This window comes from Terrapene carolina, unplaced genomic scaffold, assembly GCF_002925995.2.
Source record: "Terrapene carolina triunguis isolate 2854851 unplaced genomic scaffold, T_m_triunguis-2.0 Scaffold35022, whole genome shotgun sequence".
Taxonomy (NCBI): domain Eukaryota; kingdom Metazoa; phylum Chordata; order Testudines; family Emydidae; genus Terrapene; species Terrapene triunguis.
In genome coordinates this window covers 3,250,919-3,323,007 of record NW_020699373.1, presented here as the reverse complement: position 1 = coordinate 3,323,007, position 72,089 = coordinate 3,250,919, and positions in this window count along the sequence as shown.

The following is a 72,089-nucleotide window of genomic DNA, read 5'->3' as shown; positions in this document are numbered from 1 at the left end:
TTGCTTTGAATGTTGGGTGAAAATTCAGGTCATGTCTTATTTTATCCATTATCTTCATATGTCCTTTTCTTTACAGACTTTACTTTTGTTAGGGCAAGCACTGTGCTTAACTCTCTTTGGAAAATGCCAAGGACATTTTTGGTGCTATCACAACATAAGGCTGAAATTTTTACAGGCGCTTAAGGAAGTTAGCCACCTCTCTTCTATTGACTTTCAGTGAGGGTTGAATGCCTAACTGACTTACATCTCTTTGAAATCCCAACCTAAATAATCTTTCATTATGGCTTTATTTATGCAATTGTCCAACTCTTCAGGCAGCCAGTTACCTTTTATTTTGTCAACTTCTGTAGGTACTGGAATATAAATGTTCCTGCTACTTCGAGGCAGCCAAACACACCAAAGGGATCACAGCAAAATCTGTTCTCAGAACTTTGTCAAAGTTTAAAGTCCTGGTCTTAGGGGGAAGGGAGTCAATGAAGCAAGTGAAAGACATTTTCTAAAATCTTTTTTACATTTGTCTATGAAATTAGTACTGGTGAAAGGTGCAATGTGTGTGTTTAACCTTAGGGAAGAAGTGGACACGGCCATTTAAACAGGCTGTGCCCGGGGGGGGGTCAGCCAGGTCCATTCCTTTATTCAAAGGTGCCAAACTTACAGGCCTGGAGAGTGAAGTCCTGTATTTATCCACCAAACAGGATATCCCTCACCTCTGACCTGCAGGAAAGAGGCTAGATAACTAGGTTTGAGAGGACCAGTGGTGATCTAAGCTCCAGATCCACTCATGGAGTGATTTGATAAAAAGAAATAAAAAAGCAACTAATATTAATAAGGCATTGCTGTCACAGAGCACTGTTTTTTACGATGAAGAGATGGCAAATTTAGCAACCTGTATTGCTGTCTCATCCAGGGGTGCTGACACAATTTGTGTAGTGGGGGTGCTGAGAGCCATTGAATCAAACTGTGAACCCTGTATATAATGGAAACCACTTCAAGCCAGGGGGTGTGGCAGCACCCTAGTTCCAGCACTCATGGTCTCATCTAAACCCCTCTAGTTCCCTTGGTGTGAGACCATGGCCAGAAAGTAGGCTGTCAGTCAATCTTATTTAAGTATTAGCTGTGGGTAGGAGTCAACCTGGAAACTTTTCAATGACTTCTTTCTTAACTGAACTTTTTTCATCTAATATTGACTGTTGATTGTTATCAGTTCTCCAGTTCAGAGCTGGACTAACTTGGAAATTAAAACAAAAAGAACTTTTGCAGCCAAATAAGCTTATCTTCATGTGTCAGGTGAAATCAGAATTTTTGTTTGGCTAGAGGTTTAATGGTGTTTCTGCCTTTTCAGCTCTGCTTCCCAAACAGTTCTATAGAGCACCTGATTTTCTGCAATAAATAGCTCAAAGGGACGAACAAAACTTATTTTGTGGGCATTGAAAGGTTTCCATAAGAATTCTAGTTGAACATTCCTATGAGTGACCTGGGTACTAAATACTGTATCCCTGACAAAGGTCCCTAACTCTAATTCTAATTTATTGCTCACTTTGTATCCCTCTTATTTTGTCAGTCCTCAACCTGTTCTTAGCTTTGACATCTCAAAACTGCTTTGCCAGGCTGTAGAGATTACAGAACTGGCCACATTTCTACACATTGGAAACTGCAACGAATCACAGATGGGAGAGGATAAAAAGAATACATACATGAAAGCAAACTGGTAGAGGATGGTGTGTGTGTGTGTGTGTGTGTGTGTGTGTGTGTTTATCATACCCATAAGCTAATCTCAGCAGCTGAGCTGGTGTTAGTTATGGAGGGGGGAAAAAATTCCCTAGCTAGCCTCGGAGAAAATGAAAGACAGAAATAACGATAGCATATCTATGCCAGCTTCCCAGACTGGCATTCTTCTTTGCTGCAAGGTACAGTTTCTTGGCAAAACAGTCACAAGAACTATATGGAAAGAGAATTGGAAACAGATTTATATTTTTATCTTCAAGGAATGATTTCTACAACATAAAAAGGGCATTTTAAAATGCAAGGGGTTAGTTCCTGATTTTCAGTAATGCTGAGTCCAGTGGCAGCTGCAGGTGCTCAGTGACTTTGAGCATCGGACTGTAAATTAGGCCCCGATTCAGCAGTCTATCCCTATTCACTTAAGCTCTTGCTTAACTCTTGAGTATATACGTAAGTCAGCTAAAGTTCGGCATGTGCTTAAGTGCTCTCTTGAATAGGGATGAACTTAATTTGAAAAAAGGATTAGAATTTGATTAAATTTGCTAAAAACTTGAAACAATAATTACCCCCCTCAAAAAAAAATCTGTCCATCTGCCCTCCCCTCCCCACAACCAACAAACTAAAAAAATCTCTTTTAAAAAAAAACTCCAAGCCTTTCAATTGAGAATCTGTCACTTCAGAGCACATTAACAAGGAAGAAAAGTTCCTGGACCGTTTGCTGTCAGTCATAACTGAATACCTTGCAAGTAGCTTAGTATCAAAAGGATAGATAGGTAATTAAATATCATACCTACCTGGGCACTCAGAAATATCACCAAAACACCCAAGGTAATCAGGTAGCTTAAATTTAGTACATGAAAAAATGTTGGTCAGCTTAATACCTAAAAGACAGACAAAGAAATATGGTTACTTTAAAAAAGAACAGCATGGTCCTGGAGATTTATCCATTGGTCTGACTAATAACAATTTATGTTGAAATAGATTTTGCTAATCCTGTATAGTATTCAGTGTATTATATATGAAAAATCACTCATATGAAGCAACTTCCTCTCTTAAGAGACAGCCCACATGCATCCCCAAAGATATGGAGTGCTCGTGTCAGGATTTGGCATGTATGAAAAATGTGTGGTCTAAGCTCAGGACTAGCAGCCAAACTTTTCTAAATTCTAATCCAGGCTCTGACAATGTGTCCGTTTGTGAATTTGGGCAGATCTCAGCTTCTCTCTTTCAGATTTCCCATCTGTCAAATGAGGATAATGAAGTTTGTGGACAGAAAATACTAAGTATTACTATTACATGCACTAACTTCCATTTGTGGGTAGTAGGTTTAGAAATTAGTTTGAACTTTCTACTCAAACAGAACTAGCTCTAAACTTTGCACATACAGATATATAAAATCTTACTGGGTGACAGCAGCAGAATGGGACCTTTCGTTGCGATTCAGAAACGGTTTCCTACTGTAGCATCACAACACACCAGCCCCTGGAGACAACTGATTCTTTTGCCTCCAAGCTCCGATACGCATTAACTGTCAGAAATTTTTCAGATCTTATGCTAGCTAATGTATAGTGTTATTCAGACTGCCAGCTTGTACTGTACTCTGTGGAACAGTTGATCTTGAAAGATGTCATTTTTCCCTCATTTTCTGACTTGCTTTGTTACCTCAGCGTTGATTTATTTTACACTTTTTGACACTCAGCGATTTTAGAAAACTGATCATGTCCCAGAAACTTTAAATTAAGGAACTGACTACTGCAAGCCCAGGAAACAAACAAAGACACACAACATGAAACCCCTTTTCTGTTTTAGGCTGCCTAAAAGACAATTGAAGGGGAAGGCGCCTACATTCTGTGCAGCCTACATTGAAAAAAACACTGTGTTTTCAAAAGGTTCGGAGAGAAGACACCTTCCTTTCCCTTTTTCTCTGGCTTCAGATATAGTAAGATTTATTGGACAAGATTCTCATAACTGACTAGTGATTTGGGGTAGAGCTGATTGAAAACTCTCCAATGGAACAGTTTTCTTTTGGAAAATGCTGATTTGACTAATTTGAACCATTTTGCAAGAGCATATTGATTTTGTCAAAGTTTGACCAAAAAAAATATTGAAACGTTTAGTTTTGATAAGGTCAAAGTGTCATTTTAATAAGATTGAAGAACCTCACTTAGACTTTTATATTATATCATTTATGGTATAATATATGTCTTGTATTACAAATGATATTATAAAAGGCACAGCTTCGATAAGGTTCTTTTGATATTTATGAAACAATTTTGGGGGGAAATTTTGTTTTGCAGGAAATTTTAACTTTTTGTTCCAATTTGAGACACAAGTAAATGTCTAAAGGTCAGAATTTCTTGCACAATGGAAATTCCAAATTTGACCAGCTCTAATTTTGGGGTATCCAGCTGGAGACCATAAGGAACCATTATGATTATCTGGTCTGATATCCTGTAAACACAGGCCAGAGAACGTCCTCAAAATAATTCCTTATAAATTAGCACCTATCTTTTAGAAAAAAACATACAATTGTGATTTAAAAATTGCTAGTGAGAATCTACCCTGACCCTTGGTAAATTGTTCCGATGGTTAATTACTCTCATTGTTGAAAACGTTTGCCTTATTTCCAGTCTGAATTTGTCTAGCTTCATCTTCCAGCCATTGGATAGTGTTATACCTTTTTCTGCTACACTGACTAGCCCATTAATAAATATTTAGGTACTTATAGACTATGATCAAACCACCCCTTAACCTTCTCTTTGTTAAGCTACATATATTGTTTGAGCCAGCCTATACACTTTCTATTTCTCTTTATAGAATTCTATAAAGATGGGTGTATGGGCAGATGGATGTGAGCAGGGGAACCATAGAAAGAGCAGCATTATTAAATTGTATAATTTTTTTTTACAATAATTTCTGTAGAACCTTATTTATTTCCATGGTAATCTCTGGGTTCCAATCCCTGTTAAATTCTAGAAGACTTTTGCATAAAAGAAGCATACAGTTATTTATATAACTGTGATGTGATATATTGTTACTTAAATGTAAAACAGGACAGTGGCTTCCATTCATCACCAAGATCCCCTATTTCCGTGGGGTTGGGCAGGCCAACATGTTGTGGACCTCAATTTGCGACACGGATCGGGATTCTCCAGTTACAATGCTGATGTGCAGTTCCTCTCCCACCTGTGCAATGGCAAGATGCAATTTTCAACACTCCATTTCAAGCCACACGTGTAAACAACAAAAGCTTTTGGAAACCAGTACAGCCAGAATGGCCGACTTCCATGAATTGGCAAGACTGTGGTGGTGGAGATCTTATGCGAATAGAGAAGGTAGTGCATGCTGACAATATTGGGTATGTTGTCAACATGCATTAACTTCCCCACTAGTGTGAGATCACATCACCATATTCTTGCCAATTTGTGGACGTCAACCATTCTGGTTGTACTGGTTTCTAAAGGTTTTTGTTGATTACATAGGTGGCATAAAATAGAGTGTTGTATCAACAGCAGGGAATAAGTTGCCTCTGTGTACCCCCTTCTAACAATAAAGAGGCATGGTTAATTTTTTAATGAACTTTCTCATGCTATCAGTTTGTGAAGACTGTGCGTGTTTGTGGTAACCCACCAATAAAAAGGCTGTGAGGTCATATAACTGAATAAACATTTCACATACGTAAATTGTCTTTTTCTGTTGCTGCCAGATTTGAAAAAAAAAACAATCTTTGGCCATAAACGATTTTCAGATTTTTGCCATAAGTGATTATAGCAAGAACTCTGTTTTGCTTTGCCAAATCGGGAATTTTAGTGATATTCCCAATTTACGTTATATTTTGATTTTTTGGTGTAATTTTACTTTTTTCAGCTTCACACTGAAAGAATTTTTAGATCCTCATCAGCTGTAAATTGTCATAACTTCATTGACTTCAGTAGCGTTATGACAATTTATACCAGCTGAAGATCTCCACCTGGACTTTTGCCCAGTTCTTGTGGCATTCTGGGATATTCAGGACTTTTCTTCTGTCAGCCTTTTCATGAATTGAATGCAAGTGGCTAACATATTCTGATAAAGCTTCCACTTGCTCATCATTCTCAAAGCCTCAAGCAACAATCAGTGTGAACTCATGTGGCAAAGGCTTGGCCTTTTCTATCAATTCTCTTGACAAGAATGTTGTCAAGTCTCATTTGTTCTTTTCTTAGCTGATGAACTTATTTCTGGAGGCTGGTAGTTATACCTCATATCTGTCTATGATGAGGCACATCAGCCTCGAGGCACCATATCTTCTCTGTCTTCTCCCAGTCCATATACATTGTGGGAAATATTCGTCAGTGACCAGGTCAGGTCATGTATACAGAGCAGGCTGGTGAGGTGACTGAAAATTACTGGTAGCCACAGTCGTTCAAAAACAACCAAGCACAGTTCTGTCAATCAAAACACAACTTGGCTGATCAGGAAACTGCATGCCACTCTGTGTACTGGATGTTCAGCATTTGTGTTTGTCCAAAGGTCTAAAATGCCCATGTACAGTGGCAAATGTGAACTGAATACAGAGCCAACATGGATGAGTTCCTGCCAAATATTTCCCACGACTACTAATAGAATTAAAAGACTAACCAAGTTCTTTCTCCTCACCATTCACAACCTTCTTCTCTTCTTCTGCAACAGTGGCTTTGAGTATGATAACTATAGGATCCTTTTCTTCCTATGAAGATCACAGAAATTTATAGAATTTAGGTAAAAGAGCTAGTCGGTATTAAAACCTAGGCAATGTTTGAGGACAAGAATCTTTTTTTTAATTGTACAAAGCTGTTAAACCAGGGGATCTCAAACTGGGGATCAGGACCCCTTAAGGGGTCGTGAGGTTATTACAAGCTGTCAGCCTCCACCTCAAACCCCACTTCGCATCCAGCTTTTATAATGGTGTTAAATATATAAAAAAGTGTGTTTAATTTATAAGGGGGGTCGCACACAGAGGCTTGCTATGTGAAAGGGGTCACCAGTACAAAAGTTTGAGAACTACTGTGTTAAACTGTTAAGTGCACCCATAATTAACCTGAGTGACTCTGTGACTGGTTCATTTGGTTTTTTGCATTGCTTTCAATTTTGGGGAAGTTCTCTTTTAGAAGTTTGAATGTAAAATTTTTATTCCTAAGAAATTTTGCCCTGTGATGGGCAAATACATTTTGCTATGGTTTTAGTGCTTTAGGGGCTACCTGACTCCCTTCTTTTCACAATGTAATGCTTCTCAGAGAACACCCAGACATGCCTAGAAATTTTATTCCTTATTTTCATTTAATAAAATAGAACACTTCCTGTTGCACTCCCTCTCTCTTTTCTATATAGATTGTAAGCTCCTAGAGGGTAGGCACTATTACTATGTGTTTATATACCCCAATGATGACCTGATCTATGTTGGGGGTCTCTAAACACTACTAAAATATAAATTATAATAATAAATTAATAACAATCTTCTTTCTCTTCTGCTATTTTGATCGCGTTGCAATCATGTCTTGTATCTTGTCTTATTTACCCTGTAAGATCTTTGGGGAAGAGACAATGGCTAAAATCCTGGCCCCATTGAAGTCAATAGGAGTTTTGCCGTTGACTTCAATGGGCCAGAATTTAAGCACTTTTAGGTGCTTAAAATACTTATTTTTGAAGAACTTCCATATGAATGAGTTTAATTTCAAGAAGCAGATGTCAACTCTCTTTATTTCTGTCTGCATCCTTCCTAAAATGTCTAAATCAATGGTGCTTAGTCCACATTTCAGTCTATAATTTCTACCCACAAACTTAACAATAGTGTCTGCTTTATGTGGTCCTACTTAGTGAATGCCTTGATAGGTTAGTTTTGAAGGAAAAATATGAATTAGGTCAAATCCTGCACTCTGTTGCCAAGGTAGAACTCCCACTGAAGCCAGTAGGCATTACATCTAGTGTCATATTCGGCCCATTATCTCTAACTTTTGTCAGGTATAGTAATGCATAGTTAGTCACAGATATGCAGTTTCATGTATATGAATCTTGACCTCCCTGCATGGATTTCTATACTGTTGGAGGTTATTCTCATTTGTAATGGTGGAAAAATATCACTTGGTCTGTTTTATATCCTAGTCTAGCAGATAACCATTCTCTCGCATCAATTTATTAAGGCTATGTTCCTGACCCCATTGAAGTTAATAGGACACTCCATTGATGTTAGCACAGTTGGATTGGATCCTGAATCTACAAAATGATCAATTTGGCATTCTTCTTTCAAATTACAGTGATGCTTTCTCTGTTGAAGTCTGTTTTGCTTTTTAGTTGTTTTATATTGCATTTTGTGGAGGTCTTATTTCCTGTCCACAAAATGTCCATTCATATTATTTGGGGTCTTTGAGTAGAACAAATAGAGCAGCTAAGACAAAATGGCTCTCACTCACCATGTATATATGCCTTATCCACTGTTCACTGTATATCACCATTTTTGTTCGTCAGGATATAAAGGGAAACATTTTAGGTACAGCTGATTTTTCTATGCTTAACGGTTTCCAAGTATACTATTTTAAAAAATCATAATGCAGAAGAGTGGCTTGGGTTAATGGGCTGTAGCTGCTGGACTATCCCTGCATCCCTCACAATCCCATTTTCACCTTGACTGCACACCCGTCTCTCTGGTATGGTAAAACCCCTCAGTTCAGTTGTGAAATGCTCATATTTTTAGAGCTGGGCTCTTGTCCTTGTTTCTTTTTGCAGGATTTTCTCTTTCCAGGTTTTTTTTTTTTTTTTTGCCCTTCTGTCAGTAGCATCTTTACATAATTACTTTGGCCTCCCTTTAGGTGTACGTATATTGATCTGTAAATAAACTCTGGTGACCTGACTGTAAATGGTAGGCAATGTAGAACAGTGGCTTACTAGACCTTATGATAGTGTCCATTATAGCCTTTGTTGGAGGCCAATGCAGAGCCACTTCTGTCTATCTTAGACAGGTACTTATATGACCTCCATTACTGTAGTATTTCAGGACCCCATAATCTTTAATATATTCATCCTTATAACACCCCTATGAGGTAGGGAAGTGTTGTTATTCCTATTTTACAGATTGGGAGACAAAGGCCCAGCTCCACAAAGGAATTTATGCACTGTGAAGCTCAGTCAGAGAGAACAATCTTGTGGTTAAGGCACTGAACTGAGGCTCAGGATATTTGGGTTCAGTTTGTGGCTCTCCCAAAGACCTTCTGTGTGGTGCTGGGCAAATTACTTCATCTCTGCATGCCTCAGTTCCCCATCTATAAAATGGGGATAATAATCTGTTTTATCATTTCTATTTAGAATGTAAACTCCCCAAGGCAGGCATGGTCTCTCATTGTGTGTGTATAGTGCCCACTACAACAGGCCCGGAACTCAGTTGTGACCCTTAGGTATTGCTAAAATAGTAAAGAATGCCACTATTGTTTTCAATGGGGAGTTCTGCTTCAAAATCAATGGTGAAATATCATCCAAAAGTCAGTCTCATCCTATTAAGTACTTTGTGGGTGCATGTGTGTGTTATGTAGTGTTCAGATATTGAGTATACAGCCCACATGGTTTCTGGAATAACAGAAGTGTAGAGTAACCTGCTTACTAGCAGACATATTCAGTCCTTTTCTGCTGGTTTTTATTATCATCACTATTAGTTTTTATTCTTGTTTGCTAGTTACACTCCATCATCCTAGGTAAATGTAAACGATGGACTCTGCATTGGCTCTCATCGTATTTTCTGGGCTGCTGTTGCTACAAACACCTGTTTCATCCTCTGAAGAATCCTTCATCTCTGAAAACAGGGGGATAGAAATCGCCTAATGGAGAGAGAGAGAGGGGGAGGAAGAAAACCTTTTGAAAACTGGCCCTAGCAATTCAGACCAGTTAATTAGGGGTTTAGTTTCTTCTCGGTGTGTATCTTGGGTAACTCCTAGCAATGTTAATTAGAATTGTGAACAACATTAAAGGGAGGACAAGCAAACTAAATGTGGTCATTTTATTTATATAAAATTCTCTCCACTGCGGTGACTGATCCCAGACTGCTATATCAGAGAATTCAGTTTCCTTAAGACCTTGGGCTGGGTTTGCAAATAACACATGTAGAGATGAAACGAGGCAAAACTGTAAGTTCTCCAAGTGGACAAAGGAAAAATGACCTAAGGAGAATTGGATTGTTTACTTTATGCAAAATGGACACCCATGATAGAAACAAAACTAAGTGTGAAAATCCAATGGCACTTAATTTCCTAAAGGAAGGGTAGGCTTGCTAGCAATACTAAAATTATTATGACATGAGGCGTTTAGGCATGTTGTATCTAAATATGCATTAATGACTCTCTTCTCCAGTGAGACAGTGGCATATAAATTAAGTAAGAAAATAACTATTTTCAGGCATACGAGCAAGGGAATATTCAATAGCTTAATAAGAAGAAAAGTAGTAAGTTTAACATGCATTTTGTTAACTTCAGCACAGATTTGGCTTCCAAAGCTGCTCACGGAAGAACATTATAGCAACATATGGCACACCAATATGTACTGATGGTCAGAATCAAGGCTATTTTGCTTCACTGGTGAAAGATGTGTTGTTTTGGGGTTGTAGGTGAGGGAGGATGGGCTTGCTGACTCAAGGGGATAGAGAAATCAAAGTTGAGGCAGGTCTACACTTAAAACGCTGCACCATCACAGCTGCACTGCTGTATCACATTAATGAAGATGCTCTAGGCTAACTGGGGAGAGCTCTCCTGTCAGCATAGTTAATCCACCTCAGTGAGAGGCAGTAGCTAGAGGCAGAGAGCTTCTCCTGCTGACAGATCACTGTTGGCACCAGCACTGAGGTTGGTATAACTCAGGGGTCTGGATTTTTCACACCCCTGAACGATGTAGTTATACCAAAGTAATTCCGAAGTGTAGACCTGCCCACAGAGTGACACATTCATTGTGGAGTAGGGGTTGATGATATGGTTCCTGTGTGGGGAAGTTCCACTGTGTGTGTGGGGCAAAGTAGCTTTGGGATATTTGTTACTTAGCAATGTAGCTACAGCAACTGCAAACCTCGATGGCCTATAAAAAGCAAGATTCCTGGGAGGTGTGTTCCTGAAGCTCATCCTCTCCCCACACCTGGAGCCTGAGAGTGTAAAGGGGGCATCAAGACAGCATCCTTTCTAGTTCAGGAATCCTTAACAAAATTCTGAAGAAGTGGGTGGGGAGTGAAGATCTCCATGGTAATCATCTCTACAGTTACTACCTTGGTCAGGTTTTTATAGCACACTTGTCACTATGGTATCTGAGGACTTTGCAGAGATGCACTATGCAATGTGACTAGCATCTGTCACATGGTGTCTTCTCCATTCCTCTTCTCTCCTCGGGGAAAAATGGGTGTGGATATTTGGTGGCGGTTATGGAGTTGCTATGTGCTTCGATTTCTCATGGAAGTGTGCCTTGCATTTGGAACAGAAAGGATCGAGGTGATCCTTAGTTCCTGAATTCCCCAAACCCAGACTTGACCCTTAGGGAGCTTTGTCTCCTGCACAAATGAGTTCTTTTCCTGTGACTATGCCAAACGCTGCAAAGTCCAGGAGTGTAAGAATGGATGTCTACCCTCCATCCATTTACAACACAAAATGGTCCATCAGCACAACTAATGCTGTTTCCATACCCGTTTCTGGTCCAAATCTAGATTGCACAGGGTCTAGGATAGGTTTTGGATAGTTAAGCTTGAAAGTAGGATGTTTTGGCAACGAGCTTGGTGGGGAATGGAAGTTTGAGGTTGGATGGCAGTTAGTTCTGTTTCTCACAACCATGATGCACTTAGCATTTTACTTGAGGCTATCATTTGGAAGTTTCAGATAGTACATAATATAGTCACCTACCTTTTGAGTAGGGCAGATCAATGCGAGAACATAATACCTGTGATTTGTGCTCTGCTCTAACTTCCCATCCACTTTCATTTGCAAACCCAGGTGGTAGTGATAGTCTGTAAACACCTAATTGGCCTGTAACATGTTTACCTCTGAGGCCCTCTCTCTTTATGCCATGCTGTGGCAGTTCCATTCAGATGGAATGCTCGGAGGGTCTGTTTCCAGGGTTGAACTCCTCGGAGCGTGTAGAAAAGAATTCTCAGTGAAGAGCCCATGGCTTTGAGTTACAAGAGCTGAAAGAAAAATGTGATTAATTATAAAGTGTGTTATATTTGTATTGCACAAAACCAGCTTTGATTGAGGGAAAAAAACAATTAAATTTGGCAGAAGAAACTAGTCCATAAGGTGATTCTCTAACTTAAAGTGCTTTAAAGAAAAACATTTACACAGCGCTAAGAAACTGTGTTAAAAACCTGTTTGCTTGCCATGCAAATTATATATTTTGAGGGTTTTTTTTTTCTTTTATAACTAGGGACAACAGGCTTCTTCATTATTCAAGATGAATAAACATTAGTGTCTGGAGCTCTGGTTTAGATAAATATCCTAAAGTCCAGATGCATTTCTGAACCTTCTCTATACTATCCAGATCTCTTTGGTTTGCACAACTAGGCTGGAAAACTCAGGAGGAAAAAAAAATGTTTTACCACTGATTGTTGTTACAGGTACAAATTGTTCAGTTAACTAAATGTGCCACAGGGTTTACCTGCATCCAAAAAGAAAAGCAGAGCATGGGCAGGCTTCATTAGCACAATGCCTCTGATCTTGAGAAGCTTAGAAACACTTGCTGAAAGCTAGTGCATCCAACCTTTACAGGAGTGGAGGCACAAAACCTAGCGTGGCTGGCAGCTTCAGCAGCAGCTCTGTGTAACTCTCTTCCTCCACCTCTCCTTGCTCAGGACCCATCTAGTCCCCCTTCTACGCCTTGAGTGCCACTGCTGAAAAAATAAAGAGCTCCACAAGAATTTAGCTTAGTTTAAGTCTTGCAAAGCCTCTAAACTTTACAGGAATGGAGCTCCTGGTAATCCAGTCTCCCTCACCGGTGAGATCATCTCAAAGCTTTTCATGTCCCCTGCTCTAACACTTTCAGATTATCTGGCTTGGTGAGTACTTTAGGTGTGGTCTCATCACCACTGGGTAAATGGTGCTCCATGATGTGCACACAGCCAAAAATTGCATTAGCTTTCTTTGCTGACACATCACATTACAAGTACCTGACACTCTCCATTATCACCTGCAGGTCTCTTACTAGTTAGTCAGAATGATTTAGTGATTTCCAAGTGTGACCTTCTGATTAAATATTTGTTAGCTTTTTCACAGATTGACTGGTTTGTCGCAAAGACAGTCAAGGGGAAACATTGGATTTAGGTGCCTGTCATATGTGCCTTTGAAAATCTCAGCAAAAAAGGTACTGCTGATGCAAATGTGGGGGGGTGTGGGGGGGGAATCCATGTAGATTCTTCTTACCACTTGGGTCCAAATATAACACAAGTAAAAGAACAAAATTGGGAGGTTCTTTAACTTTTGGATGGATTATATTTGTTGAAGCTAGAATTATGTCCTGTAATTGCATACCCTTGATATATATTCATGTGGGCTACCTGGCAATTAAGCATTCTGGCTTCAGGATCCAATTGTAGTTTTGGTTTTTTGACTATATATATATAGTCCCCTACATCTAGCTTCTCTTATATTCTAGTCCATGATTAGAGTTTTCCATTAATAAACAAAATCAGCGATCTACAACAACAGGCTTTCTGTGCCGTTGAACATTTAAATGAAAAGTATGATCCTTATTTTCTTGATAAGGTCACACCTGTCAGGATAAATTGTTACTTTGTGCCAGTTTCCAGCCATTTCAATATAACTCTGTTATAAAACTAGAATAGCCTTACATGAACATATCATAAATATATCTCAAATCTAATAAATATAAATTGGCCTTTATTTTAAGGGATGACACCTAGTTTGAGGAATGATTAATAAAAGATGAACTAAAAATCAATAATCTCTTTTTAAATTTTAGCTGACATGCAATGTTTGCTAGATTCAAGAGATGATTTTTTTTTTCAGTGACTGTCTTTGACAAGAGGTATTTAGAATAGATAACCTATGGAAAATGGTTAGAGTTTTCCAAGGAATATTTTTTTACATCAGTTTTAAGGCATTTCATAATTAAAGACAGCAACCAAATACATGCAATTCTGGTCTTCTATATGTCTCTAATGTGCCAATCACAATGGAATCTAGGCATGAAAGTGTCTTTCACGACCATAAATACAATTCTAAGGTCACACATGGGGAATCAACTTTTTTCGTCCCTTTCATTGAAATATTTTTCTTTTCTTTTCAGGGATTTAAAGTCTAGTGGCAAAAATCTTGGGGGTATTGATTGTATCAGACAAAAATGCTCCACTCTCAATGGCATTAATAGGAAACAGACGTAATCGGCCATTGCCAATAGCAGCTTTCCAACTCCAACTATCACATAGCATTTTTAGCTTTGATAATAAAATGTGTGCCTATGCAAAAGTACCAGCTTTGTACTCAGTAATAACTTACACAGATTAGTGATTATTTTACTGACAGACTGAACAACGCCAGAGTTCATTTATCTCCTATACTAGTGGTTCTTGAGTGTCTTAATACCAATGCTTCTATTTCTCTACCTGAACAGCTGGACATCTGGTATTAAGGTAATATAGATTTACAGATGGGAGAATTAAAAAAAAAAAAAAAAAAAAAAGTATGTCATATACTGAAAAATAATATACATATATATATGTGTGTGTGTGTGTGTGTGTGTATATATGATAGCGTGGTATAAAGAGTTTACTGCTGCTTTTCTGGGATGCCCTGCAAAACAGTTATGGCTTCACTATTTACGAGTAATCCTATGTCCCAAACTCATGTCCATAAAACCTTTAAATCCCAACGTTGCACTGAGCTCTTCATGGATGGAACTTTGGGCCCCCATAAGTTTATTGTGGCCTGAGAGCTTATACAATACTAGTACACACTACGATATATTCTTTCTCTTTACATTAAAGTATATTAAGGTTTGTGATAGGGTGTTAACCCCACACTTTCCCTGAAAGGGTTAATGTAAGCTAAGAAGGGGGGCAATTAACCAGGCAGGCCACGTCTGAGGGGAATCAGGTGGCTTAATCCCCCGACTGAATGTGGGAGCCCAGTTGAGGAGGAATGAGCTGGGCTCCGTTTATAAAGGCAAGGAGCTAATAGCAGCGAGACCCTGCAGGGAAATAGGCTGGGAGAAGGAAGGTTTGTTTGCAGGCCACAGAATGAGGGTAGGCTACAGTTACTACCTGGGGGAGGCTGGCAAACCCAGAGATGCGGGAGAGCCAGAAGGTAAGGAAAGGGCTCAGGGAAAAGCAGTAAGGTCCAGGAGATACCAGACTTTGGCTGCTGGTTTAGACGGTTCCTGAGCTGGAACCTGGAGTAGAAGGTGGGCCCGGGTTCCCCTGCCAGCCACTGGGGAAGTGGGCACCATAGGGGCAGTGAATGGGAAGACTGCCTCAGACTACTAATGAGGAAAGACTTTGATGCCCCAGAAGGGAGAAACATGAACAGTGACCTGGCTGGAGGGCCAAGTGATGAAGAAGGAGCACCTGGAATCCCAGAGACTGAGAGAACAGCAGTGAGCAGCAGAAGGGGTCTTTGGACCTGGAAGGCGCTAATTCCCAGAGAGACCAGGAGGGTCTACATCCTGCTCTATTTGTTTGTGGAGCTGGAAATGAATGCTTTTTGCTCAGGATTCCCTCAGGCAGCAGTATGGGGGAACTTTGAGCAAATACTGCACTCCCTTCCTCCCACACACAGATAAAATGTGAGCACTGAGCAGCACTGAAGATAGCCCCAGTCCCTGAGATGGCCCAGGAAAAGAACCCTCTCAGCTATTACTAGCTTCCTTTCCTCCACTGATCTTTCCCTTTGTGGGGTTCAAAAGAGCTACAGAGAGAAACGTCTATTCAAATCCCATTTGACATGCACATAACTTTCTGAACAGTGGAAATTGTCCATGCTTGGTGTTGGTTCAAATGGACCTACCCACTTACCTGCCTATTTCTGTAGATACTTGCTCATTCCTCATCAGGGCTGGCCTTACCATGAGGCGAACTGAGGCGGCCGCCTCAGGTACCAGGCTGTGGGGGGGCACCACTAGGACCCAGAATGTAGAAAATTGTGTCTGCTGCTGGTGCATATGTATTCTCTCTGCTCTAGCTGCACAGAGATGGTGGAGTGGAGTGCTGTGCTGGAGGAAGGAGGGCACAAGAGACATAACAGGCAGGTAGGAGAAAAGGTGAGAGGGAATAACAGAAAGCAGCAGGAGCTACAGGGAGAGAGAGGAGGAGGAGCCTCTTATGTACCTCTCTAGTACCCCCAGGAGCCTGGACTGATTAACACCAGCTTCTCAGGGAGCTTCCTGTTTCCTGCTGCTTCCCTGAACCCACCTGAGGAGAACAGGCAGTCAACTGAAGTAATAGGAGCCAGTTAGGCCCTTAAGACGCTGATATCTTCCCTCACTCAGGCCCTGCTACCAGCCTGCTTATTTGTCCCCTTCAATTGAGTGTTGAGAGCCACTATAGCTGGCACAGAACAGCAGTCATGGGTGAAAGAAGAAAACGCCCCTCTGGGGCAGCATTCAGAAAAAGAAAGCAAGCAAAGGAAGCTTTTCTATCTAAGCAGGAAGGAGCTCTCCTGAGATACATAGACACAAATGTTCACGGTGAGCCTTCCAGCCCCAGTGAGGATGTGAGTGAGGAGGAGATGCCTGATCTTCCAGTTAGTCAGAGTGCAGGTGACCCGGCAGCTACTGCAGCATCCATATCTCCATCTCAAATGGATGTAACCATGCACATTCCTGAAGAAAAGTGTAGATCACAGAAGAGTGTGGTGAAGGCACAAGAAACAGCTGCTGCTGAGTTTAGTTCCTTAAGTCTAGATGATCCAGGACTGTGGACCCACTTGAGCAGTAGCCTGAGGGACTTCCTTGTACTGCATGGGCCACAGCAAGTGAAAAACTTCATGTTCCCCAAAGACAATGAAAATAGAAGTTTCCATCCAACACATTATTGGCGTGAAATCCCCAATGGTGACAGAGTGGAGAGGCCATGGCTTATGTACTCAAAACCCCAGAATGCTGCATACTGTTTTTGTTGAAAACTTTTCCAGTCTAATGTTCCAGTCACATTGGGTTCTATGGGAACAAAGGACTGGAAAAATCTGGATGCCATGAGAAGGCAGCAAATCACCAGAGAGCATTCCATAGGTGGAAAGAGCTTGAGATGAGACTAAGGTTAAAGGCCACCATAGATGATCAGCATCAAGAGAAGATTGCATCAGAGTCTCTTTACTGGCAAAATGTTCTGAAAAGGCTTGTTGCCGTTGTGAGAATGTTTGCTACCCAAAACCTAGCACTGCGTGGCACTTCAGATCAGCTGTATGTGCCAAACAATGGAAACTTCCTTAAAATTGTGGAGCTGATGGCCGAGTTTGATGCTGTACTCCAGGAGCATCTAAGAGTCACCACCCAAGAAATGTGCACACACCACTACCTTGGAAAAACAAGTCAAAATGAGATCATACAGTTACTGGCAACAAAAGTCAAACAGAAAATTGTGGCAGATCTGAAGTCAGCAAGACTTTATTTTGGACTGCACACCTGACATCAGTCATACAGAACAAATGACTTTAATGGTGTGTTTTGTAACAACAATAGAACCTAGTGAAAATGTCCCTGCAAGGTGACTGTCAGAGAGCATTTTCTAGAATTTATTGACATTGATGATACTACAGGAGCTGGTATGACAAATGTGCTTCTTAAAAAGCTGGAAGATACGGGAATTGCGATAGCTGACATGAGAGGTCAGGGCTACGATAATGGTGCCAACATGAGAGGAAAGACCAGAGGAGTGCAGACACAGATCCAAGAGTTAAACCCTCGAGCTTTTTTTGTCCCATGCAGTTCTCATTCATTGAACTTGGTGGTCAGTGATGCAGCATCAGCTTCTAGTGAGGCTGCTGAATTTTTTAATATAATTCAAAGCATCTATGTATTTTTCTCTGCATCAACTCATTGATGGCAAATTTTGAAGCAACATCTGGGAACATCCTCTCTGACACTGAAACCACTGAGTGCCACACGATGGGAAAGTCAAGTGGAGGCGATAAAGCCTATCAAACACCAAATTGGGAAGATAGATGATGCCATAGTTGCCATTATGGAGGATAATGCTATGACAGGAACTATTCGTGGGAGAACAGGGGCAGAGGGAAATGGAATCACCAGAAATATACATAACTTCAAATTTCTGTGTGGCTTAGTGTTGTGGCATGACATACTGTTTGAAATAAATGTTGTAAGCAAGAGACTCCAAGGTGTTGACCTTGATATATCTGGAGCAACGGAACAACTGGACAAAGCAAAGTCATACCTACCGTCTTACCGGTCAGATGAGGGATTTCAAAACGTTCTGAAAAGTGCACAGAAGTTGGCAGAGGAACTTCACACTGAAGCTATTTTCCCACCCATTCAAGAATACAAGTCACCGAAGAAGAAGACATTTTGATTATGAGGCACAGGATGATCCCATAAGAGATCCCAAACAACAATTCAAAGTTGAATTATTTAACCAGGTGCTAGATTGTGCAATACAGTCAGCTGAAGAACATTTCATGCAGCTCAAGGAACACAGCAGTATATTTGGGATGTTGTATGATATTCCAAAACTCCTCACTATCCCTGAAGAAGACCTACACCAGCAATGCAGGGCACTAGAGACAGTGTTGACGCATGATGACATGCGCGATATTGATGTGAGTGATTTAAGTGATGAACTGAAAGCCCTTTTAAGATACATTTCAGCAGGATCAATTCCAAAGGCTGTTCTGGAATATATGTACACAAATAAGATGACCACCCTCTTTCCAAATGCTTTTGTTGCTCTGCACATACTTTTAACACTTCCTGTAACAGTTGCCAGTGGAGAACGCAGCTTCTCCAAGCTGAAGTTAATAAAAACACATCTACGCTCCACAATGACACAGGAGAGGCTGGTTGGCCTTGCAACCATCTCAATAGAGCATGAGCTGGCCCAGACTGTGGACCTTCAGGAAATCTTTGCAGCCAAGAAGTCACGGAAAGCACCACTTTGATTATTCAAACTGATAAAAATGCCAGTGTTTACTATGCAGACAAGAAAAAGTTACATTTGCTGTTCAGGCGTTTGAAAGGTAAGTGTTAACGTTTTTGAACAAGACATTTTAAGTTGTTAGTTCTCCTTTATTGGGGTAGGCAGCAGAGCAGTACCATGAGAGGAGTAGAACAGGAAGAAAGCAGAATTGAGACCTTTCAAAGTTTTGGCCAAGCGAGGGGGGTATGGGGGCATCATTTGAGCTCCCTGTCTCAGGTGCCAAAATGTTGTGGGCTGGCCCTGTTCCTCATTTCTTGCTGCTAAATATCTTGGCTTCCACTACATCCCAAACCCATTATTTTAGAGTTCCTTCCGTTCCCTTTAACCTCTGCCAGCTGCAGATAGCCCTGGAGTACCTCACCTGCACACAGTGGTGACCGCTGACAATAGGGAGTCCTATCTGTCCATTTGAACAGTGGTTTGATTTGGGTGTTGTATGAATATTTTGCCTATGAATCTAGAGCTTTGGAGGGGTGCATTTTAAATACGTTGAAATAAATACAGTATTCTTTCCCATATAATATAACCTTATGGGTACTAAATATAGTACTGTTTAAATTGCAGCTTTCAGATTTAGTGAAGAGATATACACAGCTTATTAGAGATAATGTGCATACCACCAACTCCTAGACTGGAGAGTAAATTGTTCTGCATGTTTCTTCATTCCCCTGTCTCAAAGGTTTTTCTTTGAATAGTTCAATGTTTATGCTTGGAAGTGCTATATTGGTGTCAGCAGATAGTTGATGGATTGGTTTGCCATTGTTCTTCTTTTTTTAAGCTCTGATCCAAATGCTATTGGAGTTGATGGAAAGACTCCAACTGACTTCATTGCGAGTGGGATTAGGACCTTAGTGCCATATCCTGAGACCAGCACAGTAAGAATGGGGAAACAGGCTGTGCAAGGGGGAGCTCTGTATGAGTTAGGAGGGAATAGAAACCTCCTTCTCTGATCCTGGGAGATCCTCCTAAGGGGAAAAGTAGAGTGACCTGTAGATTTGTAGTCATGGATCTAACTCTCACCTGATGCACCTCAAAAATTCCTCTCTGAGGTGATGTGAAAGGCTAACTATCACATAGAGTGGGGGAAGAGGTCACCTTGTGTGGGCTCTCCGTGCTGTCCCTGCTCTGAGGCTGAACATCACTGGATATGCATGCTCTTCCTCCCCAATAGCAGCGGGATGGGTGGGTAGTATTTGTCTGTATAGGAATGTAGATTGAGGTTGACTAATTAGAAATAACTATCTCAGTAAACAACTCTCAGCTCTCCAGCCATAATGGCTGGCATCGTTGTGTTACATACCAATGGAATAAATGGCTTTAAAATGTAATAACAGTGATGCTTTTAGGTCCTACATGACATACAGTGCCTGCGCTGGGCAGAAAATAAAATGCAGGTGTTTGGAAAAGGAAATGCATTTGTTTCAAAGTGGAAGCTGTTGCTTATTTTTAATGTATTGAAATCAAATAGTTGGCAGCTTCTCTTTCTCTCAGAACACAAAACAAAAACCAAACCCACACCACCACAAACAAACAAGCAGCTTAGACCACTTTTTAAATTAGCTGTAGAATTATGGAGTGATCAGGCATGCAGGCTAATTCTTTTTTTTTAAAAATTGCTTCTCCATTGGCTAACAGTTCAGGCTTCAGTCTGGCACTCTGATCACAAGCATCTGTTAGCAATATCAGGAGACTAAATTGTCTTAGAGAGGTTTCAGGTCTCATAAAAACAAATTTTAAAGTGCTAATCTCTTTATGTGCACCTTCCTCCTTCCCCCTCCCCCACAAGTGAGCATGTAGTTCTAATGGTGAAATTAATCATGTTTATTAAATGTGTATCACAATCCACCACCAGCTACAAACAACTGGGATTCTCTGTCTAATAACAGGACCACTTTCTAGTCCTACTTTTCCCCTCTGATTAATACACCCTGTAAGACCTTCCATTTCCCTCTCCCTTTGTTTCTATTACTTCTCCCACCTGAAAGGCCTCATGTGATTAGGAAGTGCAAATGCCACACTCAGTCATGGGCAGGACCTGCGAATAGGCTCAATCCCATAAAACTCTTCAGAGTGTTATGCTTCAGCTGGTGAACAGGAAACAAAAAGGAAGAAGCGGCCTTCAGACAGCTGGTTGTGGGAGAATCTCTCTTGTAAGCCTAGTGGAATCCCAGATGCCTGAGAAAACCACAGCCTGCCTGGACAACAGGGAAGGAGCAATAGGGCGAAGCTCTGCCGATGCACTCTTCATCTATTTGGCAAGACAGAATATTGGGCCAGATTTCCTTGAGGTAAGAAAAACCCTGAGGACCAGCTGTTTGTAGCTTCCCCTTTGTTTGATTTTTGAATGGTTTGAAATCAAAGTGAAAGGGAGAGTCTCCAAAACTCCAGGAGAGAAAGGGAAAACCTGCTTGTGTTTTACAGGGGGATATTTTTGTCGTCTGTGCCAAGCTTAGGGTCTTTGCCTTTCTGTCACTTTGATTACCTTTTTCCTCCCCTTAGCCCTGCCCTGTGCAGGGCTGGCTCCAGGGTTTTTGCCGCCCCAAGCAGCCCCCGCCCCAAAAAAAACAGTCGCGATCTGCGGCACTTCCGCCGCGACTCTACCGCCGCCGCTTCTTCGGCAGCAATTCGACGGCAGGTCCTTCCCACTGAGAGGGACCAAGGGACTTGCCACCTAAGAGCCGGACGTGCCGCCCCCTTCCATGTGCCGCCCCAACCACCAGCTTGCTACGCTGGTGCCTATCGCCGGCCCTGGCCTTGAGACATGTTTTCCTATTGGCTACTTTTGCTGGGGCCACTTAACCCTCTGCCGCTGTGACTCTTAAGAACACAATCTTATTGAAACTCTGCTTTTGGCTGAGGTGGATCTGATGTGGTCACTGCTGGGGCTCATCAGCATGGCTCTAAGCACCAGGCAGAAGGAAGTCAACTGAATAATACAAACTTTTTTCCATATCATTTTGAACCATATTTAACTGAAGTGAAAATTACCCGTTTAAAAGAAAAGGATTTGAGGAAGATTCTTGCGGTGGTACATTTAGTACTTAGCACTTACACTGAAAGCATGTTAGGAACACCTGCTAATTAATCTCTACAACTCCCATGTGAGAGCGGCTGTTACCCCAGTTTCCAGATGAGGAAGCTGAGAATAGAGAGGTTAAGACTCGCCCAAGGCCAAAGATGGAGTAATGATTAGAACTCAGTAGCTCTTGGTTCCCCAGCATATGTTTATTCCACTCGTCTCTCTAGATCTAAAAGGGCACTTGATCTCCGAACAGCAGTGTCTAACACAGATATTCCCCGTATGCAACGTGCACATTCCCATCCTCTGTTTGGTTTTTAATTTAATCTGTGTATTGTCATCTAAACCTAGAACACAACGTGTTTTTCTTTGTATTTGCCATGTGGTCACTAATGGCTGCTCTCTACCAAACCTCAGCTGCTAGCTCTCCTCTGTGGAAAACGTTTTTTGTTTGTTTTTTCCTTTACATCCTTTCATATGAAGTTTTCCCATGGACTTTTTTTATTTTCCTATTGGGGAAAAGGATCCAGGCCTCTGGAGGGCAAAGAAGAGTATCTTCTACCTTAACTCACTATGGAACTTGCAGTAAAGGAAGGGTGGGAAGAAAGGAATCGCAGCTATATCTATCCTTCACCAGATACCACTAGTCCCAAGATAGTCCAGTGCCTATGGATGAAGAACAGTTGGTTGAAGGGGAACCCGAGAAAGAGAGAGGTTATTCAGGTAGACAGAGGAAAGCATTTTGAAGAATATACAGCCACGATGCATTGTCCTTTGGTTGAAGGTGCCCACCCACAGTTGGTCAATTCAGACCATAGTTTAGGAGGGCTCTTGCATTCCTAACTGTCTCTCTGCTTTCAGATAGCAGCATCTGCAAGTAACACTTTCTATGATCTCCAGTTGGCTAGTGAATTCTGTCCCATCCTGGTGGATGATGACCTGGCCTCAGTTATTCATGTCTTCATTATCTCCCATCTGGACTACAGCAAAGTAATAAACCTGGACATGAAGCCATCATCCCTTAGGAAACTCCAGCTAGTACCAACTGCTTGCAGTGCATTTCATCAGCAACACAGGCTACTGTGAGAAAGTCAGACCTGTTCTCTCCTCTCTATGCTGGCTTCCCATAGAAAGGTCAAAGATCTTTGTCCTTTTCTTCAAGGCACTCAATGACCTGGACCCAGGATACCTAGAATATTGCCTAAAGTTCTGGAATGAAGACTGTGGTCAACCGCTCTCTAATCCTCAGGCACAATGGACGCCTCTACCACAAGGGTAAAGCTCATCTGTTCAGGAGACAGAGCTTTCTCGTGGGCCAGTCTGAGGGTGTGGAATGAACTCCCACAGAACCAAAGGGCCATCACAAACCTTACCACCTTCTGCACCATGTGCAAAAAGTACTACTTTGATCCTGCCTGCTCTAACGTACCCACAGAACAGTGGGTATATTAAAAAAAAAAAAGAAAACAAAAACCTACATTGGAAAAAATGTGTAATGCTTTATGCACTATTGGAAGGGGCTCAGATACTATGGTGATGATGGCAGTATAAGAACCTATATAGAATAGAATAAAAATCAGAACATCTTGGATGAGGGAAACTAGTAGTTCAACCACCTGTCCTCCCCAAAGTGCCTAATCACCACCTACTCCTCTCCTTCCACCCATCTCCAGAAACCAAGAGCAACTCTTTAAAATAAATAAATAAATATAAATTAATGGAGATATCCCATCTCCTAGAACTGGAAGGGACCTTGAAAGGTCATTGACTCCAACCCCCTGCCTTCACTAGCAGGACCAAGTACTGATTTTGCCCCAGATCCCTAAGTGGCCCCCTCAAGGATTGAACTCACAACCCTGGGTTTAGCAGGCCAATGCTCAAACCACTGAGCTATCCCTCACTCTCCTCCCAACTCTTGGGATCCTATGAGTGTAATGGGACATAAAGAAAGAGGTATCATCTCACAACTGGATGTCAAGCCATTTAGGGCTTTACCATTCATAACCAACACCCTGAAATGCTCCTGAAAGTGAATAGGTAGCTAGTGCAGAGCATGGAGCACTAATATTACATAGTCATAATGACTAGTTCCACTCGAGATGATCTGTTGCATTGTGCACCAGCTGGAACTTCTAGAAGCTTTCAAAAGTAGGATCAAGGAGAGCATGCTGCAGTAATCTAGCCTGGAAGTTACGAAAGGTTTTGCCGTGGTGAGGTCTCTATTGGAGAGGATGGGTTGGAACCTCCAGGCCAATCAAAATGATAAAACACTACATGTCACAGCTGCCACCTAGGAGTCCAGAAGCAGTGATTGATCCAATCACTGCAAGAGCATTATGGACAAAGACTGGTTAAACTTACACGCCATCCCTAGAGCTTTTCCCCTTCACTATCATCACCACTTCCATCTAATCTGGTTTCAGCCTAAAATAGTATGGCCCTATCTACTGTTATAATCCGGCAGATACTCAAAAATCGGGGACTGCAGAGTCTGGGTGCAATGTGAAGGAGATTGCATTCACTCACCTACCCCACCCCCAGGTGGTGATCTAATCACTGTGATCCATGCTTTTATTCCCACCCATCCCATGTATAGACCATCATAATGTATTATATGAGAGAGAGAACCATGGAACTCCAAGGAACTTAAACCTGGCTGGCATGCAGCACCTACATACTCCTGGAACAAGCAGATGCATAACTAAGCAAGCACTATCTGATCATCTTCCCCCCCCCCACCCCCACCCATGTACTCTTTGTAGCTCTCACTTGTGTCCTTGTGGCAGTTTTTTCAGGGCAGAGAATATGCCTGTCTGTTGTGTAAAGTGCTTAGCACATTATTGTCACTATGACTAAATAATCATTGAGAACACATCACACCAACACTTCAAACTTTACACTGACTACCCATCCAGCTCCAGATCCTCATTTACAAAGCCCGAAATAGGCTGAATTTGGCTGTTTCAGTGGCCATGTTTGGAATGGCAGCTACTGGCCACTGGGAGGAGGCTTCAGGAAATAGAACTCAGCACACCTGGCAGTACTCCTCCTTGGTCACTTCAGGAGTTGTAAGGTCACACTGAATTAATAACAGAATCAGGAATAGAAACTGGATCTCTCGGTTAGTGCTTCCAACCTGAACGCTCTACTTACTTCTATATGTTCAGAGTATGGGCCTCTTTTATGTATGGTACAGGAGTGGTAAACGCGCCATTGAGAAAATGTTGACTCTGCAATGACAACCACTGTATCTAGTGTAAATACAGATGTGCCCATGGCTCAACCTAAGCCACCTCTAACTCTTGTGGCTTTGTCATTCACTGGTAGCAAAGACAGTGATCTCTTTTTACTCTCCATCCCCTGCATGCATGCCTCCAGCCAGGCATTACTGATAGGTTATTTTCTTTTTGATGTAGTTCTTCCTTTTAATTCTCTTTTCTTCCTTCCCTACTTTTTCCATCTTTTCAATTCTCTTACTCACTTCTATCCTAATGAAGGGCTGCTAAACTCTCTTTAATTGCAATGCTAACAAGATTGAGCTAGCAAATAGGTAAAACTACAGTTGGAGACAGAATACTGGACTCCCTGTTCCAATATGGCAGGTTCCTTTGTTTCTGTCTACCAAGGATTTTATACTCCACCCATCACTGTGGTATCTGAGTGACTTTCATGGCAAATTGATAGCACTGGTGATATCCTCAATAGACTTCATGAAGTGTCTGACACATCTCTTGTCTTCCTCCTTCTCTTCCCCTTGAATCTTTCTCCTGATCTTTGCTTCTTCCCCAGCCTCTTTGCATTTCTCTCCCTATCCCCATTCCTTTCTAAGTTCCTTTGTTCCTTATTTTGGGGGATAAACTGTGATCCTCAATAAGCCCAGTTTACAAAAAATGCCAGGACAAAAAGTTATAGTGGTCAGTCCCTTAAGGGATCAGTCCTGCTCTTTACAACTTCACACAGCTTCATCATATGGGTATGAGACGTTCTCCTCAGGATATATGGCTATGTCTTCAGCTGCTGTATTTAGTGTGTGTGTGTATATGTGTGTGTATATATATGTGTGTGTGTGTATATATATATATATACACAGATGTGTCCATGATTGAGCCTAAACCTATCAGTATCTGACACAATAGACTTGTCTGACTTAATGCTAAGTTTAGGATTTGACTTTTGGAAAGAGAGAATCTGGTTTTCTCTCTTTTTTTTTTTCCCCGTCATGTCACTATCAATAATAACCACATTTGGGTCTAAATTATTCCTCTCCCTTCCCTTCCCTCCCAAAATCATAGTTTCTTTTAAAAGAAATTTATCATCCAACAGAGATGAATTATTTGAGTTTTATTTCAGAGTTCAATCTACCTACTACTGATGCACATTCAAGATTATTTCTGCCCATATTAGTTTTCCTACTACAGACATATGCCCATAGAGACAAAATACTTTAGAGCATTGTACAATTGATGTTTCATTTAGTACCAGAACAATGGTCTGCAATGGGACAAGCAGGAGCCTTCTTTGTATTTATAGTTGCAAATTTGCATCTAGTCTTCTGCCAAGTCCTACCCAACCATGCACACCTGCAACTCCCATGAATTTCAATAGGATTTTCATATTTGAATGTATGAAGTGAATTTGGCCCATTGTAAAATTATTTTGGAAAGTAGATTACCTTCAAAAATCTGTCCCTTAGGGTCAGCATGCCAATGTATGACCACTTTGCATGCATTTGATACATAGCCTCATAGGTCTCTGTCTAGCCCTATTCGCATGCAAACCACACGTTAAACACACATGCCCTAAGCATGCACACTAAATGGGTGTGTATTTGTTTGCAATAGTGTACTGAAACCTAGGCCCTGACAATTTTTGCTAATTGCTCTAATGTCTGGGCTCAACAGTTGTTGAGTCTAAAGCAAAACATCCAGCAGGAGAGCAGAAACCTGGGTTTATTCAATATTAAACCAAATAGGAAGCATCTGGTATGTTCTAATGGAATTAGCCAAAAATATCTTTGTTTCAAAATATATGCCAAAGACTATTTCTCAGAGGCTGGAAAATTAACTCTCTCCATATCCTCTGGTAACCCAATATTTGCTTCTTTTTAGTTTTACAAAAAGTATACTTAACAATCTGTGCAAATATTTGTTCCGTCATAGCACAAAGAAAGTGGCATGCTGATACTGGTAATCTGGCAAAAAGTCAATGGAGGAGTTGCCAAGATAACAAGGGAAGAATTTATTCCAAAATATATAACTTTATGTAAAACACTTTATATTGTCCGTCTTCTCTCACTATATAAAGGTGAGCAAAAGCCACGCTTTATTCTTCGTTATTCTTTTATAGCCATGAAAAGTTTATAACCTAAGGCCCTGATCCTGCAAAGAATCATGTTGATGCTTAACTTTAAGTATATGACTAGTCCCCTTAAAATTAGGCACATGTGTAAGTCTTTGCAATACCGAGACCTAATTTCACATGATGTAAAGAAAGGGCAAAATTTGGCAGGGTAAAAAGGGAGTGGAGGAGGAAAGGCAGTGGTCACAGTTAATAGTATTACGTAGTGACCCAGTGAAGGCACGTGGACAGCTAATTGGTTTAATAGATATGTAAAATCAATGATTAAAAATCTAATATATGGTTGACTCACTACTTGTAGATGCCTTGGTAGAAGGGCATTTTAAAGAGGTTGACTTTGAATAGTGGCCTTCTGAACCAATTCAGGGAGGGCATTTGAAATGTAGCTTTGGTATTGAAGAAGGTGCAGAGAATGTAATTATTTTAATCCTATTTTCTATATCATGTGCAATACCACTGTCAAGATGTTACAGTTCTATGACTTTTAGGAAGGTTATTCCACAAGGATTCTGAATAGCTTTGTAGGCCTAATTTTCATTTGCCTTTTCCACTACTCTGGCAATATAAAGGGGCCTTAAATTGGGTGTAGTATAAATGAGAATCAGGTCATATATTTCTAAGCTAATCAAATGTTGCTAAGGAAATTCAATTACTGCATCACTGTTTTCACCCCAATTCTCCCTGTGCCCAGACAATCATTAGAATTTAACCACCGACATTAGTTAATTAACCATCATTTTTTGAGGCTGTGTAATAAACAAAGGATATAGTGAAGTCAGTGTTCCTATCCAACACAGTCAGATGCAGAGGCGGCTGCCGGAGCTCCGGCGGCGCTTTAAAGGGCCCGGGGATCCCTGCAGCAGCTGGAGTCCTGGGCCCTTTAAATCACCGCCGCGGAAACTGGTCCAGTCCGGCACGGTGTACTGGCTCTTGCCGGTATGCCGTACCAGACCATACCGGCTTACTTTCACCTCTGCTTTCAGATCTCTTGGCCCTTTGATGAGGTGTGCAGTGTTAAGAACCTTTGTAGGCCAAGATATTTGTTACAATACTTTCACTCAGGTAATCTATCACACTAATCAGTGAATACTTTTCCAGGTTTACGGTAGGTATCTCTGAAGGGTATTGAATTTAGTTTATTTCAGTTTGAAAATGAATTTAATCTTTAAAAGATGCAGTTGGCAACATAATTGGTCAGACCAACGACATCTGTGCTAGATCTTAGTCTCTATATCTCTAGGTTTCTTGTATATGTAATGCAGATGAAAATTCTAGGATTCTCATTTACCTCTGAATGTAGGTTTTCCCCTCAGATCAAATCTCCTATAGCATTAAGAGGAGTTGATCAGGGAATCATACAGTCTTGACTACTATTTCAGGGTTTGGCTGCTGGTTTCATTTTTGCTTCCATCAATGGATCTAAAACAAAGAAGCCACGAGATATGCAGGCTGTTCTTCCCACTCTATTGTGATGAGAGAAGAAAGGTATAAGATCTTATTCGTGTTGTGAGAGTATGCACTCCCTCTAGCAAGGCACAATGTGGATTAGAAAAAGGAACATGAGCAGCTTATGCAGAATGTTGAGAAGTACATGTAACAGAGGTTGTAAGAGGAAAAACAAGCAAGAACAACCATCAGACGCAGGACACACGGGCACTGCAGGGCTTGCCTTGCTCATGCACAGTGGCCTCTCAGTGGAATTTTGCATCCAATTTCAAATCTTGCTGGTGTTCAAGTAAATCACTAGAAGTGAGTGCCGAGCCAGTTATCCTGTGTCAGGTAATTGCCTTGATTAAGATCCTTAGACTTAAACAGGGTTTCATCAAGGGTTGTGGGAAGCTACAGAAAAGTCCATTTTTGGATCTGCACCTTATATTTCCCCCCTGCAGATGGTGATTTGCCAAAGAGAATGAAAAGAGCCTTGATTACAAGGATGATCAGCAAAGTCAAGCAGAAGTGAGAAAAACTGCTGTGTGATGGAAGTACCCATAAGCCATGGCAGAGCGTGTACTGATGAGCTATTGGGATGTGACTTCAGGGCACTTGGAAGCAAGCAGCCAAACAGAAGTGGGGAGGCAAACAAGAAGAGGGTAGAGATATGGGAAAAGAAGAGGGTTCTGCCCGGGAAAATACTGAACTGCTAGATGCAACGTCCTGCATTTTTAAAAGTATTAAGGCAATTCAGGCTCTGACTCCATCTCTACATGTTGGGCAGACATGCATGATCTCACTCACACTGTCCCTTTCTTCCACCTGTCACACTCACTCACTATTGCTCTCTCTACCTAGCTCTCTCAACCCCCCTGACCCGTTGGTCAAACATGCTCCAGTTCTCTCCTCCTTTTGGACTCCCTCCATCTTGTTAAATGTACACTTAAGTTCACTCGCTCTCTTACCCACACATAGAGCTTGCTGGGAATCATTTTTTCTCATCCTGCAAATTTGTTTGATATATTTTCTGAATTTACAAAAATTTCAAAATGAAAAGTTATTTCAACTTGAAGAACCAACTTTCTGGTTTGAAAGTGTTGAAACAGGGCATATTGACAATTTCAACCCCCGCCCCCCAAAAATGTTGTCACGTCAAGACATTTGTTGAAACTAACCCGGCTTCACAGACAGATTTGGTTTAGATTCATTGGCATTTTTGGGTGAAAAAACAGGTTCATTGAAAAATGCCTAGCAATTCTATTTGCAAGCTTTGCCACATGTGTTCTTTCTCTCCACCCATTAAGTATGGGCTGGGTAGGGTGAAAAGGAGACTGAGTTGTGCATGTGTGAGATGGGTGGAGAGAGGGAGAGAATGAAAGGGTGTGCCCTCTTCCCTTCCCCCCCCCATCACATACCCTCACACTGGTCTCTCCACCGCACATTCATTCATTCGTTCATTATCTACTCACACGAAAGAAGCATTAGCTGGAAGAGGGGTTCTGGGGAAGCAGGAGAGTGGCTTGGGTCTGGGGGTAGCGTGTGGAGGGTGAGGGAAGGATGGAAGGGTGCGGGAGGGCTGACTGGCAGGTTTGTGGGAGGAAGGGGACAGAATGTGGGGGAAAGAGGATAGGAGGGGCTCTTTGTAGCAGAGGACAAGGGAGGAATGAAGGGGCAGAGGTTTGAAGAGGCTCCAGGGTGCAGAGAGTGGAGGAGGGAAGGGGTGGGGGTGGGGACCAGAGATGAAAGGGGAAGAGGCCTCTGGGGAGGGAGGGATGGAAGGAGGAGAGGGTGGAGTGGTTCTGTGAAGAGACTCCAAGAGGTGAGAGTGGAGAGTAACAGAGAGATGGGGCAGGGCAATCGGTGTGGGCAAACCAGAATACAGAGAAGGGCATTAGGTAAGGCATTGAAGGAAGGGAGGGCAAGTGCTAGTGGGGTGGGGGGGGGAAGAGTAAAGAGGTGAGAAAATAACAGGAGAAAAATGGAAAAGAAAGGAAACCACATGGAGATGAGAGAGTGGAAAAGAAATGGAGGAAGAAGCAGCAAAAGCAGAAAATGAGCATAGCTTTGAGGTATGAAACGTTATTTCTTTCAAATGCATTTCCTGCTTCCCTCCCCTTCCCCCTACTTTTAACTCCTTCCAGGTGGCTCCCTACAGTTCATTTGCTCACTAAGTCTCTTTCCACAAATCTATCCCTGCCAATTTTGCGGACCCAGGGTGTTTGGGCAGCTCCGATAAAGCATTTAAATTATTTTTACCATATGCTCAAGCCAGCTTTGTGGGAGGGAGAAAAGTGACCTCATAGTAGATGCCTCCTGAGGTGAATCCATTAGGCTCAGTCACCTCTTGTCAATGGATGCGGAGGAAGGTCTTTAGCTCAATTGATAAGAAGGGATTTTGACAGACGGCCCGCAGAAGCGGGTGGTTTGGGAATCTTATTTGATAGAATGGGTGAAGAGAATGGATGAAACTTCCTGCTGTTGCTTCGCTGTTTGAACTGTGGCACCAGTTGGCCTAAAAAATAATAGGGTTACTGTATCTGAGAAGTGAGGCACATGCTGGCTCCCATTTTAGATTGTGCTTTTAATCTGGGAAGTCCTCTCCTTTCCAGAAAGGAAGGATGGTCCAGTAGAAAGGGCACTGTTCTTGAGCTTGGGAGACCAAGTCACTGCTCTGCTACAGATTTTCTTTGTGACCAAAGTCATTTAAGGCCTGATTTTCAAAGGAGATTAGGCTCCTAAAGGTGCAGATAGTGAGATTTTCAGAAGTGCCTCTTATGCTGTCTGAAGTGGCTCACAACCATGGGTGGCAACCTCAGGGTGTCTGTCAAGAAACAGGGCACAGACCCCAAACTGGTTGTGTGTTTGGTACTTAGATTTCACCAACCCAGTAACAAATGTGAACTCCTCAGGCACTATAACAGCCTTAACAGGGAGCCACAGACAGTTCCCTTGGGTACTCCAATCTAGCTTGCCACCCAGCCAAACCTGCCTCTGTGATAGATGGTCCTTACACTAAAGATCACAACAATGTTCAGGTTACTCCCAATCCCAAAGGATCAGTCACTTACCCCAGATCTCTTGCCAAGACAATACTTGTAGCTAGGGTGACCAGACAGCAAGTGTGAAAAATAGGGACGGGGGTGGGGGGGTAATAGGCACCTATATAAGACAAAGCCCCAAAAAATCAGGACTGTCCCTATAAAATCAGGACATCTGGTCACCCTACTTGTAGCCAATCCTATAATAAACCTTTAGTTAGTTTATTAACTAAGAAAAGAAGTAAGTTATTTACAAGGTTAAAGCAGGTAGACATAGTCTTGGGTTCCAAACGATGATAGTAGCTTTATATTTCCTTTAGGGCTAACCCAAGCTTAACAGCTGGGGACCCCTCTCATATGCTTAGAAATCTTTGCCCCTCAGAATTCAAGCAGCAGAGTGATACCAATTTCTACTTAACTGGCTTTTTTATTCCCTCCCCTCAGTGCTCAAGCTGTGATGGGATGAGGGCTTGTTCACACATCCTCTCCAGGGGCTTGGAGGAAGCAATCAATGAGGTCTTTTGTCCACAATGGCTTGTCTGATGTCTGTAGACCTTATGTTGGGGAGGAAGTAACACCTCTTGTGGTAAACTAGCATTTCACACTGGATAATGCTTCTCCCTGGAGTCTTAGCAAACATTTTTATAGTTACAGAACAAACATTTAAACATTATAATATCCATATCCCATTTTCTAAGAGAAATAGGATTAATACATGCAGCATCCTACAAGCATTCCATTAAATCCAAACACATTCTTCTAACTTTTAATATCTATTTTAACAATACTAACACCCAAGTGAGCTAGACTGGCTTCCAGCCATGCATTTGTCAATGTTCAGTGAGGCCTTGGGCCTTGGCATGAGCTGGCACCTTGTCTTCCCGCATCACAGCGCCTATGTACGTTAGGTGAATTGAGCTTCTAAACTGAATAGATGCTTTTGAAAATTCCACTAGGCACCTATCTGCATCTTTAGAAACTTAATTTCTTTTGAAAATCTGGCTCCTACTTTCTCCCAGGTTAGGTGCCTACATGCCTTTGGGGATCTCGGCCTCTGTGCTTCCCATCTGTAAAATTGGGACAATATCTCTGTACCACACAGGAGTGTTGTGAGGATTAAAGATTGTGATATGTGCCAGTACTACAATAATTGCGACTGTTCACATGCATGTAGAACTGGAAGTCAGGAGATCTGGGGTCTGCTTCTGGCTCTGTCACTGCTTCACTGTGTGACCTTGGGCAAGTCTTTTCACCACACTATGCCTCAGTTTCCCCATTTGTAAAATCAGGAAAACTAGGCTCACCCACCTTCATAAAGCACATTGGAGTCTTGTCCTATAAAAAATGATATATAAGTACTTAGGTACTGAGCTGGTGACAAACTGGGGTATGAAAGGAATCCTTTTCCCTCTTCCAACGATTTCAAAGGCATTTTTTTCCTGTGCAACTCAAGGAAAAACTGGTTTACTCAAAACATTTTCACAAACAAAATGATTGGTTTTTTTTTTATTCGATAAATTTTAAAAATGCCTCATTTTTCTCCATTGACCCCATTTATTTTTTTCATTTTGCCATGGAAAAGGGGGATGGAAAACAATAAAATTAATGGAAAATGAAAAGACTAACTACATTTTTCACTCACCAGTTTTGCTATGAAAGTGGATTTAAAAAAGTGGATTAAAAAAAATACATTTTTCAAATAATCCCATCTTGAAAAAGGCCATTTTTAATTAAAATTTTCATTCAAAAACGTTTGAGCAGCTATAGCAGTAATTATTACTAATATTTATTTTAAAATTGATGTACCTGACTTTTAGACTAATTAAATAAAATCAGAGATTTTGCAAAGCATTAATGGAGAAAAATGGGCCATTCAACCATAGATGGGGATGGGGGAAAGATATTTCCTTTAAACACAGGTTCTTTTTTCCTCCATCAAGCACAATAGCCAAAGTGAATAAAGCTATATTGCTATATAAACAATATGTAAATGTTAAGAGAATTTTTGGCACAGAATTGCTATTGGTGATAGTAGACTAAAATACAGTAGGTTCATCTTGGCACATGCCTTTTCAGTTATGGAGAAAAAGTGACAAGCCATGGCACATGACACAAACTATATATTTATAACTGGAATTCTATCACTCAGCACATGGGAAGCAATATGTGGAGAAAAGCACAGATCCCAGAATGTTGTCAAGTTTATTTATACTTGCAAAACAGTGAGACAATCCAGTGAAAAACTTCAAAAAGGGAGTTTTGGAATTCTTCTTATGTCTTTTTACTTTATTAACCCAATTTTCATCAAACCACCATGAGAAATTCAAATGATACTGGAGGATTACAATCATTGGAATAATTTTTGCAAGAGATTTTACAATAATAAAAATTAAAAACTCTTGTTAAACTGAAAACTCTGCCTTCACCTCAACTATTCTCTCAATGACCAGCTCCCACATAATAATTTTTCATAATTAGTTGCTTTCTTTGTCAGAATCAATGCATCCATCTGGAAATGTGGTTAACAATTGCCAGCATCTAATCATTTTTTGGTAAAGATTATAGAGAAGGCTGTAGTGAGACAGTGTACCTAGATGTCTCGTATCTTCTTGACCCTTGTTTTTCTGTGTACACTATAGAAATGGCATTTCTGATTTGGTAGATGGTCTTCCTGGACATGGAAGAAGATTGGATGTCCATGCTGATATTGTTAGATCCACCCACCAGCTGCCTTCATTGCTATTGAAGTGTTCTTGACCCGCCTGTGGAATTTAGCAGGAGTGCATGGGGCTGTTGAACCATTTTTTTTCTTGCTCAGCATTCCCAGGAAGTGGTGGGTAGGGCAACTGTTTAGCCCTAAGGGAGCTGTCATAGGGAGTTCCAAAGGATTCCAGAGTATCTTCTATTCTATCCAACATGTATATGGGATTCCTAGGATGGTTAGTGAGGAGGTAAGGGCTGGAGTGCTTTCAGTATGCTGATGATACTCTGCTCCAAATCTATATCTTACCTGACCCGTTCACTACTGTTCAATGTCTGGTCCAGTGTTCGGCTGATATTGGGGCATGGGGGAAAGCTAGCTGTGTGAAACTCAATCCAGATGTGATTGAAGTGAAGTAGAGGATATGACCATATATTCTAACATGTCTCTAAAGTGAATTTTTATTTACATGTGCAAATGCATATTTATATACACACATAGGCATCTCTGTGTGCAAAACGGGTAGTGAGGTTACCCGCATGCTCAGACTATGGTGTTGAGCACCATGGAAATTGCCGGAGTTACATAACAGCTATGGTCTTATTTATAGACACAAACTGGTGCAGAGTTACCTTTTCTGAGAACACTGAGGCCCATTTGAAAAGTTCTTTCATGTCCATGCAAAGTAGACAGGACCTTGGCCTTGTTTAAAAGGCACTTGCAACATAAAGTGAATAGAACTCTAGATGCTCTGACATACAGTGCTATGCACCTCTCTCCTTAGAGAAGAATCTGATATCTGAACTGGAACAGAGTTGAATCTGGAGGTAATAAGGTGTATTGGGAAGAAGGGGCTGACTTTTCAGAGACATTGTCTAATGGTCTGAACACCTGACTGGGGACCAGGATCATCCTCGGTTCTAACTCCCGTTGCTGTCACACTAAATCCCCTCTTTTGCTTTTGTTAATCCCTTTCCCTCAGTTTCCACTCTTAAACAAACAAACAAGGTTAGTAATGCTTATTCACCTGCCTTACAGGAGTGCTGAGAGGGTTAATTAGTATTGGTAAAGCAACATGAAGATTGGAATTACTAGGTAAATTATAAGTATTATTTTAAATGATTTAACAAATGGGAGCCTTCCCTTGCATTTAGATATGGAAGTTCTGTCAATAAATAATGAAAAGTTTGAGTGATAGTAAATGAATTCCTATACTTACAGAACTCTGGCACTTCATGAATATTGATTTGAATCCATTCTCACTAGTTTTCTGTCGTAATTGTCACTAGACTAATCAATCATTCATTCACTTTCAAATGCCAATATTTGCTAACATTTGAAAAATAAACAGTATTGACTGACTGTTTTCCATAAAGGCAAATCAAGGCCAGTGTAGAAGAAAGTCTCAAATTGTTCTATAAGTTACTGTGATAAAAGCGCCAAACTTTCCATAGCTCTTGACTTTGTTATACCTCCAGTTTTCATTTTCTCTCTCCTCCAGATTATAGGTTTGACAGTGCTGGTGAGTGCCAGCAGTGGGTCAAGGTTGCCTACACCTCTCGACCAATAGACCCATATCCTGTTCTGGATATCTGACTTGTAGAGGTGAGAGGATAGTTCTGTCTCCTTGTCTGCACAATCTTTGGCCTTTCTGCTGAAGTTGTTGGTGAGGGGTAGGTTGTAGCTATGGTTTTGAAATCACCAGGAGGAAATGAATAATTTTGTATCCAGTGCAAGGTTTGGATAGTTTGTGTTAAATTAAGGCCTGGGGCTACACATTGATTAGGGAAGATAAAAAGAAATATTGAATAATTACCCATTCACTGAATGAGGCAGGTCCTGTGGAAAAAACTAGTATGTGATCATATAATTAATGATGGTATCATACTGCATACACACGAAGGAGCCAGATCAGGTTTTGACAGGAAATCTTAATTCTGGCATTTCCTAACTTTTGAGTATTTGGCTTTGGAACCTTAGTATTCTTTTAGTGTAGTTTTGGCTATACTTTGGATGTCACCTATAAAGCTAGTATAACCTGAGGGAAAAAGTCTGATACACAGTCATAAATAAATACAGTATGTCCAGAAAATTGGCACCTAGATACTTCATCAAAGTCCTGCTTGAGTCACCTTTTCAGGGTAAGAAAAAAAAAAAGAAAACTTTTCTAAAACTTTCTCCACCTGGAAGGCAAATACTGGCTAAGACCTGGGAGACAATGAACTGTAATATTTGATTAAATGAATTAACCTGGGTAGAACTGTACTCCAGCACTTGATCTCTGGATTTATCGGTGTGGCTGAAGGATAAGATGCAGAATTACTGTGCTTAGATTTCAGTTTTTGATTTTTGTTAGTTAAAAACAAACAAGCTCCCTTTGACGCGAATTACTGTTCCCACCAGTTGAGAAAGCATCTTTGGATGCTGTACAAACAGTTGCCTATGGCTACAGAGCAGCCTTTAGGCTATGCTTGGGTCATGGTGCACTCCCCATCAGGCAGGATTCACTACCATGGTACAGCCAGAACTGAGATAGCAACATAGCAAGGTCCGCGTGAACAATGACAGGTTCACGGACACTCACTGAAGAGTGCCCATACCTCCTGCCTCTACCCCTCTCTCTCTGTGATTGGAACCAACACCACCTTTGGACATGGAGCTGCCTTTCAGCTAGTCAGTTCATTATTGGCTTCTTGGGAACCTCTCTTATGAGCACCAGGCCTTTGGTGACATTACCTTTGCTCTTTGGCTATGTCTACACTGTGAGCTTGGGGTGTGATCTCCCTGCTTATGTACACACACTCACACTAGCTTTCACTAAACTAACGCGACTATAAATAACAGTGTAGCTGTGGTAGCACTCCTCGTGGCAGCGGAGGCCCGTTGAGGCATGCCGAGTACATACCTGCCAGTTGGAGTGGGGGGTGGTCTCTGATAAGCTTATTAGCATACTTGGAGGCTCTTCCATTGTTTTTAATATTTGTATGTGATGCTTTCACCTTAAGAATAAATGTGCTTGCTTATAAAGAGCTGTGTGGTGACTTGTGATTGTTGACAATTACAGCTCTTCATAGCCTTTGAAGAGAAAGCAAAGGGCAGAGGTTGGCCTGTATAGGCAGTCTGGCTCACTGGGAATATCATAGTGTAGGGAAGGAACTGTTCAGCCTAGAAAAACCCCAGTCAGGAGAGAGAGAGATGTAGGTCTCCACTCAAGAGAGGTGATGTTTGAGAAGCCTGGAGTCTAGAATGTGTGCCCTCGAGCTGGGCTTAAATTCAGCTGGAGCAGACCTCCAGTAAATAGTTTCAGACCTGTGGGAGCCCCGGTGCCTCCTCACAGGGAAGACGCCCCAAGTCCCAGTGCCTCCCCATGGTGCTAAAGCCCCAAGCCCGAAAGCTGAAGCCCAGAGCCCTGAATGGGGTGGGAGGGTGTCATGGGGAGCTTCAGGAAATAGCACTGGAATGGGTTACCTAGGGAGGTGGTGGAATCTCCATCCTTAGAGGTTTTTAAGGCCCAACTTGACAAAGCCCTGGCTGGGATGATTTAGTTGGGGTTGGTCCTGCTTTGAGCAGGGGGTTGGACTAGATGACCTCCTGAGGTCCCTTCCAACCCTAATCTTCTATGATTCTATGAAATAGTCTCTGAAAATTTAAGCTCCGCCCTCAATGGACCAAGGAGGGGAAATACAGGTGCAGTTACCCTGAACTGTGATGCACCGTAGTGTTTTTTTCTTTTTTCTTTTTCAGAATAAGTAATCAGGTTTATTTCAGCATGCATCCATCTCCCATAAAATTTCTAGCATGTCTTTGATGGTTAGAAGATGATTGATCAAAGAGATGTTTCTTTGTAAGGATCCCGTGACATTTCAGCAGGACACTAGAGCACAGCAAGAAAACACTAGGAAGCACACAAGGTGAAAATATCTGTCACTCATACTGCAAAAAGTCTTCAATATTAATCAGGCATTTGGATCTTCCTGTTGGCTGCATTGCTGTCACTACATTAAAAAATAACATTTAAAACATCTATTAATGAGTACGCCACAGTATAATTTTGTTTTAGCTTAGTCCGAGCAAAATTCAATGACATTTTCTTTCATGGAACCAGAGTTCTCACACACTCATACAGCAGCATCTGTGGCTTTCCTTCCCCCCAGGGAAATTGCTAGGGACAGGTCAAACAACAGCAGAGCAAGAGTGTTAATCCAACTCTGTTTCAGCTCTGCACCCCTCACCCCAAGAACCCACACAGAACGTTATACAACAGCTGGCAGAGATTCAATGTAGCAAAAGATCCTTGATTACTGAAGACAAATTGCTGAGCAACAGCGGTCAACCCACCATACCCTCCTCCCCCCCAAAAAACAACAACAACTAAACAACAACCAAAAAACGAACCTTATCTAGCCAAGAGAACAAAAGTGGTCAGGAACTTGTTGTAACAAAGATTAGCAAATACTGTAAATATGTAAACAAGTCAATCAGATTCTACTGTTGTAAGCAGAGACACTTACTGTGTTTTATTTTCAAAGGGTTATACTAAAAGAAACAAATGTCTCATTGGTAATAACACGTCTGGGCACACGCTGGTTTTGGATTTGTTTGTTGTACAGCACTAAGCACTTTTTTGGGCACTAAACAAATAATAAATCTGTGTCCATATTTCTAAAGTGTCTATCATCATAATATCTAGGGACTGCATAAAGGCTATAAAAGCCAGTGATAATTGCCCAGGGGAAAATTAATTCCTTAACTCCTAATATGAAGTATCCTATTGAAATCAATGGGAGGCTCTTTGTTGACTTCAATGATCTTTGGATCTGATCCATTAGGTATATATAACCCCCTCCCCCCCTTTTTTTTTTTGGTAATTTGTATTTATTTTCTTTGGGTACTTTGGGGAATGTTTTGCTATAAAGATGTGACTCAGAGCAGGTTCTGAAGAGGGTAAGCATGGGACTGTTGTTAACTTTCTTTTGGAAGTGTTCCAGCACTTAGGGCTGTCTGTAGAGAAGGCTGTAAAGATTTCCTGTCCTCCTCCATTGATATCTGTACTCCCTCAATCTGACTGTTATGGAAGAGTGAAGCTGATTTGGTAGGTCTTTCAAAAGATGTGGTACTTGAAGTAGCTTAGGACTAAACTCCCATTCTCTGCAACAATAAACAAGGATGTAATGATTTCCAACATTGGGAATCATCAAGCATCCAGTATTACGCTTTAGTATCCATCAAGGATACCGAGTCTAAATTATGGATACAGAGAAGGAGAAAGGAAAGGAGCTGGTGTGGAGAGTGGTGCTGTGGTAATTGATGGCCACTGCAATGGAGATAGGAAGGAGGACAAGGGATATATGGTGGTGATGCTGACAGAGATGCAGTGGGAGTGAGTGAGCTATACTGAAACTGTGGCCGGGTTGGGGTGGTGGAGGGGTTGTATGGATGAGCAATGCTGAATGCAGAAGATAATGCAAGAGGCAACTGCCGTGAGGGGAAGTGGTTGTGGGCCATGGAGTTAACAAAATGGCTGGACCATAGTTTTAAAGGGCACTGCTGTGTGGCAGCGGCCATTTCAAGTATTAAAAAACCAGCCTTTTTCTCCAAATGTGCTTTTGTATGAAGACACATTGGATGAAACTGCTGGATTTCTGTATGTGGGGAACCTAGGTTGGGCACCCATTACCTCACTAATCATACCTCATGCATATGAATCACCTTCTATCCAACGGTCTCAAGGCACTTCATAAATACTTCATTAAGCCCTATAACACCCTGGAGAGTTAGAGAAGTGTTTTCACTCTTTTATAAAGGGGGAATCTGAGTCAGAGCAAGATTTGTGACTTGGCCTGAGTTAATAAGAGAGCTGAGAATAGAACCTTGGAGTCCATTCTGTTCCTCTAACCACCAAACTACAGTGCCTCACATATGAACAATTAATTTTATTTAAAAACATAGAATATTCACCAGTATATTGCAGCACAATACATTTTTATCCCAACTTTCTATCACAATTGACCTGGGCTGAATTAGAACTATCACTTAGAGGGAAAATGGCTCAATACCCTACTACAAATTCCCTGAATTATCCAACCCCCCAAAACAGTTGCCAACTTTCACGTGGTAAATAAGCACCCAACTTTCACAATAAGCCAAAAATCAAGCTAATCCCATTTCAAAACAAGGCCAAAACAAGCCAATCCCTAGGAACCGCAACACTCTATGTGACTAGATACCCCTGGCGTGCAGTCTGGAACTGTGGTGGGCCCGTTCTGCACCCCTGACTCTCTCCCCCTCCTTGCCCCTTCTTGCCAGGAGCCAATCAAAAAAAAAAAGAAGCAACAAGGTAGAAGCCAAACAACCTATAAGCCAAATACTAGCCAACTCACAAGCCAGTTAAGCCAAAAACAAGCCCAATTTCTGCATTTTTTTCACGGGTTTGGCATGTCTGCCCCCAACCCATGTTTTGTTGTCGTTATTTTGGTTTGTTTTGGTTTTTTTGTGCTGAGGAGTTGAGTTGGTTGAACAGGATTGGCAGAATACAAAATTCAGTGAATTCTGGCTCTTTTACTACTATTCTTTATTTATTTGTATTCTGGGAGCCCCAGTCATGAACAAGGAGCTCATTGTGCTAAACAAAGAACAAAAAGACAGTCTCTCTGCCCCAAGGAGCTTTCACTCTATTGTGAAGTTTTTGCAAACCATTAGGCCTGGTTTACACTGGGGGGGGATCGATCTAAGATACGCAACTTCAGCTACGAGAATATAACGTAGCTGAAGTAGACGTATCTTAGATCGACTTAGAATCACTTACTTCGCGTCCTCGCGGCACGGGATCGACGGCCGCCGCTCCCCCGTCGACTTTGCTTCCGCCTCTCGCCGAGCGGGAGTTCAGCAGTCGACAGCAGAGCGATCAGGGATCGATGTATCGCGTCTACACTAGACGCGATAAGTCGATCCCCGATGGATCGATCGCTACCCGCCGATCTGGCAGGTAGTGTAGACGTATCCTTAGATTCACAAATAGTGGCAAACAGTGTTTGAGAACTTCTGACACAAATCACCAAAGAAGTAATCTCAGATTATGGATTCTTTGTAAAGAATCCGATATTGGTATCTGAGCTTCAAAAATTGCCAGCTATGTCAGTAGTTAAATTTAACAATATTTAATGTTAAATCCGTGTATTCTCTATCAAATACACGTATTTAAAGCTGACTGTGTGTACTCGACCAAATCCTGCAGACCAGTTTCAAAGCTTCAGAAATTCTCAGGTACTAAAGATCTTAAATATGATGGTATAGAACCAAGGCCCCAGTATTCGAGAAATATTTGTGAGCCCCCTCCTTTCCCTGCTGGTATTTCGTCAGATCTGCTGGGGTTTGATGTTGCATCATTCAAGTCAATGGGAGTTTTTAGACTGAGTTGAATCAAGCCCTTGAAGAAGCCATGTTTAAATCCAGATTAGTTTTAGGCTAGGTTTGGGTTTGTGACTAAATCAGAGAAAAATTTTGGATTCATATTAGAAGGAGCTGAAATCTTGAGATTTTGACCAAGCATAGTAGAAATCTTATACAGTAGAACCTCAGAGTTACAAACACTAGAGTTACGAGTTGACCAGTCAACCACACATGTCATTTGGAACCGGAATTATGCAATCAGGCAGCAGCAGAGACCAAAAAAAGGAAATAGAATACAGTTCTGTGTTAAACATAAACTAGTAAAAAATAAAGGGAAAGTTTAAAAAAAGATTTGACAAGGTAAGAAATCTGTTTCTCTGCTTGTTTCATTTAAATTAAAATGAAAGCAGCAGGTTAAAAGCAACATTTTTCTTCTGCATAGTAAAGTTTCAAAGCTGTATTAAGTCAATGTTCAGTTGTGAACTTTTGAAAGAACAACCATAACATTTTGTTCAGCGTTATGAACATTTCAGAGTTACGAATAGCCTCCATTCCTGATGTGTTCATAACTCTGAGGTTCTACTGTAAAACAATGGTTCTTGAAAGATTTCTATCACATCTGAAAAAGAACAAGAACCTTGTCTCCTTCCTTCTGTGTTTAGATCCAGATTTAAATCACAGGGCTGGATCTGGGGATTCAAATCCAGCCCTTCTTCCTAAAATCTTCAGAGGTTAAGACTGAAGATTCTGTATTTAACCCATATTTAAATGTTTAGGATTATTTTTCAAAAACAGTAAAATGAGGAAATGCTCTCAGTGGGTATTCTCAGAGACTGCATGAAAATTTTAATAGCACACTCATATTCATATTCTAACACTTCAGAATCTCATCTCTCTACAATAATCACCAGGTGACTGATTATGATTAGAAAGATGCACGTCATGTCATTTTCCTAATAAATAAATATTTAAATAACAAAGCTTCTGAAAGTTCTAAGGCTGCACTGTAAAAATGTCACTTTGACTCTAGCATAACCTCAGTCCTGTCAGTAAAGAAACATCCCTATGTGAAAGTTTCAGCATGGCATTCATGCTGCTGGGGAGTGGGGGGGATGGCATCATTTGTGACACCAGTCGTACCGGAGCGCAATGTCAGAGATTTGTAAACCAATTTAAACCCTGCCTTATAACTGGCTTAACCATGAAAAGAAGACCATTCCTGTTTAATATTTAAACAAAATGTTTAATGTTAGAACAGTAAAGTTCTTTTTCTGAATACTAAAATAGGAGGAAGAATTGTTTAGAGCAGTTCAGGGAGGAATAACTAGAAGTAATTGGATAAAACTCAGGGAAAGGGAGTTTGGACACCAGGCAAAATGTCTCAACAATGTGGTCAATTAGAATATGGAATAGTCTCTAAGGGGGGTGGGCAGAAACTGCATCACTGGAGTTATTCAGACTTAGTCTAGATGAAGCTGTTGAAATGTTCATTTGGAACAATCCTGTGTGAGAAGAGGAATGGACTTAACGTTCTAAAATTCTATTTAAGCAAGATGGAAACTGGTTTGCATCTTTGATATTGGGTTTCAATTCCCAGCATCGAAGTCCTGTTTTTAGTGAGAATCATTAGCTGCCAGCAGAAGGCTCAGAAATGCTAATTTTAGTAAATGTTACTTTCTAAGCACAGTTGTCTGTCCATCCATCATCTTATGTTGAGGTATCTGAGCATTGCAGAGAAAAAGAGCTTTTTATCATCTAAATGTTGTTAGGCAGAATTAATAATGTTTTGTCTTCATTAACCTGTAAGATGGAGATTTTCAAAGCAATCTAGTGGGCTTGGACACACATCCTCCATTCATCTCAATAGAATGTGTGTGTGTGTAAATTCTCAAGATTACTTTGAAAATCTCAGCCTAAATAAATAGAATAGTTACAATGATCCCTGGGCTCTGCAGGCTAGAAAGCCAGGGCTCTGTTCCATTGTCCGTTGTGCATTTGGATACCAAAACACACCCTTCTCAAATGAAGCCATGCACACCTGTGAGGGAGTGAAGTAGTGAAGTCTCTAAGGGCTGGTCCACACTGGGGCGGGGGATTGATCTAGGAAACGCAACTTCAGCTATGAGAATAGCGTAGCTGAAGTCGACATTTCCTAGATCGAACTAAGTTTACTTACTGCGGGTCCACGCGGCGCAGGCAAGCTCCCCCGTCGACAGAGCTTCCTCCTCTCGGCGAGCAGGAGTTCCGCAGTCGACGGGGGAGCGCTTCTGGGATCGATTTATCGCGTCCAGATGAGACATGATAAATCGATCCCAGAAGATCGATCTCTACCCACCGAATCGGGCGGGTAGTGTGGACCTAGCCTAAGATACATTCTAACACATAGGCCTATAAATCAGAGGGTACTGCTGATGAGTGCAAAGAGCATGCTTCTACGTATACTAGGTTTTTATACCTTGCATGGTGTCAAGTATCAGGGGGTAGCCGTGTTAGTCTGTATCTACAAAAACAACAAGGAGTCTGGTGGCACCTTAAAGACTAACAGATTTATTTGGGCATGAGCTTTCGTGAGTAAAAACCTCACTTCTTCGGATGCATAGAGTGAAAGTTACAGATGCAGGCATTATATACTGACACATGGAGAGCAGGGAGTTACTTTGCCAGTGGAGAACCAGTGTTGACAGGGCCAATTCAATCAGGGTGGATGTAGTCCACTCCCAATCATAGATGAGGAGGTGTCAATTCCAGGAGAGGAAAAGCTGCTTCTGTAATGAGCCAGCCACTCCCAGTCCCTATTCAAGCCCAGATTAATGGTGTTAAATTTGCAAATGAATTTTAGTTCTGCTGTTTCTCTTTGAAGTCTGTTTCTGAAGTTTTTTTGTTCAATGATAGTGACTTTTAAATCTGTAATAGAATGACCAGGGAGATTGAAGTGTTCACTTACTGGCTTATGTATGTTACCATTCCTGATGTCCGATTTGTGTCCATTTATTCTTTTGCGGAGGGACTGTCCGGTTTGGCCAATGTACATGCCCAAATAAATCTGTTAGTCTTTAAGGTGCCACCAGACTCCTTGTTGTTTTTGTAGGTTTTTATGCGAAGCCCCTAAATATGATATCCTTACAAATTTAACTTGGCAGTTTCATTTTGCAGGAGTCCATACGAACACATTCTAAAGACCCAGCTCAGATCATTTTGCAACCTCTGAATGTTTATTTGCTCAGCTGATTCTGACTTTCACCTGTTTTTCTGTCAAATACATAATTGCCTCTGGTTTGCTCTTAAGTGGCCTGAGGTGCGTGAAAGTTTGACATCCCGTTTGACAACTCCAGCTAAGTTTCTCGGGTTTGTAGTTTCTCTCAATTTAGGAGATTTGTGCATGGTTTCAGGTTTTATTACAAACATGCAGAACATTACCAGAAATGGACGTTGGCCTTAATAATTACCACTTCATATAATTCTCAAATGCATGGCCTTTCACACAGGGAATAAGTAAGGAAAATGGTACAAATAAATAGTTATGGTCATGGATCACAACAGGATCTCGCTCGTTTAGTCTATATATTGTGAATTTAGATTGTCAGGTCTTTGGAGCAGAGACCTGTATTTTGTATATATTTAAGTGTCTAAAATACTTTAGGGTACTATGACTCTGATTCAGCAAAGTAGTTCCTTATTGAATAGGATTTAAGTGCTCAGTGTTAAGCATGTAAGTGCTTTGCTGAATCAGGGCCTACATAAACTGATGTATAACAAATAATAAATACTACATTGTATTCTTCAGCCCTTGTAACCTCCTTTCTTATATGGCATGTTATTTGTTCATAGCCTAAAATAGAGCTACTAAACTTTCCCATCTCCCAGGAGTGTAGAGAGGCTAACTTAATCAATGACTAAAAATCATATCAAAAATCTCATGAGAGGTTTACAGTAGTATCATTTGTTGAATGCTTTTAATCTATTCCAGAGTTGGATCCCCAGGTTTGGCACTGATAAGCACCTAAACTGGAGGCATATTGCCTTGCTTTTGACAGCTGGGAGAAGGAAAGAGTCCTGGCTCTTGCAATGGTTGAGCTGGGAATACATAAGAGCTGCTTCTCTCCTGATCTTTTAACAATTCTGTGTCCATTCCCATCCAGAACAGAGGAATTAAAAATAATGGAGGGAAGAAGGGGGGATGATATTAAATGAACTTTTTTGAACTTCACTAATGGATCAATTTATATTTTGAATGATGGTTCAGGAGGGAAGGAAGGTTCTTATTCTTTCCAAACCATGATTGCCCTTCCTTCCTATTAGCTACCTTTTGTTTTTACTGGGTTATTTGTTCTATTGAGGTTTACCCTTATTTGGATTTGACAAATGACTTTTCCTCATTTCCCCTCTATATAATATTATTCTCTCTCTTGCGTTGTTCTCCTTCCTAATTATATAATATTTAGAGAGAGACAAAACTACCTTGAGCTCTGGACATGAAGTTATATGCTGATTTATGGGTGAGTCAGGTATTTATTTAGGTGGAGATTTTCAAAAGCACACATGGGAGTTAGACATAGGAAATCAGATATTGATGAGAGCTACATTTGAATTGTTTTGCACCAGCTAAGCAAGGAAATGCTCTAAACTGGGGTTTTTAAATCCTTTCCAGCTGCTGCTTAGTGAGCAGAAGGAAATTTGTCAAGACAAAACCTGTTATGGGACAGTGAAGCTAGTAAAAGTGTGTAAGAGGGATTTTTTTTTACCCTTTATGTATTTCTATATCATTGCCTGTCTGTATTTCTAATACACCATCACCATAGTAACTAGGTAGAAACACAGAGACTCATTCTTTTCTCAGTTGCACTGGTGTAAGTCATTAGAGTTAAGAGAGTTACACTGGTGTAAATAAAAGGAGAATGAGGCATGCATAACAGCATATATTAAGAGTCCCAGGGTGCAATGCCTAACGCAGCAGAGAGTCCACCCAGGGAAAAGGTGCTGCAGTGTATAAACCCACAATCCCTGTTCTGTACAGGGTGGGCATGCAGCTGTCCAGCACATCCCAAAAACTGGGCTCTGCTGCACCAGTGGGAAGCAAAGGGATATGATAATGTGATGCATCGCTCTGCCGGCTGGGCTTGTATAGAATTCTATTATTTAAAGGTAGCTAGTGGGATGCCTGGTCGAGGGAGGTGATTCAAACATTGTCTGACCACTCCTGATGAGGAATTCCACCAGGGGTGCTGAAGTTGCTACAGAGGCAGCGTGAAGAGGGAAGGTGGGGGAGTGGCAGTGTAAGTGTATGCAGATTGTCCCACCTCTTTGACAGTGGAGTAATCAGGCCCATTGTCTCATAAATTCTAAATCATATACAATAAAAGAGCATTCATTTTCTGTGTATGGCAGCAGCAAGAAGTGAATGGGAAGAGAAGATATTCAATGTCATTGCAAACGTTCTTAATGCATACAGCAACCCATTCCTCTGGTTTTGCTCCTACAATTTAACTATACATTACCTGAGTGCCTACCTGTGCCAAAAGCTTGTACAAATTCTTCTGAAAACCATGTGAAGCACTAAATATAATCCACTGCCATGTCAAATATACAGTTCAACAAACCAAGATAACAGAATAAACCATCTGAAGGGCTGAGTTTCCTGCCACTTTCCTCAGAATAATCAATTAAGACCTTTTCCCATAGGTGAGAGTACACAAAGTCATTATTTATAGGGCAGATAAGCACGGCTTTCTAACTGAATCTACAGGCAAGAGGAAAATGTATTTTCTTTAAGGCCCTTTTCCTTTCTGCTGTTTAGCTGGCTAATGTGGCCAGTTTCATTGCTTATGTAAAACAGGAGCTTCTTCAGAAAGAACTGATTTACCGGAATTTTAAAACTATAGTTAATATTATTTGCATGAAAACATTTTCAATTCAATAACATCTCAGCACTGCATATGGACTGCATGTAAAAGACTGGGAAAGAGAAAAGAGGAGCAGTGAGGACCAGGTGATAAAGGAAATAACTCAAAGGGTGAATTAGTCCAAAGAGGTGTCATTGGTGAAATGCCCATGCAGAAATTTGATAAACACGTTCGGTTGAATGCTACTGTACATTTCCTACCACATAAATATTTTGTGTAGCTGGAACAGTATGTACCATGTGTGTACAACACCACATATGCATTATTACAGCTGCACATATTGTGTACATCAGCTTGTAGTTCAATGCACATATGATTTGCTAAGTTAGGGAATGGCCTTTTACTTTCACAGAGTTCACAGCTCAACATGGAAACAAGTATGCGATGAAAATACATGTATATGCTATTGGCTTGCATTAGTGATGGAGAAGGTGTTTGCCCCAGCTAGAGGAAAACTTGCATTCATCTTGTGATGTTTAACCATTGCACCCTGCTGTGTCTGGCAAGTTTGAGTACTGGGAAGCTTCTGGCTGTTTCAGTTTCAGACTCTCAGCAGGTTCTGTCACGCTCCTTTAAGGAAATGGAGTCAAGGAGGTGAAAGCACAGCATAAAGATATGACAATAATGAACAAAACAATGGAGAGAAAATTGGATATGCAGCAATTACCAATAAAAAAAGTTAGGGAAAAAAAACACAACAAATTTTAAAACAAAAAATAGGTCAGGCTTTATCTTTGTTAGGAGTCTGCAGCAATGTAAATGACATCTGAAGGAAGTTTTATTTGAATTGCTCCAGGGAGTGGGTTATTTAGTAGTGGATTATTTCTCCAGTCAGATTATTCATTCCATTCTAGTTTCCAAGATGTCCCTCCAGGAGCATTTGCTGAAATAGCAGTTGTTGGGTTAAAGTCGCAAACAACCACAATGTGACTTGCCTCAGAACAGATGAGGGCTGCATGTGAGAGAACCCCTGTAATGCATGATGCTGATAAGAATGTACATTTGTTTCACAGTGCCAATTTTTAAAGTCTGTGATATAAAAAAATCTTTGCAAAAACCATGGTTTTCCTGGGTATTTATGGAGATCTCTGTTACCTCAAATGGTGTTCTGTAGCTGTGTTTTATAAACTGTAATGCAATGGATATTTGTCGGGTTGTGCAGATTTGCTTCCGAAGCCACTACTTTGTTAAAATCCCTTGTTTATTCAAAACAATAATTAAGGTTCTGACAATGTTTCCACTGTATTGTAAGCCCTTATTTTCATCTGCAAAATAAATGTGCTCTGAGGTGAAATGTGGCTTATCAGAAGCAAAAGGTGGTGTTTTTATTTTACAGATCTATTTGGTTATTTTTTTTTAAAAAAGCAAATTTAATATTTTATGTGAACTTGATGCCCCCGAAGAGAGCTGGATTGACATCCCTGGAAAGTGAAAACCTATGTTCCACTGCACAGCAGCTACAACAACAAATACTGCCTACTCCCTCCACACTGTACCACACTACTATGACCATGCCCTATGCCTGTTCAGTCCCTGGCCCTGCTATTGATACCTCTACCATGGGTGCCAATAGAGGGGGTGATTGCTTTGATGTGATCATTTAGTGAGTGGCAACTGGACCACCAAACTCATTTCATATAGCATATCATCCAGCCATTGAACAGTGTCAGCTTTTTGTCATTACCATCTTAGCTGGATTTGACTTATTTTGGAAATGAAAGATTTTATATCTCATCATCAAACCCAGTAAGTTTTCCAGCCCGTCTACTTGGTCACTTTATAGTTCTTTTGGTGAAAAATATGCCCAGAAATTGATTCTGTCAGTGGGCATGGATCATTTTGGCATCCTTAGACTCTTTGCAGGTCATAGGATTTAGCAAAAAATGTGAGTGTGCACTCGCATCCAGGTTGGGGTTGGCTTTTTTCTATTTTATCCTTATTGGAGGACTTTCTCCTTCTTTTACAACAGAGGATGCATCAGAACAATTTTGCTCAACCAAATGGCACACTGAAGAAAGAGTAGCTGGAGGAGTCATCTTTGGTGGGGGGGTAGGGGGAGGGGACTAGCCATTCTTTTAACTCAGCTTTAAAAGTGAACAAAGCTTACTTTACCAAAAAAAAAAAAAAAAAAAAGTTGTTTCAGTTCCTCTGTACTGAACACACTGGGTGAAATCCTGGCCCCACAAAAGACAATGTCAAAATTCTCATTGATTTCAGTGGGGCCAGGATTTCACTTAATACATCTGCAACCTAAGAGCCCAGACCTGTTCGAGGATGTTCATGGTTATTCAGTGAATAAAGTGGTGGAGAAGCGATGCAACCCTGCTTTTGCCTTTCTTCTAAATCTCCCATCCTCCTCCCTTTTTTTTAAACTGGTATTGCTAAGAAATGTGGGTATGAGCCATATCCCTTTGTACCCTTCCAAGTCAAATGCTGTTGCTGCTACTCCTCCTGCACCTCCAGCTCCAGCAACACCCTCTGTAGCAATGTGCCATCTTATCACTCGGTGTTCTTTTAATGGAAACGTATGAGGGGGTGGCTTACCAATTTGGTTGGCTGTTAATTTTCTGTTAATGTACATATGTCACTATCTGAAAAAAACACCTTGTTTCTTTGTTTTCTGAACAACTGCAAGTAAACCATTCATTAACCTATAATAATAAGCTGATAACATGGTTTCCCAGACCTCCAAAAAGGCTGCAACCTCTCTTCCACTGAGACAGATCAGGCTGCAGCAGAACAAGGCAACCAAAAGAATGGGTGGCATTGTCAGGAAAGGAAATGTAGGTGAAGAGTATATTGATTGATTATCACAGTTTCTTTATGTTGGTGCCTACTATGTGATAGATGCTTTCCAAGCACTTAAGGATTCTCCCTGCTCTGAGGTGCACCACAATTGATGGTGTTTCAAATCTTATTTCAACATAAAACCTATGGGAGGCTGTCACTGGCAATGGAAATGCTACCTGCCCTTCTGGGGATGCAGGGGACCTCACTGGTGCAAGGAAGTGCAATTCATTATAGACCTTTCTGTACCAGCTTTAGCGAATGAAGTCCCATGTGTCAAATGAGTATAGAACACTGTATGGCCCTAAAGCAAGTAGTGACACAATACTGTGTACTTGATTTGGAAGAGATAAATGGGGATTCACAGGACAAAGTATAATGGTTCCTTTAGATTTATTCCATGTGACACATAATGAATGTTTAAAAATTATCTACATTCACAAATTCAACTACGAGAGCATTAAAGATTTTGGTATGGTCTACCAGGTAAGTAGCAAGGCTTTTAAAATGTTTTTACATAAGTATTGTTTTCATTAGATCATAACAGACTTTAATGGTTTTAAAGAACTTATCAGAGAAATATTTAGACAAATTAAATATTTTATAAAAAAAAATTAGAGGGACTACTTTTTTTTTGCTTTTACAGCTACTTTATTTAAAAAAAAAAATTTCATCTAACCCCGCCACACATAATCTCCAAGTGTCTTACTTCAATAGGAACCTACTCATTAGAGAAGAGTGCTCTGAATGCCTAGTTCATGGGTACTCAATCTTTTTTCCACATGATGCTCCCCCCCGACCCCAATATATACCCAGTGTCTAGACAGGAACCCACTCCTATTTAGCAGGATGGGGAAGGAACAATGGTCATGATCCTCAGAGTGGGAACCTATGGTCTAGTTTAATCTCCTGGAAACGCCATGTTCTCCCTCACTTTATCTATGTTTATAGCTGTCATCGTACATGTGATAGTGACATCCATGTGATATGTTGTAGAACCACCTGATGCATGCATTTAGCATGCATCTTTGACTGCTTTACCTGCACTCACCAATCCAGCACTACAATCCATCTGCTAACATTCCAAACTTCTGAACCACTGTCAAACAACGATAATTAAAACAAAAAATCCAACCACAATAACATTCTTCTTTGTCTCCTAGAGTGGAATTTCCCTGCAAAATTACACTGGTCTGAGGTACAGAATGGGCATTGTTCAGTCTGGAGCTGGGTCAAAGACAGGTTTAAGATTCAATATCTCCTAAACCATCAGGGCTAGAACCGGGTGCTTTATACCACTGGAAAAGAGCTGCGAAAACCTACCTCCTATTCATGTAAGTCTTTTGTTTCTCTTTCTGGTAGACATGAAAAATAGTATACATGCATCTGAAGAAGTGTTTTTTTTACCCACAAAGCTTATGCCCTAATAAATCTGATAGTCTTTAAGGTGCTTGTTGTTTTTGAGTATCCATACAGTGTTTTAAAAACTCCCTGATGTCCCATTCCTGCATCAGGGGATCTATTAGCATGGACCCTCAGCTGTGAGTAGGCTTCAGTTTATGAATGTTCTATAGTTCCCAAACTGTCAAAAATCCCCAACGCGGGGGGATTTCTTGCCCAGTGTGACCCTCCTTGCCCAGTGACCTGCACACCATCCCATCTATCAGGGTCAGGACTATATCCTCCAATCCTCCCAACCTTACCTTGATTGTGTTGGTTGACAGGGGAACAATGATAGGAGCATCTGCTCAGGTAGGACCTCTCCTAGGTGACCACTATCCTGTCTATTAAGTTTGGTGCAAGTACCAGGTAGGCAGCATTGCCCTTAAGTCTAATACATTTCGGTAGGGGGAAGGGGAGCTAATGCTTACTCTTTACTCACCCAAACGCCAGCAGGTACCAAAAATGACTCCAGCCTTGACCCTGCACCCACTGAAATCATATGCTAAGCTCATATTGACCTCAATAGTGCAGGATTAGGGCCTCTCTCCATAACTGTCTTGTACTTTAGCTGGTGCAAAATGCATAAGTCAAAGTCTAGTTATTCATGAAGCTCAGCTGATTGTCCACAGGTTTTGCTAGAACCTTGATTTCAGCTGGGCTCAGGGTTCCAGCGGTAGATTTTGCACAGCCCTAGCTGTATGCCCCTAAGTTTGCATTGCTGACAATGTGTTTTGCATGCACACAGCCACTCATGATGCAGCCCTTGATGGCAGGTTGGCAACATTCATTCAGGTGATTCATTGTAAAAGCCTTTGTGCTGTTTATTTTTCTAAACAATCCATTTTTATATTATCTCTTTCTAGACAATACAAGCCATTACTTTTTTTCCCCCTCCAGAGGCAATTTTGCAGCAAAGCGTTCCTGCGAAGAAAGCAGAGTCGCTACGAAACATTACAGCTTGTTGTTGTGGCATGTTTATGTATGTGTATGACACACGTTTTCCCCTGACGATTGCTGTCATATCTGCTCAGTTTGATAGTCAAAATAATGTTTTTATTACTTTATGCACTACAGATTAATCTGAATTTAAGAGAATCAAGCTGACTTTGTTTGCCTCATTCAACATCAGCAAGATCAAGATATCAGAAAACTCGTTCAGTTTCAGGAATGATTACTGTTCTTGAAGATGTAAGAGGCTGATAGAAGGCAGCTTGACTTTGACTAAGCTAAATTGCCCCTGTAGGGCTTATAATGGCTCTGAAAAAAATTGACAGGGAAGTCAGGAAAACTCAAAAGACAGTACATATGCACAACGTCACTTCACTAACTTTTCTTTTCTTTTTTTATACCAAATACCAAGTTACAGAAGGAAGGTGAACAGGACAAATGTAATAGATTCATCTGAGTCATGACTAGAGGTATGTGAAATATTTATAATAAAATGAAAAATGACTTGAAACTCAAGGTTCTTCATGTGCTATTAGGAACTGAAATCTAGGACCATTTATGTGGGAAATGTCATGAAGGTGTGCATAAATCCCCATAAAAATGAGTTTGGGTTGAAAATTGCCCCTTTTTCCAAGCAAAGGTGACTTTTCCATTGTAAACATGCAAAAGTGAGCATTTTTGTGCAAAAATGGGTATTCCAACAAAATGTGGAGGTGGAGGGAAAGCAAACTGGGGGGAAGGATGTGTGTGTGCAAAGTTATGTGATATGAAATGGGGAAAGTGTGTGTGCAAATTTCCCAAGGGCTTTTTTATTAATTTTTTTTTGTTACAGCTGAAATCATGACAGTTTTTTAACACAAGTCACTCCCATGCTCAATTAAACTGTGATTAATCACTGTGTCGACTTTCCTCTAAAATGGTACTTTATTGTCACTGATCAACCAGAAATGAGACAGGGAAACACAGATGGGGTGGAAAGCGTTTCCACAGTCTTGAATGTAAGTCTCTTTCATCTTGCTATTGTAATATGTGATGCAGGTAGCGACCTTGCTATCTTCAAACCCCATTAACTAAACCAAGAGAGGGATGCTTTGCAGTGCCATTTTGGAAATTATATGAGGAAGCTTTGATACTGAATTAGGGTAATACTAACTATGGATGTCTTCAGATTGCTTTAAAAAAAAGTAGAGCAGCATCTTTGTAAGTGACCCTGGATATGAAATATCAAAGGAGTCTGATCTCAACCACTGGAGTATGAGGGGGAGCTTTTTACCTACAATTTGAAAGACAGCTGTATTCAAACAGTACACAGGAACATTTGCTGCATCCTGTTCTTTTATTGACATACATCAGAGTGCAACGTACTATAATGTGCATTTTTTAACCTTCTAACCGGCATCATGATACCTTCAGGCAACCATTTTACCTCCTTGGAGGAATCAGGAGCTGGAATAAGTTTAGGAAAGTAGAAAGCTTAAAACATGATTAAATCAGTAGGCTTATGAAAATGAGCTCAATATCCTAGTTTGCTGCTACTTGTCAATTAACAAAAATGTGGTCTTGGGATTGTGTTGGAGGGTTCAGTTGTTATCAAATACCATTTTCCTATGGCTGCAGATTAGAGAATGAACGCATTTGTTTCTTTTTTGCATTATTTTCCAGCTGAAAAAAAACCCTTTCTTGTTAGCTGTCGACAATGTCACTTCCCCTTTTTCCTGTGATGGGTTTCTACTGCTTCTTATTTTGAAACAGAGGTGATAATTAATCTTCCCACATTCAAGCATTGCAAACATATTTCAATTTCAAATGAGATAAGACCCATGCTTGAAACGCCCACACTTACAATTTTAGATAGCTTTGTACCACACATTGTAACTGGCCTGAATTTTCTTCATGGCACTGACATTATCAACAATGAACTTGTAAAGCTTTATATCTAATTGGCAGCCTCTACAAAATTGATCACAGACTCGTATGCAATCTTGAGGGTTGGAAACATACAATGCAGAGGAAATTAAGGGAATGGTTTAATATTCGCCTGCTTGTTGGATTCCCTCTTTCTTGTGTCCATACTTTAGGCTGTTCAGATTCATGCGGCTTACTTATGCCATTATTAATTCAATTACAGTGGCTGCCCATTAAACTGAGCATTAACTTCAAGGTTATGTTACTGACTTTTAAGATCCTTAAGACTGTGACACTTTCCCACCTTCAAGAGAGAGTTACGTGTGTTCTCCAGCATTCTTTATGCTCATGCCATGGTTTGTTTATTGCTAGTCATCAGCCTGATATGCACATTTGGATGTTGCTAAGAACTCAATGAAAGGTTCTAAATAGGGCTGTCAAGCAATTAAAAAAAATTAATCATGATTAATCGCACTGTTAATAATAGGATACCATTTATTTAAATAGTTTTGAATGTTTTCTACATTTTCAAATATATTGATTTCACTTACAACACAGAATGCGAAGTGTACAGTGCTCACTTTGTTTTACAATTATTTGCACTGTAAAAAACAAACAAAATAGTATTTTTCAATTCAGCTAATACAAGTATAGTTGTGCAATCTCTTTATCATGAAAATTGAGCTTACAAATATAGAATTAGGTACAAAAAAAACTGCATTCAAAAATAAAACACTGTAAAACTTTAGAATCTACAAGTCCACTCAGTCCTACTTCTTGTTCAGCCAGTCACTCAGACAAACAAGTTTGTTCACATTTTCAGGGGAGATAATGCTGCCCGCTTCTTGTTTACAATATCACCTCAAAGTGAGAACAGGCGTTTGCATGGCACTCTTGTAGCCGGCGTTGCAAGATATTTATGTGCCAGGTGCACTAAAGATTCATATATCCTTGCATGCTTCACCCAGCATTCCAGAGGACATGAGTCCATGTTGATTATGAGTTCTACTCGATAAGCATCCAAAGCAGTGTGGACCAACGCATGTTCATTTTCATCATTTGAGTCAGTCAGATGCCACCAGCAGAAGGTTGATTTTCTTTTTTGGTGGTTCAGATTCTGTAGTTTCTGCATCGGAGTGTTGCTCTTTTAAGATTTCTGAAAGCATGCTTTACACCGCATCCCTCTCAGATTTTGGAAGGCACTTCAGATTCTTAAACCTTGGGTTAAGTGATGTAGCTATCTTTAGAAATTTCACATTGGTACCTTCTTTGCATTTTGTCAAATCTGCAGTGAAAGTGTTCTTAAAATAAACAACATTTGCTGGGTCATCATCCAAGACTGCTATAACATGAAATATATCGCAGAAAGCGGGTAAAACAGAGTAGGAGACATACAATTCTCCCTCCAAGGAGTTTAGTCACAAATTTATTTAATGCTTTTTTTTTAAAACAAGCATCATCAGCATTGAAGCATGTCCCTTGGAATGGTGGCCAGAACATGAAGGGGCATACGAATGTTTAGCATATCTGGCACGTAAATACCTTGTAATGCCGGCTACAAAAGTTCCATGCAAACACCTGTTCTCACTTTATATACCGCGTTGTAATTGAGATCAATATATTTGAAAATATAGAAAAACATCCAAAAATATTTAATAAATTTCAATTGGCATTCTATTGTTTAACAGTGTGATTAAAACTACGATTAATCACGATTAATTTTTTTGAGTTAATTGCATGAGTTAATTGTGATTAATCAACAGCCCTAGTTTTAAACCTAGCATTCTGGTGTGCCAGTCCCTGATTTCTGTTTATTTACACATCTGCTCAGAACCTCTATTCTGTTTCTGACTTGCCTTTTTTTATTCTTCTTCTTATAATTTATTATTTGTATCACTGTAGCACCTACATGTCCCTGCTGAAATCATGGTCCCAGAGTGCTAAGAACTGTACAGTCACATGGTGAGACAGTCCTCACCCTGAAGATTTACCATCTAAGAGCCAGTTTCTAATACACCTTGGGCTGGTCTACACTAAAGCTGTAATTCTACCTAAGTTACGCTACTTCAGTTACATAAATTACGTAACTGAAGTCAACATAATTTAGGTCAATTTACAGCAGTGTCTACACCACTCTGTGTTGACGGGAGATGCTCTCCCGCCAACTCACCTTATGTTTCTTGGGGAGCTGGAGTACAGACGTTGAAAGGAGAGTGCTCTCCCATCGACTTAGCAGGTCTTTACCAGACCTGCTAAATCGACACCGATTTAGCATTAATCACACAGTGCTGATTTAGCCGTAAATATAGACAAGCCCTTACTCATGTTAGGTAGTACGTTATACCACTATAAGTCTGTAACAGGGTTCACTCACCACTCTGGAACTTCCTGCTGGCTGTCTTGGGGATTAGCTTTGTTCACCAGTGCGCCCTCCTCTGGTGGTGCCTTGCCACCAGCACTCCTGCTCTAGGACCCACATCTCTCCAAGGACCATGGTGTCCTCTTCAGCAACACAGCCCTCCGGCCATGCCACACACTGTGCTCCCCTCTTCCGGGGGACCTGCAGTCCGCTGTTCAGTCACTTCCCTTAGTGGCTACTGCAGAGAATTGCCTGGCCGCTTCCTTGTGGTCCTAGCATCCTCTTTGCCCTTGCCTCAGGGTCTCAGCCTCCAACCCCAGCAGCCAGCCAGCCAGCCAGGAACCATCTCTTGCTCCCCCAGTCTCCGCTAGCAGCACTGCTCTGTCTAGGCAGTTCTCTCAGCCCTCCAGAGACGCTGTCCTTCCTACCTGGGCTCCCAGCAGAGAACTGCACTCCTCTGCTCTGAAGCTCCTTTTTTATATGGGCCTGCTTGGCCCTGATTTGGGCTTCAGCACTTCTCTGATTGGCTGCCTCCTGTGCATCCTCCCTAGGGCTGTATAAACCCCTTAGAACCCGGTGTGGGGCAGACACCTCGCCACAAAGTCCCATTAATTTTCAGTGGGACCACTAGTTTAATAAGATACTTTTCAACAGGAAGTAGAGGTATCAGAATCTGACCCAAAATAGACAAAGTGTAGGAGAAAGCAAGTATTACTTTTACATATAGGGAACTGAGGCACAAAGAGATCAGTTGATCTTCTGCAGGAAGTCTGTATCGGAGTTAGGGATTAAACTCAGTTCTCCTAATTCCCAGTCCAGTGCCTGCAACTGCAAGGCAATGGTTCCCCTCTATTACTGCCATTTATTGAATCTGAGTACCAGTTTGTTGCCTGTGTTCTTTCCGTGTTTAGAATATTCTCACTAAGCAGATATGTACCAGAAGTTTTATTGTGCAAATAAAAAATATTATTTTCCCATTTACGGTGGACTAAAGTCCCTTCTCCATTACACTGGTTGGAATCCAGATGAAAACCTGAATTAATTTCATTGTTGAAGTCAATGGAATTACATGAGATTTATAGAATCATAAAAATGCAGGACTGGATGGGACCTTAATAGGTCATCTAGTTCAGTTCCCTGCACTGAGGCAGGACTAACTTATCCAGACCTTCCCTGACAGGTATTTGCCTAACCTGGTCTTAAAAATCTCCAGGGACAGAGATTCCACAACCTCCTTAGGTAATTTTTTCCAGAGCTTAACTATTCTTAAAGTTAGCAAATTTTTCCTAATGTCTAAACTAAATCTCCCTTGTTGCAATTTCAGCCCATTACTTCTTGTCCTGTCCTCAGTGGATAAGCAGAACAAAATTATATCACCCTCCTCTTAATAGCAACCTTGTACATACTTGAAGACTGTTATAATGACCCACCCCCACAGTCTTCTCTTCTTCAGACTAAACAAACCCAATTTTTCAATCTTTCCTCATCTGTCATGTTTTCTAGACATTTAGTCATTTTTGTTGCTCTCCACGGGACTTTCTCCAATTTGTCCATGTCTTTCCCAAAGCATGGTGCCCAGAACTGGACACAATATTCCAGTTGAGGCCTTATCAGTGCTGAGTAGAGTGGAAGAATTACTTCCTGTGTTTTCCTTACAACACTCCTGCTAATACAACCAAGAATAATGTAACTGAGAAAATAATTTGATCCTATGAATCTTAACTTTTAGTGTTGTTAATTGTTTTATTAGACTTCTGTACACCAATTTGTTGATTTGCAAAAGCACTTTATTAAAGAAATAATAAAAATCAATATAAAGAGCTTTTGCAAGTCCAGCTTCCCTTCCTTTTCTCTTCTGCAAAGAGTTCTATTCTTGTTCCTATTACTATTATTTTGCCGAGTACCGTAGGTTTGCCTAGGCACAAATGCAAGGGGGTGGGATAAATAATAATGTTGATAGTATTTTGCACTTATGAAGCACCCGATGCTGTCCACTGAAGTCAAAGGATGTTTAATATTACAAATATTATAGACTCTGATCCAAGTGCTTCTTAGAACCCTGTGAAGTAGGGAAGTAGTATTATACATCTTTTACGGACTGGTAAACTGAGGCACAGAGCTATTAGTAAATTGTCACAGCCACAGAGAGCTGAGAATAGAACACAGGAGTCATGATTTACTAAAAAAAAAAAAAGAAAAGAATGGGGAGGATGGAATGATTAAAGTGTGGCAGTCTTGGGAATAAGAGAGGCACTATTGCCTTCACCACAATGGGACAGATCCTCACCTAGTGTCAATTGTCACAGCTCCATTTACTCGAATGGAGTTATGACAGTTTCCACCAGCTGATGATCCATCCCAAGAGTTTCAGCCACAAACTTGAAGGACCCCCAAACAAGGTGCTCTTAGAAATGGGGATGGGAGAAAGAAAACATTGAGGAGCAAAAACTGCTGTGAGTTTGTTCTTACCCACGAAAGCTTATGCTCCCAATACTTCTGTTAGTCTTAAAGGTGCCACAGGACCCTCTGTTGCTTTTTCCTTTGTTGGAAATCATTTTATATATTTATTTGGGATCAGCTTTCCTAAAGATCAGTTGTGGTTTTTAATTTACAGTATTTGTTTACAGCTACATAAGAAAACAATGAATGCCTCGAACACCATCTGCTTGCATTTTCCCCAAAGGATTTTGCATATTTTCAGCAAGAAATGAGTCTAAATATCCTGCAATTTTCTCCAAAATGCTTCATAATTTTACAGCATCCCTGATAATGAAGTACAGTATGTGCCCTTTTAATAAGCCAAAATGATTCTGAATTACAGGCAGAGTCTTCCAAAATTGTGAATACATAACATGCTGTTGAAAAGAAAATGCATTTGCTGCCTGAGGATAGAAGAGAAAAGGCTGCAAAAGGAATTTCCTTTTTAGATTGGAATAGAGAGTCAGGAACTTTTGGATTGGAATAGGGAGTCAGAATCCACAAGAGCAAAGAGGTTCAGATTCTACTCAAAAGTGTGAGAAGTGACCTGATGAAGCCCAGGTTTTTAATAGTGTACAGTATAGGAATGACTACCAATTGATATGCATCCCAGTACTGGTGCTTCCGGCCTTTATGACTCACCAGTCCTTAGACAACCTTAAGATCCTCCTCCCAGTTTTCATGATGAGTCTTGATACTCTATACTGGTATGTGACCACTATCCACCTCCCATTCACCTGTACATGCCCGAATCTTCTATGGGTATGTCTATACTGCATTGTCAACCCAGATCTCTGAAACTTGGACTTGGTGTTTCCTAGTCTGCCCTTGAGCATCCACACTGCACTGTAAATCTTGGTTCACAGTTGCTGGACTAATGCTGATCCGTACTGCATTACACAGACCTTCTGACACGAGTCTGCAGCTTGAACTGCATCCACACTGAAAAATGACCGGGTTTGGACCTGAGTCTCAGTCTGACTTGGGTTCTGAACACCTCCCCGCCCAAAGAGGGTCCTAGGACCTGGGTCCTGAGTGCTTGCTGACCTGAGTCAGACTGGTCTGTGTGTGGACAGAATGGGGGACTTGGGCTCAAACCTGAGTCAGAGCCCAGGCTTACTGCACAGTCTAGACTTGCCCAATGGGGCTGGGAACATTCCAGACGCCAGTCTGGGTATTTTTTCCCATGGTCCAATGAAAGTCAGGAGTTACAAGCAGTTGAATGAGAAATAGTGCCTGATCCAATAGAGGTCTTAGTTGGATAAACTTGTCCAAGTGTTCAGATAGGCCCAGTTCAGCAAAGCACTTAATCACATGCTTAACTTTTAAGCACATGAGTAGTTTGATCAAATCAGTGGGACAACTCACGTTCTTAACTACTTAGGTCAGGGCCATTTGTTGGGAACCACTGATCTAGATCAAGTTGCCTTGGTGAGTCTTCTGCACACGATTAGCTGCATCCTGAGATTTCTTGCTCCTTAAGGGTCACATGTTCAGTAACTACATGAATGGAAGTCAACCATTACTTATTTATTATTTATAAAACCAAACCAAACAGGGCACCTGTTTAATGCTCTAGGCACCCAGACAGTTAAAAGCACAATTACTTGCACACAAGAGAAAACCAGCAGCTAGCCCTTAATGTGGAACCAAACACCAGATAAAACATACTGCACAGATAAAGTAACTGAATACCCAGCCCACATTAAAGAATATCCCTCAGGCAGCATTCTTCCAATCCTCTAATGCCTCCCTTAAAATGATGAACCTTGCAGTGTAACCTGAACATCTACAGTTCTGGGCTATATTGGTCCCAAGTGGGAAGAACTTTCCTAAAGAAAGGGGCCATCCTGGAGAATGCTTCGCCAGCAGTTCCCTCTGATCTATATCCTAAGCGGGTCATGCTTGAGAGCCTCTGCTGATCACAGCTTTGTCATCTGCACATTAGAAGAAGAGAATAAACCCTCTGGTTTCCAGGTAACAATTTATCATCACTTTGTACGTTTCTGTGGAGGACTGGAAGACAAACTTCTGAGTTTTTAGCGGGCTTACTCCTTCCAACAAAAAAACGGAATCTATGTGATTTGGGTAAACCTACATACAGAGCATGCAGTGGATTCTCCCCCTGGGCATAATGGGGATGAAGTTTCTATCATCACACCTTCACCAAATGGTGGATTTGCCCTATCAGGGATGGGGGAATGGCAGGCATTAGTATTGACTCTGGGAGTTCTGCCAGGAGACAGCAGATTTAAATTCCAGCCAGGGATGTAGAGGAGCTTTGTCAGTGGAGGATGTCCAAGAGAGGAGACCCTTTCAGGTCTACCCCACCTGCATAGGTCTGTGTCAGAAAGCTCAAAGCCCCATGACAGAATGAGAACTGAGGGTAAAGGATTGATGGACTTTCTGCTGCTGGTGACCTGAAGCAAGGTTCTTCTATCTTGCACTGGCAAAACTCAAGGGGTGAACTGGGCACCATATTTGCAGAATCTGATATTTGAATGCTGAAGATGTCTATGGGGACTATAGAGTCACTCTCTCCTTTGAACTGAACTAATTTCCCTGCTTGATGTTACAATGCAGTTTGTTAGGGGAGGAGCTTTGACCCCAATGAGTTGTTACCTCAAGATCCTTATTAGTTTTGTCATTTAAGAACTCATCCTGGTCAAATTTCAACTTGGCTGATTACTTTCTGCCTCCCTAATTCTCCCCTGTGGCATTATTTGGAGTACAATTATTTGCTTCACATCCTAAAAAAAGCCCACAGCCTGGCTGGCTATGGGCTGCTGGTACAGGATTTGCTGCTGTTTCCCCCAGAGCTGCCTACATTTCATTGATTGGTGAGTGATCTCTCTTTATGGCATACAGTCTGTAAAACGCTACGGGTTTCTCTAGAGTGAAAGCTGCTATGCACCTATAAGTGTGAAGTGGTTACTATGATTTTACATATTACTAGTTTATGGCTTGGGATCACTGTTTGTTTCCTTTGGGCTCCTGTTTTCAGGGTGTTGTGAATTTAGTTACTATTCAGACAGTGCCTGAAGTTATTGTAGCAGACATTTATTTTCAGGCTAGATAAACCTTTGTCTAAAAGAACTACATTGCTTGCTGGCTTTCCAGGGGCAGCCATTTATTTTTCTGGTCCTTGGTTCAGAAGCAGGCTTCCCCCCCCCCCCCCCCCGGAGATTTAGGACTTCTGAGGACCTTTTGAGCTCAGACACTCATCTCTCTCGAGATGTGTGTATTTTGGGAGCTAGGTCATGGTTCTGAAGCCAGAGCCTTGCATAAGGAATGCTGAGGAGCTGCACCACTCCAGGAAGGGCAATGAAAAGATGCACAATCTCCGACAAGGCTGCTGCTTCCACGTGAAATTGGGCAATCTTCTCCCTCCATCACATTTCCACCCCTGGGGCATGCTGGCCCTTTTCTGCAGGCTCGTAGACCCCTCCCAGCCCCCTTTTCAGAGCCTTGATCACTGGGAACAGAAGCAAGTGCAAGCAGCTTCTTTGTCCCTGATACTCAAAAGGGAGGAGGGCCTCTTTCTCACCTGTCCCCTCCCTTCACAGTGCTCCCGATCCATCTTCTGACATATAGAATCAGATGCATCATTTTAATCTCTAGGACACTTAATGGGACAACTCTGCAGCCTTTGTGTAGTTGCAAGATCGTAGTGAGAGAGCATGTTAAATAAATGTATTAGCCCTATGAAGTATTTCTAAAATCAGCAATGACTAGGGAAAGGTTTGCCATTGCTGCCATTCTCTGATATTGTCAAGGGGGAGGCTCGGCCTGCTTTTTTAAAAATATATTCTGCAAGAGTGATGGGGGGAAGGGAGGTAAAATGGCTGAAAATTGTGATGCCAGCTCTAAGGTTTTGTAATCACAGTGGAGTGAAATGTGTTTAAGATCTCTGTAATGCTGATGTGCGCCATGCAATATGTCTTCCATCAAGGTGCTAATTTCCTTGCCTCCCGTGACAAAAAATAAAAGCGACACTTTCTTAAACCCAGCTGTTAGGGTATCAAAGGAAACAAAATGAAAGGAAGAAATAAAGTGAGCGCAGTGTATAAAGAGAAAAACACAGAGTGATAATGAAATGAAAAATTACACCAGAAAATGGAAATTAGTGAGGGAATGGAAATGGTGAGATGACTATTTTGAGTTACCAGCTAAAATGCCTACAAAATATGACTTTTTGTGTGCATGTCAATCAATGTCAATGCCCATGTTCCTCTCTAATGGAAGCAGAAGATGATGATATATAGCCACTGAAATCCACTGCACCAGGTATACAAACTCACATGGGGTATGTTTGCAGAAATCTTTCCTTCTCAGCCAGGTGCTTTACAAATGGTTGTTAGCAAGAAGTGACTGTCTTTCCAGCTAGCCTTGCCCAGCGTATACTGTATTGTTAGCAACAACTCACTCCCACCAAAGGCCTCTGTTAGTTACAAGGGTAGAAATACACGAATGACATGAATCCTATTATGTTGCGTAAAAAGTTAAGTACTTTAAAAATTATTTTAAGCGAGTATGCGACAGGGAGGGAGATTAGAAGTAAAAATAGCACAAGAGTAGAAGTCCACAGTAGACAGCAATGTGAGGCAAGTGGGTTTCAGAGGAGGAAGTGAAGATGTGACACAGTACTACATGACATTCATAGAATCATAGAATATCAGGGTTGGAAGGGACCTCAGGAGGTCATCTAGTCCAGCCCCCTCCTCAGAGCAGGACCAATCCCCAGACAGATTTTTGCCCCAGATCCCTAAATGGCCCCCTCAAGGATTGAGCTCACAACCCTGGGTTTAGCAGGCCAATGCTCAAACCACTGAGCTATCCCCTCCCCCCATTCTCCTAAGCAAACTAAGGAAATGCGGTCTAGATCAAATTATTGTAAGGTGGGTGCACAACTGGTTGAAAGACTACTCAAAGAGTAGTTACCAATGGTTCACAGTCCAATTAGGGGGTGGGGTGTATCTAGTGGGACCTCACAGGCATCTCTCAGGTCCAGTACTACTAAATGTTTTCATTGATGGCTTGGATAATGAAGTGGAGAGATGACACTATACTGGGAGGGATTGCAAGCACTTTGGAGGGGAGAGGATTAGAATTCAAAACAACACTGGCATTGGTCTGAAATCAGCAAGATGAAATTCAATAAAGACAAGCACAAAGTACTACACGAAAAAATCAAATGCAGAACTACAAAATGGAAAATAACTGGCTAGGTGGTAGTGCTACAGAAAAGGATCTGGGGGTTATCGTGGACTACAAATTGAATGAGTTAATAATGTGATGCAGTTGTGAAAAAGGCTAATATAATTCTGGGATATATTAACAGCAGTGTTGTATGTAAAATGTGGGAGCAAATTGACCCACTCTGGTGAGGCCTCAGTTGGAGTAGTGGAGTGTCTAATTCTGGGTCCTGCCCTTTAGGAAAGATGTGGACAAATTAGAGAGAGTCCAGAAGAAAGCAACAAAAATGATAAAAAAATTGAAAACCTGACATATGAAGAAAGTTTAAAAAAACTGGGCATGTTTTGTCTTGAGAAAAGGTGACTGAGGGGGGCACCTGATAAGTCTTCAGATATGTGAGGGCTGTTATAAGAGGATGGTGATCAATTGTTCTCCACAACCACTGAAAGTAGGACAAAAAGTAATGGGCTTAATCTGCAACAAGGGTGTCATAGGTTTCATCCCCACTCTGAACTTTAGGGTACAGATGTGGGGACCTGCATGAGAAGCTCTAAGCTCAATTACCAGCTTAGATCTGGTCTAGCTGCCACCACCCAAATAGTTTGAGTCACTTGGGAAACTCTGTGTTCCCCCCCAAAACCTTTCCCTCACAGGGTAGCCTTGAGAAACTCCTCCACCAATTCCCTGGTGAACACCATCCAAACCCCTTGGATCTTAAAACAGGGAGAAATTAACCATCCCCCCTCCTTTCTCCCATCAACTCCTGGTGGATCAAGATCCACCCCCCTTGGATCTAAAAACAAGGAAAAAATCAATCAGGTTCTTAAAAAAAAAAGGCTTTTAATTAAAGAAAAGAAAGGTAAAAGATAACTCTCTGGGAGAGATTAGCATACCAGTTACTCTCACAGACAACAGATTCAAAACACAGAGGATGTTCCCCTGGGCAAAAACTTAGTACACAAAAGAATACCCAATTTGATTATTCCCTAATGCCCAAGACAAGTTACAAAGAAATAAACATAAACCTATTTATTTCTTTCACTAATACCCACTACTCGAAAAGAGGCTGAATTCTGAAGCTTTTCCACTCCGGTCAAAACTGAAAGTGACTCAGACAAAGGGAACTTCCCTCCTTCCTTTTGAACCATCTTGTCCTCCCATTGGTTCCTCTGGTCAGGTGTCAGCTAGGCTAGGTGAACTTCTTAACCCTTTACAGGTAAAAGAGGCATTAACCCTTAACTATCTGTTTATGACAAAGGGAGATTTAGGTTAGATATTAAGATCAAACTTTCTAATTACAATGGACAATTAAGCCCTGGAATAGGCTTCCAAGGGAGGTTGTGGAATCCACATCACTGGAGATTTTAAGAACAGGTTAGACAAACACCTGTCAGGGTGGTCTAGGCATTTGGCCCTGCTTTGGTGCAGGAGGCTGGACTTGATGACTTCTCAAGGTCCCTTCTAGCCCTACATTTTTATGATACACAGCAAGAGGGTCATTCCAACCATAGGTGGTAGTGAGTGGAAAAAACACGAAGAAGCGAATAAGGAGTAGGCAGAGGGTTATTGTTTCTGACTCTTATGGGGGTGCACAAAGACAGAATTAATCCTCTCTTCCATGCAGTATTAAACACAATTACAGTCTTTGCACTCGCTTGAATATAGGGACTGCTGCCTGCTACCATAACCAGTGTGCTAAGCACCCCAAAGTGGATGGATAGGGTTGAGTCCCGGGCTCCATCCCATCCCCTACCCACATAGGTAAAAACACGTTGCATCTCCTCAGGGTTGCAGCAACACATTGTACTCCCACTGGGAGTCTGAGTGCTCTGGGAGACATTGTGGATCTCTGGGTAATAATGCCTCCCAGAGATCCCCGTAAGGTGATGAGACTCTGCCCTTCCCCCAGTGTGGGTCTGCCAGATGTTGCAACATCTGGTCAGAGTCAGCAACAAGATGAGAAGACTGGGCAGATCTTAGGCACGAAATGGGGAGTGTTATAGAGAGAAACAAGGACCTGATCTCCACTGTCCTGCACCTTGTATGCCCCTGATGTACATATACAAAGAGTATATAAAACACAACCAAATCAGAATGGTGACAGTTCACTACCATGTTACGTTCACTTTGCACAGGTGTAAGTGACGACATGAGGTGCAGTGCAGTGTCAAATCATGCCTAAGGGTGGAGATGCAGGCAGTACTTAGTGAGGATAGTGAGCTAGTTCTCAGTGCAGAAAGACATCAAGGATTTTTTCAGGTTTGCTTGATGTGCTCAGTCATTTTCTGCTTTGTGGCTACACTGGAAAACAAAAAGAAATCAAAGTTATATCAGAGTCCCCATGGATGGAAAGGTTCACTTCCCTCTTGAGACCTCCTCTTGTTTTACCATATTGTTAGCACATGTACCATGAAGCAGCAGAAATGTTAAAATGTGTGGATTTTAGGGTACAGCAGGGGATGGAGCTGCTTGGCAGTGCCTGGGAGTTGGTTAGCTCTAGAAAGGGAAGGATTGGGAGGAAAGATGAAAATATTGTAATTTTGAGGATGTTCCTGGCAGCATCACAGGGAGGAAAGTGAAGATGGTCACTCTGAGGAGTGAAGATTATTGTTGCATTGTCCCTTTCTTTTAACCATTACATTTATTAAGGATTTTATTGTTGCAGCCATATACACAAATACTGTATGGACACCCATCAGACAGATTCTGAACTGCCCCCCTCACATACCTACACACAAGCTGCCATTGTCTAATGCTGTGTGTTTATTTGAACTATTCCCAATGAGGGCGAAGTCTACCCACAAATGGTTCATCTCACTGATAATCTGATGTCAGGCGAAGGGGAAATTTTCACTTAAGTTAGACCTTTCCAGGATCAACTCTGACATGTAGTTTGACATATTTATCCTCTCACTGAGCTGCAGATGGTGCACAGGACAAAAAAGAACTGGTGACAAATGGGGCTGAAGAAGTGCAAACCATGTTCAGAGGGACTGGGTCGAGTCCTCCCCTGAAGTTCAGGGACACTCGTCACACAGCTACATAGGGAATTGCCTTATTGGATCAGACAAAGGGGCCATCTTAGCCACTGTCCTGTCTCTGATGATGACAGGTAATGATGGTGCTTCAGAGAAGCATTATTGCTACCATATTTATGTATTCTAAGAACAAGAAAGGTGTAAGAATAAGTATCTTCTCCCAAAACAAGACTGCAAATGAGCAACTCGGGTGACATGGAGACACAGATGGAAAAAAGGGAGGCTCACTCACGTGTGTGTGTGCTATTTGTGTCTACAGATTAGAGAAGACATAATTACCTATCAGCGTCTCCCATATTGGTCGCTGGGCTTGTTTGTGTTCATGAGGTACTATGTGTTACTGCAACTGAGACATAAGCCAGGATATTTTTAGGCTGTTTGCTCCCCCATACATACACAGACACTTGACAAACAAGTCACTCAAGCTGTGCAAGGCTTATCTCATTACAAAGCCGTTCTTTGCATATCTTTAAGAATTATGAAGTATCACAGTCCTGCTCCCATTAAAGTCAGTAGAATTTTTGCGGCACTGGGAGCGGGATTTGGGACTGTTGTGTAAAATTCTCATGAAAATTTGCCAAGAGAGAGGCCACGTTTTTTTTAAGGGGCTAAAAATGTTGGGTACCTCAGTTTTTGCGTGCCTACTTTGACATCTTAAAAGGGCCAAATACTCAGAGAATAGCAGGCACTTTTTCAATATAAGAGTCAAACCCTGAGGCATCCAAATTCACTGGTCTCTCTTGAAAATCGTGACTAAAATTGACTCATTCACACCTCGCCAAGATGGCAAAGTTAATATAAAGTTGAATCGCATTTTACTTTCCCATAACTCCCTCTTTCTCTGTCCTTCTCAGTCTCTCTCAGACGTGCATTACTTCCTCCACAATGGTAAAATCTTGCAAGGGGGAGGAGTTGTATCCTTTACCAGCCAATACTAACAATATGATCCTGCAACGTGCTTCGTGGCTCCTGAGAGATGCTGAGAACTCTCAACCTTTAATTACTTCATTGGGAGTTGAGGGTGCTCAGCACGTCCTAGAGAGCTCTCAGAACCTTGCAGGTGGGGGCCCTTAAAGAGGAAGAATCTGAAGTATATCTGTGTTACATAATGGTGGGGGTGGGTGTATTTGTAGGGCAGTAACTGAGTGCTACAAACCAAAAAGAGAGAGGCTTCCTGACTAAAGAGTCCTGGATCCTTAAAGCTCCATTACACACATTTAAAATAAATTATGCATCCACTTGGCATCTGTTTATTAAATAATTCAGTTAGTTTAAATTCTGTCTAAATATCCTTTTTTCCCCTCTAATTTATAAAATCTCTTGACAGACAATAGAAGGAAATAAACTGAATGCTCAAGCAAGGGGCTTTTAACATTTATTTATTTATTTATTGAGGGGATGTGGTAGAAGGAAACAGTTACACATACTAATTTATTCAGTGTTACAGAACTGTGTCAGCATAGGTTGAACATTTCTAGATGAATGAGGTACATGAATCATATATTTAATAGCTTGTTTACAAAGCCCTAGTCTAAAATATTGCATGAATCTTTTTTTTTTTCACCACATGCTTAATTGCTTTCTCTTGACGTTGTTCCCGGAGCTGACAATGGAATATCCCTAGTTCTGGGCAAATAGGCACTACATTCTTCCTCCAACTTGTTATAACTTTAAGGATCCAGAGACGGCAACTCAACAGGACTATAGGAAGTTGTACATTTGTTTCGAAGGGAGTAAAAATTGCGGTGGCGTTCCTGTCATCCTTTTCCTTGAGGAGAGATCCTGACACCACCAGGCTTGAATGGTAAATATTTACCAGGGAAAACTTCACTTCTTCCGACTTGCTCTCTCCACAGAATTATGAACCCACTTGTTTCAGAATTTCACCACAGCAGTTTTCAAGCACCATCCTTTTAAGTGCTACATTTTACTTCAAAAAGGACATGCCAAGTACATTGAGCAGCACTGCATGCGAGTGTTGCCTAGCGTACACGTTATATGATTTGAACTTGTTTTCTATTCCCTTAGTGGGTTGGACTGAATTACTCTGCAAGACATATGTTTGACCCACCCCAGTGGATTAGAATTTGTTCTCTTTATGATTGAATATTGTGCTGGAGAAATTAATGGATTTAGTCCAGAAAAGATGAAAACTATTAATCAAGAAGCATTAGAGATGGGGCCGAAATAGAAATCCTGGATCCAGATAGCCCCATGCTTGGTTTCTATGTTTATAAAAATGTTGGTCAGACTTTTTATAATTGCTGGCACAGGTACCAATGCTTATCATTAAGACTGTTTATCAATAATTATATGACTTGTATAGAAAACATTTTTGTGTTCTTGACTTTGCAACCTTAATTTTCCCTCCTTGTGCATAGGAATTATTATAGTCTTTAATTACATGATCATACAATTTTTTCCACAGGTCTCTGGCTTCATTCAGTGCACAGAAAGGACAGTACTCTGTTCATAATCAACTATTCAATATTTTGTTTTATTCTCTAAGTTTGCTGTATAGCCCCACGTCGTCTTTGCTGCCCACTATTCAAACTCTGTTCTGAAGATAGAATTATTAATTCCTTCATAGGGCTTTCTATGGTGCTCATCATTACAGTATCTGAGTGCTTCATAAACATTCATTAATTTATCTTCACAATTACTGTGTCCCCATTTTACAGATGGGGAGTTGAGGCTCAGAGATTAAGGACAAAAAGCACCCACTAATTTTGGTTGCCCAGTTTGAGACACCTAGGACTTCATTTTTCAGAATGCTTAGAATTATATAGCACTTCATATGTTCAAAGCACAGCTCCCATGTACTTCAACTGCAGTTTTGAGTTTCTATAAATCAGCCCTCGGTCTCAAGTTGGTCATCTAGGAAATGAGGAATGCACAATTTGTGACAACTGGTGAAAAGTTTGGTTTAAGTGACTTGCCTAGCATCGCATGTGGCATATCTAAATGTGCAGTTGGTACCCAGCAAGCTGGAATGTTAAACTACAGTGCTCAAGCATGCTGCATAGTAAGTGCCCAGGGGGACCCTGTTGCTGCGTACTAGAAGTTCCCCAGTGTGCATTGCCATGTAGGAGGCATGCAGATGAGGATTCCATGTCATGAATGCAGTTAGGGCCAACAATTGGTCAAACATCTGAAAACTAACAGCATGCAGTTCCCTCCGTTGACCAGGAATGCAACTGTATGTATCACAGTATGCCCCAAAACAGTCTGTGTTCCTCATTCTTGGAATCTGGGGAAGGTGAAAGAGATTGGTACCTGTGATCGGATGTATAGACCCGATGATGCTACAGCCACCAAGGAGTTAATGGACTGAGTGGCTACGTCTCCACCTGCAGCTAATTATTTGACCAGCAACAGATGGGATAAAAGGTTGCAGCTCAGGCAGAGAGGTGCTGCTGTCAGGGTATCTGAGGGGGACTCTTCACCAGTCACAGACTGGGGGAGGAAGCAGTGCAAAGAGCTGGAACCTCCCAGAACAAAACACTGGAATGAGGAGCTGCTGCTTGAGAGGGCCCTGGTGGCAGATGAATGTAGCAAGTGACTGTAGGGTAGCAAGAGTGAGTCTTAGGGATCAAACTTTAGCTGCTTAGTACAGGATCCTGGCCTGGAACTCGGAGAAGAGAGAGGGCCTGGGTTCTACCTTCCTCCAAGGACGGGAATGTAAAGCCCTTTTGATGCAAGGGTTGGGTGCAGGACCATTGAGCCCAGGGTGGGGCTGAAGACCTGGGATAAAGTCACTGGACTGTTTGCTTGTTGGATTGTTGATGAGAGTATATATGACCTGGTTGGATGGCTGAGTCATGAGAAGGGGCAGACTTGGAGTGGTTGTAGACAGGGGAGCTAGAGCTGAAGAGGTTGCTACACCATGCTTGGCCACAAGGGAGTGCTCTGGGTGGTGAGTGACCTTCCACAGGACCCTTGGGTGAAGTTACAATTTATGGCATTTTCCTATCTCAAATACAACGTAAAACTTGTAATTTAAATAGTAATTTATCTTTTTGTAAAAGTGGGAAAAGAACCCAAATTACGTACATCGCCCACCTAAAAAAGTTTGTGCTTCCTTTAAATTCAAAACCATATTCCACTAAGGTTCATAGGTGAGCAGTGGAGGAGCCACAGATGTGCTTTGAGACAAAGTATTACTTGTATTTATAGTGCTAAACTTATAATGAGCTGCATGTGTTTGTGAATGAATTTTGTGTATTTCTCTCCCAGTGGCTCTCGT